This window comes from Populus nigra, chromosome 15 (assembly GCF_951802175.1).
Source record: "Populus nigra chromosome 15, ddPopNigr1.1, whole genome shotgun sequence".
In the NCBI taxonomy this organism is placed as follows: domain Eukaryota; kingdom Viridiplantae; phylum Streptophyta; class Magnoliopsida; order Malpighiales; family Salicaceae; genus Populus; species Populus nigra.
In genome coordinates this window covers 2,965,604-3,035,429 of record NC_084866.1, presented here as the reverse complement: position 1 = coordinate 3,035,429, position 69,826 = coordinate 2,965,604, and the positions used below count along the sequence as shown (strand labels likewise).

At 32.6% G+C, this 69,826-nt stretch overlaps 10 protein-coding genes across 13 annotated transcripts; 7 read left to right on the top strand and 3 right to left on the bottom strand.

The window, feature by feature from the left end:
* Positions 1-4,974: 4,974 nt before the first annotated feature.
* LOC133674493 (TOM1-like protein 9) lies at positions 4,975-10,792 on the bottom strand. 2 transcript variants are annotated; one of them, XM_062095619.1, is made up of 10 exons: positions 10,463-10,792; positions 9,998-10,076; positions 9,339-9,437; positions 9,131-9,244; positions 8,771-8,931; positions 8,519-8,600; positions 8,006-8,091; positions 7,108-7,308; positions 6,003-6,490; positions 4,975-5,838 (listed from the first exon to the last, which is right to left on the bottom strand). In XM_062095619.1, the coding sequence occupies exons 1-10, from the start codon at positions 10,561-10,563 to the stop codon at positions 5,228-5,230; spliced, it is 2,022 nt and encodes a 673-aa protein (XP_061951603.1). In that variant the 5' UTR covers positions 10,564-10,792; the 3' UTR covers positions 4,975-5,227. The 2 variants fall into 2 exon arrangements, with proteins under 2 accessions (XP_061951603.1, XP_061951604.1); XM_062095620.1 differs by lacking the exon at positions 10,463-10,792 and having other exon boundaries at positions 9,339-9,477.
* Positions 10,793-15,106: 4,314 nt separating this feature from the next.
* On the bottom strand, positions 15,107-18,462 carry LOC133673657 (D-amino-acid transaminase, chloroplastic). Its single transcript, XM_062094498.1, has 5 exons — positions 18,146-18,462; positions 17,951-17,997; positions 17,449-17,627; positions 16,068-16,741; positions 15,107-15,488 (listed from the first exon to the last, which is right to left on the bottom strand). The coding sequence occupies exons 1-5, from the start codon at positions 18,342-18,344 to the stop codon at positions 15,397-15,399; spliced, it is 1,191 nt and encodes a 396-aa protein (XP_061950482.1). The 5' UTR covers positions 18,345-18,462; the 3' UTR covers positions 15,107-15,396.
* Positions 18,463-24,481: 6,019 nt separating this feature from the next.
* On the top strand, positions 24,482-25,453 carry LOC133674162 (translation initiation factor IF-1, chloroplastic-like). Its single transcript, XM_062095168.1, has one exon. The coding sequence runs from the start codon at positions 24,670-24,672 to the stop codon at positions 25,099-25,101; it is 432 nt and encodes a 143-aa protein (XP_061951152.1). The 5' UTR covers positions 24,482-24,669; the 3' UTR covers positions 25,102-25,453.
* Positions 25,454-28,110: 2,657 nt separating this feature from the next.
* Positions 28,111-29,019, top strand: LOC133674668 (putative CCR4-associated factor 1 homolog 8). The gene has a single exon (XM_062095880.1). The coding sequence runs from the start codon at positions 28,111-28,113 to the stop codon at positions 29,017-29,019; it is 909 nt and encodes a 302-aa protein (XP_061951864.1).
* Positions 29,020-31,738: 2,719 nt separating this feature from the next.
* LOC133674081 (uncharacterized) lies at positions 31,739-35,591 on the top strand. The gene is made up of 3 exons (XM_062095053.1): positions 31,739-32,394; positions 33,128-33,208; positions 34,835-35,591. Exons 1-3 carry the CDS (start codon positions 32,022-32,024, stop codon positions 35,251-35,253), a joined length of 873 nt encoding a protein of 290 aa, XP_061951037.1. The 5' UTR covers positions 31,739-32,021; the 3' UTR covers positions 35,254-35,591.
* Positions 35,592-40,184: 4,593 nt separating this feature from the next.
* LOC133674641 (uncharacterized) lies at positions 40,185-45,192 on the top strand. The gene is made up of 8 exons (XM_062095856.1): positions 40,185-40,652; positions 40,765-40,923; positions 41,404-41,735; positions 42,185-42,524; positions 43,418-43,566; positions 43,655-43,748; positions 44,282-44,353; positions 44,448-45,192. Exons 1-8 carry the CDS (start codon positions 40,284-40,286, stop codon positions 44,490-44,492), a joined length of 1,560 nt encoding a protein of 519 aa, XP_061951840.1. The 5' UTR covers positions 40,185-40,283; the 3' UTR covers positions 44,493-45,192.
* A 248-nt stretch (positions 45,193-45,440) lies between these two features.
* LOC133674642 (tetraspanin-19-like) lies at positions 45,441-47,645 on the top strand. The gene is made up of 5 exons (XM_062095858.1): positions 45,441-45,957; positions 46,117-46,216; positions 46,430-46,510; positions 46,977-47,081; positions 47,225-47,645. Exons 1-5 carry the CDS (start codon positions 45,794-45,796, stop codon positions 47,486-47,488), a joined length of 714 nt encoding a protein of 237 aa, XP_061951842.1. The 5' UTR covers positions 45,441-45,793; the 3' UTR covers positions 47,489-47,645.
* A 6,188-nt stretch (positions 47,646-53,833) lies between these two features.
* On the top strand, positions 53,834-56,084 carry LOC133673709 (putative pentatricopeptide repeat-containing protein At1g12700, mitochondrial). Of its 2 annotated transcripts, none has more exons than XM_062094579.1 (2): positions 53,834-55,854; positions 56,031-56,084. In XM_062094579.1, exon 1 carries the CDS (start codon positions 54,046-54,048, stop codon positions 55,819-55,821), a length of 1,776 nt encoding a protein of 591 aa, XP_061950563.1. In that variant the 5' UTR covers positions 53,834-54,045; the 3' UTR covers positions 55,822-55,854; positions 56,031-56,084. The 2 variants fall into 2 exon arrangements, with proteins under 2 accessions (XP_061950563.1, XP_061950562.1); XM_062094578.1 differs by having other exon boundaries at positions 53,834-55,862.
* LOC133673710 (alpha-L-arabinofuranosidase 1-like) lies at positions 56,029-59,205 on the top strand. 2 transcript variants are annotated; one of them, XM_062094581.1, is made up of 5 exons: positions 56,029-56,092; positions 57,021-57,146; positions 57,227-57,283; positions 57,391-57,583; positions 58,987-59,205. In XM_062094581.1, exons 1-5 carry the CDS (start codon positions 56,064-56,066, stop codon positions 59,101-59,103), a joined length of 522 nt encoding a protein of 173 aa, XP_061950565.1. In that variant the 5' UTR covers positions 56,029-56,063; the 3' UTR covers positions 59,104-59,205. The 2 variants fall into 2 exon arrangements, with proteins under 2 accessions (XP_061950565.1, XP_061950564.1); XM_062094580.1 differs by lacking the exon at positions 56,029-56,092 and adding an exon at positions 56,414-56,787.
* Positions 59,206-66,579: 7,374 nt separating this feature from the next.
* Positions 66,580-67,475, bottom strand: LOC133674350 (ethylene-responsive transcription factor ERF016-like). The gene has a single exon (XM_062095404.1). It carries the CDS (start codon positions 67,246-67,248, stop codon positions 66,781-66,783), a length of 468 nt encoding a protein of 155 aa, XP_061951388.1. The 5' UTR covers positions 67,249-67,475; the 3' UTR covers positions 66,580-66,780.
* Between the last annotated feature and the right edge of the window lie 2,351 nt (positions 67,476-69,826).

The following is a 69,826-nucleotide window of genomic DNA, read 5'->3' as shown; positions in this document are numbered from 1 at the left end:
TTTGATGTTGTTTGAGCTTATCCGGTATTTTTTTGGTTTGATTTTGGTGTTGGAATAATCTGATGTTTTTCAACAAAGTTTATTTTGTTTTTGTTCTTGTTTTAAGCATGTTTTAGATTGCTTAAACTTTTGTTATAATAGTTTGTTTAAGTTTTGGTCGATAATATGTTGATGGGGCTTGCACTGAAGGCATGATTTTTGGTTTTGATGCTTGTTTGATTTTGTGTTTTTAGCTCAATAACATATTGATGATGTATTTGAGATATTTTAATTGGTGTTTGAATATGTTTTGTAATAAAATAGTAAGTTGCTTTTATTTGTAGGTGAAAAATTTTGGAAGCATGTTGATCAATTTGATGTTTTTTAATGCAAATTTATGGTTCATTCAAGTATGTTTTGGCATATAGATGTTAAAAATATCAAATTTTGAATCCAAATAGCATGAATATGTTTATTGTTTAGCTTTGGTAGTTTTGAACTTTGAAACTTCATACATGTTATTGATGATTTGATGTTATTTGTTAGTTCTTTAGATTCAACAATACTTAGTATTGGTAATGTGGTTTGTGAGGACCAAAAGCAGTGTGTTTAGAGGCCTAGAAGGTTATTTCCGGGGTTTGACAATGTTGGGTATATCTAAGCATTTTTCTAGGTTCTAAGGCAGTGTTCTTGGGAAGAATATTGCCTTAACTCCATGATTTGAATCAGTCTTAGTTTAATGTTTTGCACTAAATCATTTGAGTAACTTGTCTAGTACATAATCTAGAGTTTATTTGCATCAATAACAAGTTTATGAGAGGTTTTGACCTTACGATTTCTATTTTGAACCGAAACTTATTTTGACAAAATTGTGTTGATTATTTGATAGTTGAAGTGAATGAATCTTAGATTAGGGATCTTTGCATGATTTCTAGCATGTCTATGTCTTTTTTTATTGTATCTGATCTGATTTAGTATCCACGTTGTTGGGTTTATCTTGGGTGTTCTTCGCGTTTATGAGTTGTTCTTGCATTTTATTTATAAAAAGGATGAAAAATGTTTTTTAGCATTGTGTTTAGAAAACTTTTGTGCTTTTTTTTTAGAATTTACAATAAGTTTGTAATAAATATATACTAAATTAGCAAACCCTAATAATTCAGTATAAACTCTTTAATGATGACATTTGTAAAAATAGAATTTATATCTTGTTGTCTTTTTTCATGGTTAAAAACCTTTTCCCGAAAATAATTCTAGAAAATTATTTATTTCATATATTAGTCCTTATTACACAATTTGATGAAACTGACATCACCACCACAATAGAGGGTAACCATATATATTTTTCCCTTTTCATCTAGCTTGTTCATCATTCTATCCACACCCTTCTAAAACACAAAGAAACTCTATCAATAGTTTTGTGCATCTTTAAATTTGAAACATAGTGAGATTCATCTTTGGACTTTGAAACCAAGCCCAACAAAATTATTCCACAATTCAAAAAGAAACTCTATTAATAGTTTTATATATCCCTATATTTGAAAGTGATCTTATTAACAAAAAATTCTTTTTGAGAATTTATTTGAATTCTTCTAGAAAAATCCTAATAAAGGATGTAAAAAATATTGCCTCTAAATAAATATTTCTTAGATAGTTAGGAATTCTCTCTATATTTTATTTTAATATAGAAATATCAATGGAGAAAATAATTGTCTTCTTGATTTTCTAACTAAAGAATTCACACAAAGATCACAAACTAAAGGCGAATCAGAGGTCTCTAGAATTTAAAAGATCTCTCAATCCTTGGCATATTAAAGAAACACTTACAGTCTCTTCTAATAAAGAAGAAGACTCTAAATTGTCCAAAAAAGCTCATAAGCTAGCCCTTCCTTCTGTTAATGACAAGGAAAATCTAACCCTTTCATTCCACAAAATATTTTTAGCATTTATAGGATTTAAAAAATTTTGGTTTCTTCTTCAACTCTAAAAAAGTGGTTGCATTGCTCTTATCAGAGCACTTTCTCGCATCACATGAAAAAAAATAGAGCTATTTATTACCAATAGCTACTATTAGACACAAGACCAATCTTTTTCCAACAATTCCTAGAAGAAAAAAAGGAGAAAAAAGGCTGGGCTTATTCTAAGTTCATAATTAAAGAAATTATTACTTTTGATTAATGGGGCCCTAATCTCCACACATTTAAATTTCTTGTTAACTTCCAATTTTCCCTAAAAACTTACAATTACTTTGACTATTTCAATGTGTAAAAAGAATCCCCAACATATGATAACAATGTTGGTTCATCAAGTCTCAGTTATCTCAAAAATCTCAAGTCTGTTCTAGAATGGTTTTAAAGTTAGTAAGTTGGTGCTAGAAATATGGAGCCTTCCCAATCCAAATGCTAGTTTCCATAAAACTCTTTTTGAAAAAATATATTAAGACTAATAAGTTTATTTTAAAGCTTGTCAGTTTTATAAGCCATTTCCAATCCCCTAGATAGCCAAGTGGGATTATCAAGTTTTATATCGACAGGAAAACAAATTTGCCTTCACACATACTACCTCAATCCTTATGAAGAGAAAACTTATCAAATGATGGGATAAATTTAATTTTTTAATGATCTAAGAGCTTTTCATAGAGAGCATCAATCCTCTCTATAAAGCTCAAGATCCCCATACTTTAAAGAACTTTTTCAAAGACCTTTTCCTCATCTTCAAAGTAAGAGCTCACGAAATAGCTTTTTAAAGACCTTTTTTCTCATTCAGAATAGGTTTCAGTCGAGTTTTTACACTTATTTTTTTAGATAACCAATCCCTTTAGTTTTTTGAAATTCAATTTTAGTATCAAACTTCATTCCCTAATTTTTCAGTCCTTTTTATTATGAGAGGAGAGAGAGAGAGAGAAGCTTGTTAGATTCCGGTGTAAAGAGAGAAATTTATCCTTGACGATGTTCCAAATCACTAAAATAATTGATTTTGGTTTCAATGGGTTCCATTTCATGAGGGGAGTTTGACCTAGGTATTTTTGTTCCTTTTCCTTACCCAATGAGGTAAATTTCACCACAAGAATCATTTTGGCTTCGGGTTGCTTTTGGTTTTTTGAGTTATTTTTTGCATTTTTTTGTGGCCATGTATAGATTTATCAAGATGTTTGAGGTGTTTTCTGAGTGTTTTGGGTAAAATATTTGTTGAAAAATATTTTTTAAATTAAAAAAACCTAAACCCTTAATTTTTCAATGACCTTTATTGTTGGAATTTGTAAAAAGCAGACAACACGTCGTTTGCTGTTTTTTTTTAAGAGCGAACAACAAGTCATACACCTCTTAAAAAAAAAACAGGCCCAAGTGTGTGGGCTAGGTTGTAAGACCCATGTATCTGGGCTCTTTTTTTTTTCCCTATTGGTTCAAAAGGACTAGATAAAACAAACCATTGAACCCAATTGAGTCAATTATCAAGATAGCAGGTTTAATGGGTTAATTCATGACATCTGGGGTGTTATTTGCTTTTCTTTTTTGTTTAATGCTTTTTATATCCCTAAATTTTTTTTAAAAATACAATTTCATCATTTGTTATCGATAATTTATTTTTTATTTATATAACTTGAACCTAAAAGAATACAATTTCATCATTTGTTGTCAATGATCTACCTTTGCTATCTCAACCCCACGTGCCTATCACGGTTTTTTTTACTTTGATAAACATATTATTTCGTACAAAAAAATATCATGCGCTTTATTATTTTATAATTAAATGAAAAATAATTTTTGAGATAAAAAATATATTGAATTTGATGACGTGTATAATTTTCTTTGCGAGTTTGCTTGATTGACTCAAGTTCACTATGTTTTTCTTCAACATTTAGTTCATTCAGAATTGAGCTTTTCAATTTGTCTTTTCAAAATTATCCTCATAAGGTTCGTAAGTCAGCCTAAGTGGATCAAATATTTTTCCATCTCAGTATTTGATCGAAATATTATTCAATTCATGGTCAAAATTTATTTCTATTTTAAAAGACATGTTACTAATTTCTATACATTTTTTTGTGCTAAAAAATATTCTTCCTATGACCTGCGGCATAGTGCGGGCCAATGAGCTAGTCCTCTACTAAAATTGGTAGACATTACATAGTTTTTTTTTATTTTTTAATTTTTTTAATTTTATTTATTAGGTGGTTCAATAGAGATAGTGCTTTAACTCTTAAATCTCAAATATAAATCCCTGTTTTATTTTATTAGACGGTCCAAGTTATACAATAAGAGATAGTCCTTCCTTTTTGAAATCTTTCAATTCTAAATTAAAAAATCCCTATTGCACTCTATCCAGAATGGAGCTAAAATCTAAGGCGAAATCCTAAATCTTACAATCATATCTTTAAAATGTTGCTATATAGAATACCAAAGCCCAACAAATAAAATGGGGAACCTCCTTAAAATTAGCTACAAAATGCGTTGAACTCTAGAACTGTTTTTCATTCTCCGTTGCTTATTGCAAGGTTTCAGCTAGAGGGTGTTTTTGAAACATTTCAACTGAAGTTTTTAATAAATTTTTTAAAATAAAAAAAAAATTATTTTAATATTACTTTAAAAATCAATCATTACAACTATCTCAACCATCAATTATATCATTGTGATAATTGCCAGGACAAGTTACAAGATGCAAATAATGTGACAGTCTCATAGTCTCTTAACCAGTCCGTACTCACTGTTTGCAATTGTCAAGAAAGCAGGCAAATATGTTCCTGCGTTGAGAGGAAAGAAGTCAGAAAAACACCATCCCTTGTTCCACCCTCGGGATAATCAAGAGAACAAACAGTACACAGCAGTCCGTGAGGTGACTGAAGAATCAACCTTGTCAGTCTGGATGCCGAAGGGTAATAAATATTCACACGAGCCCTAAACTCTTGAATTCAATAAACCACCTCCTCGGTTTGCATTTTCAATCACTCATTAACTATAAAGATAAAAGGGTAGGGGGGGGGGGGGGGGATTGAGAGATGTCTTCCAAGAAGATGTCCAATTTAAAACTGTTGAAAAAAATCCAAACTCATAGATTCAACCTGATTGAGAGCATCAGTTTTTTTTTTTTTTTGCCTCTACACAAAGAATGTACATGATTTCCAAACAAAACCCAAATAAGGGACCCGAAAGAGACCAATTGAACATATATATTGAAATTAAGGGGGGGAAATGGAAAAGAAGAAGCAACTTCATGAAGAAAAATATTTAAAATAAAAATGCAACCAATCATGTTATCACAAGCCACCAGCTCTCCCAGGAGTGGATTTTCCTGGCTTGAATTTTGAAATATCTACTAGGTCTCCAAATAGCTTATCCTCTGGCTTGGAAGGCTTACCAGACGGCACATAAGGAGTTGTTGAGACCTGGTAAGATGAGTTTCTCAGGCCATAGTCATCTCTAACAGATACTCCATTCATTCGCTGTTCAAGGTACTGCGTCCCTTGCTGCAAACCATACCCATATCCAGCCATTTGGTTGCCGTACATTTGTTGAGGATACATAGAGGCCATCGGCCCAGCTTGCATTGGTTGTGGATACATACCCATGTACTGCCCTCCCTGCATTGCATGAGGATTCATGCCTAAAAACTGATTGCTTGGTGCACTCTGATTATTAACTGCAGGCAAATGGCCGGTTGTGATTGGCTGCATGTACATACCCACCTGTTCATTACCCCCTGGTTGAGGCCCTTGAGGGTGCATACCACTAGGCAGTGGTTGTGAATGCGTGACAGCCATCTGAGTAACTTGCATTGATTGAGGGTATTGAGCGCCTGTCACTGGGCTTGCGTCTGCTGGCTGAGCTTCCCAAGGAGGTGGAGGCAGTGATCCACCATTTTGAGCACCTTTAAACATCCCAAGGTCAAAGCTTCATGAATTTTAATGCAATAGTAGTATAGAGTAAACCTTATTCACTAAAACGAAGCAAAACTAAGAGTCTTAAAAGCCAAGAATAAGGATTTTTATTTCACATGAACAAAAATTAATTTGAAAATAGAGGCGTGCGTACCATAAACAGGTGAGGCCGGCTGCTGTTGCTGCTGGGGAAGATGTCCATTCCATGCAGGACCAGAGGCTTGCATGTATACTGACTGCTCATATCGTGGTGATCCCATATTAGGGGCATTTCCATTCCTGTAAACACCAGCATCTGGTGTTTGAAAATTCTGTTGCTGTTGGAATTGTGGAGTCAAAGAATTGGTTGGTCCAGCAAGATTGGTAGCCTGCATATTGACTGCATTTGGAGCATTGTTACCATCAGAAAACATGTCAAAAAGAACAAGTGCATTCTGCTGTGACAGAGGTGTGGTTGCCTGTGCTTCTCCAACAGGAACAAGAGCCAGAGTCTCGGCCTTTGGTGAGTTATAATCATCACCACTCAACAGGTCCACTTTGGTATTGGCTGCTGCCGGAGTAGTTGGAGCATTAGTTGCAGGAGGTGCAGGGAGCAACAACTGGTTTAGTGTTTGAGCCCCTGCACTAGAATTTGAGGTTGATCTGCAGAAAAATTCACTCACGGCTCAAATAATATAAATCTCAAAATAGAATTTTACAAGTCTAAACTTTCAGCTTCAACTTTGAGTTATAAATTCAAAAAATATTAAACAATTTTCATACACCATTTTGACTTGACCAGTTCAGAATTTCATGCCAACACTGATTCTTTTTCTTGGGGGGTGTTGGTTGGAACCTTATGTTTCACAAACTAATCTTAAGGCTGTCAAATGATTATCAAATGTGTTACTCCATAAGTAATTCTTCGATTTATGAATTCCATATCCCCAAAATCATTGGTTAATTTTAGCAGGCAAGTAAAGCACAATACATCTAACCAGACTCATAACCTGTCCCAGGGAAGCTCAACCTCACAACCACAAACACATAATCCTAAAAGCCTAGCATAACAGACAATGCACTTCCAACACAAAGAAAATAAAAATAACAAAAACTTTGGCAATAAGATGACAACACACCATCAACAAACAACCAGCATGATTGGATGAGAGCTTAGGCCATCAAAACACTTTAATTAAGGCCATCAATTCATGTATAATTCATACTGCTGATCTGGTCAATTTCTATAGATATGGAACAGTTCGAATAAATTTGCTTACCCCCCATCAGGCTGCTTGCCCTTATTATCTCCAGTATCAACTAGAGGAGCACCAATATCTACAAGTGCTCCACTAGATTCAGCTTTCAGTTTTTCATCCTGGACTGGAACAGGAGTTCCTGAAGAAATGGATTCGTGCCTGGCAAGTACTCGCTGCAAGTCATCATTCAATGCTAATCCTTGACACAGTAGTGATTCATCCCTGAAAAAGACAGTTCAAATTACCATGCGAAATATGTCAACAGAATTCCACCTTGCATTTGATAGAGATAGCGGGTTCAAAAACCCAATATTCAGAACCACCTCATCTCATTCTATTTGTTATGCAAATGACTAATCTGGTGAACTAGATAGTCACTCCAATGTTGATTTGGCAATAACAGGCACAACCACTGACAGGCATCTTGCCCCACTCATGAAGATTTACCTAATGCAGTGAGACCTATGCAAACCCGCTCAGCATCAGTTCAGTCATTATCTCACAACAAAACATCACATCATGCCATTAAGTTTAGAAGTTATCATGTCCTCCTTAGATTCAAAAAATAGATTTGCAACTCCAGGACATCAGAATCCTGTCAAACACTAAAACAAACCTGACTCTAATGCCCTCCTCACCCTGATAAAGTAAACAAAGATTTGTTGGCTGTTGATTTATAATTCTATTAATTTAGAAATTTACACGGTTTTGGAAATATTATTTAGGATTTGTACTATTTTCGACTTCACTGTTACTGGGACTATTTATTATTTAATCTTAAGAAGGATTTCGCTGTTACCTTGTCCTAATTGACCCCAATTGCTATGGAAATCCATGACAAGAGCATTTTCAAAACTAGGACGAACTGCCAAACATTATAGAAGGAAACAAAATAAGAAAAAGGAGGAATGGAACTTACGTGGTTGAATTAACAAGATGTACCACTCTTTGCTTGTATGTACGACATTGATCCACTAGGTCAACAATAACCTCCTGCCTAATCCCCTGCAAATTGAGAAGAAAAAAGTACCAGTTTCAGAATTGAATTGAAGACGAGCTTAAGAATCTTGATTCAAATCGAACTAGTTTACATCTGAGTATAAGAAGTTTATGCGCTTGATAACATGCAATTTATACATTTAAGAACTAATATCTGCACCAAAATCAAAATGAAAATTTGTTGACTTTAAGCTAGCCCGCAATAAGTTTTTAACTACCCAGGGATTGGAAATGTACCAGTTTAAGAATTGAAGATGAGCTTAAGATCTTGATTCTCATAGAACTAGTTTACATGTGAGTGTGAGAAGTTAAAGCACTTGATTGCAATTTATACATTTAAGAACAAATATCTGCACCAAAATCAAATTGAAAATTTGTTGACTTTAAGCTAGCCCGCCACAAGTTTTTAACTACCCAGGGATTGGAAATGTACCTCTTTGTTCCTTGGATCTAATGCATTTAGCATCTCTGATAGAACATCCATTATACCCCGAGCATTTTGAATTTCTGTCAAGCTAGCGAAAAGAACTTCAAATTAAAACAAAACACGCATCTTAAATAATCCCTGAATACAACCACACCACAAGGGATAAAATAAATGTAATGCAACCACCATGACTAAGCAGAATGAACGACTAGTTCATTTTCTAAATATCCTAACAAAAGTTGGATATTTAGAACATACCTCAAGGTTGGGAACTCTGACTCTGCTGGAGATTCAGCTGCTCCTTGTGGATACTCAATATTGCGCAGATTTTGAGGATACGATGACAAAGGCTGTGTTTGTGGAGGTGTAAATAGAGGTGCAGAACTCTCAGACCTGGGAGGGAATACTGCCCCAGCACGCTGATATAGAGTAATTCACTTAGAGACGCAAACCAAACAGGCCACATTATGATAATTGGGAGTGCTTGTGCAACAGAATATTGGCAATGAAATGGAAAAGCCATGCTTGTTTAATGATTCATAATGAAATGAACAACAAATTGTTCAGCTATGCAAACTAGAATCAATATGGCTGAAAGGAACATCAAAGGAGACGCACCAACAACTCTTGGTATGCAGCATAATATTGCGGATATCTTGCCCTTGCACCACCAAAAGCTTCTTGCCAAGTATCGACCAGAACCAATATCTTCTCTTTGACATGAAGGTCAGGCTACAATTAAGCATATCAAAAACTATGAACAATTTTTACAAAGGGATAAAATTACAAGATGGGTTAGCAACCAAATTGTCCAAAACAGTCTCACCTTTTTCTTAGCTATTCTGACCATCTCATGAAGAAGATCTTTCTCTGCCACATGCATATGTACAATGTCCCCACAGTTCTTTATGATTGTTTCTAACAGCTAGAGGCGCCCAGACCAAAATTGAAACAAACTTAGTCCTCTGGAAACAGAGATGTTAAGAAATGACAAGAAAAGTGACAGAGTTACTCTATGATAAAACCGGGGCGTACAATTTATACTAAATTAATAGCAGCCAAGATAAATTTACTAGCTTCTATACTTGACCAAACCACCACTCTCAAAAAGAGAATTACAGTATACAAGCTAGTTTGACTTCATTTTCCAATATCATACCAAGTCAAAAAAACAAAATGAATCTCAGACCAAACCTGAATTCGCCCAATACAATCAGATCTCACCTTTCTACCTCAATCAAACACGCCATAATACCCTACTTAAGAAATTGACAAATTTGTACATTGGATTGCCACTGCACTTGCTCATATTCTAAAACACACAACCCTCTCCCGATAAAACCTAGCATTAATGCAGTTACCCTTTTAGAAAATAAAAAATGGTAAGCAGAACCCTGATGAAACCAGCATGCTAAAAACTATATTGCACTTGTATCACAAAAACCGAATAAAGTATAACTGATATCAAGGCGTCGCGAAGCTTACTGTTAGGGAAAGTAGCTGAACTTTTGAATTCCTACTACCAAGTTTCTTCTTTATTCCCTTGACAACATCCTTCGCTTGCCTGATAATCCAAACCAAACCAAAAACTTCCAAACTTAAGCAATCTTAACAAGTTCTTAGTGTTTAGCATAGCCAAAACCTAGCTAAATCCATAAAACCTACATTTAGATTGAGAAGAAGCAGGATTTTTTAATTTATTAAAAATGAATATAAAACAAGAGACATTAACAAACCTTAAAAAATTATCACACATTTCAAAATATATAAACTTTCTCGTCAATTAATCAGAATTGACTGTTCGATCAAATTCACTTGAGTCGTAGCAAATTATCGAACGGAGAAAATAAATTATCCAAAGCAGAAACAAACTAGGAAAAAAAGCAATTAATTACAAAAAAAAAAACTCAAAAGAGAAATAAAGAGAGAAGAATCAAGTGCGGCGCATACGAAGGGTCGCGATTGCATATATCACAGATCTCGATATTCATAGCCCAATCAGGCCCGATCAGCATATCGCTCGTGGCTCTTTCCACCATAGCATTCACCATCTCTGCTTTTTCTGTTTTTTTTTTTATCAAAATTCCTTCCACCGGACACCACTTTCCTGACGAGATCGCTACTCAATTCCGGCGCCTAAATTCCGGTAAATAACCTAACGCACTCTCTCTCTGTTTGGTGTTTCCCCCCTTCCCTCTAACTCTCTAGATCATTTCTTAATCGAAAGGTTTCTCTCTTGAAAGTTTCTCTCTAACAGAAAAAACAAATAAAATAGTTTGTTTTATTTTATTTATTTTTGTATAATTGTTTTCTTTTTTAAATTTTCCTTATTTTTGTTTTGTATTTTTCCAGTTTTTCAATTGAATTATTTGGGGAGGTGGGTTTTAAAAATGGCTGGCCATTAAGATGATGACACGCGTGGGAAGCGGTGACATAATTTAGTGGAGGTAAACTACATTATGACCCTGCAAGATCTTATAATATTCCGATTCGGGTCCTTTTTTTAAACTTCCTATTATTAATCCAATTATTATGGTACTCAAGAGAAATTTAATGCAATTTATGTCCATTCCATATAATGTTAAACAAAATATTTTCCATTTTTTCTTATTTTTCTTGCATTTTTTCTTTCCATTTTTCATATCTGTCATAATTTTTTTCAAAATCTTTGAATTTGAAAACAAACAACAACAACAACAACAATAATAATAATATATAATATATGTGATAATTTTTTTCAAAATCTTTGAATTTGAAAATAATAATAATAATAATAAGTAGGTTTAATCACATTAGTATGTGTAATTTAGTGATAAAATAATTTTTTTATTTGGAATTTTGTGTTGTGTGTTTGATACACATACACGGGGTGTATTATGTTAGATTTTAGACTATTGTGCATCATTTAGATTTTTTTAATTTCACTATTTTACAATTATATTGAATTTCTACTACTCATTAACTAAAATTATTTATAACAAAATCATGTGATATAATATAATGATTAAATGATTTAGTATAATATATAAATAAAAAAATATTATTATTCAAAGCATGTCCATAAAACTCTCTCATCTAGTAAGGTATAATTTATAAAACATCTAATTATTATTCTAAAATATAAGAGAAACAAATAAAAAAAAAAGACAGAATCGAAGATATAAACAAAACTTTGTTTAGTAATGGTGCATCAGATATAATAGAAAATAGAGACGGTGATTTTGTTTTAACTATAAAGACAAGAATCCATTTGAGTCTACTTGATAATTTTTATTTTTTTATTTTTAGATTTTTGAGGCGTTTTAAGTTATTTAGTTTCTTGTATATTTTTTTTAATATCTCAATGTGTATTACATTTCTATGTGGGTTTTTCAGTAAATTGAATGATAACTATATAGCAGTCAAAGGTTAAATTAAAACATATTGTAAATTAGATGGTTAAATAAATAATTATCATATAATAGAGACTGAAATGGAATATTCTTAAAATATACAAGGGCTATAATACGCTTATTCTTTAGATGCCGCGTTGATCGGCCGACCATTCACAATCTAACGGTTTTTTTTTTATCGTTTATGCGGTGATTTCTACGGGGTTTTGGGCCATTGTGAAAGGAGCATTGAATTAACCCACCTGTTGCACGTTGATGAGAGTTACATGCTGTTGAATGACAACATATTATGAGTATTTTCTAATGATTAATATTGTAGTAAAGTATTTTTATTTATAAATATATTAAAATAATAATAATAATAATTTTTTAAATTTTATTTTTAACATTACCACATTAAAATAATTTAAAAATTTTAAACATATATTTTTAAAAAAACATGATCACGAGATGTTTTAGTGTATTAATATTCCATTGAACACCATTGAAGACAATAATAATAATAATAAATAATAAATAAAGAACACAATCGAAATCACGAGGAAATGTAAAATTGGGAAACGGTAAAGGAAATTAGTGAAAAAAATGAGTATATAGAGAAAAGGGATAAGATTTAAAAGGTTAAAAAAGAATGAATGATTTGATTTGATGTGCAGACCAAAGCGTGGTTACCAATGTGTTCGATTTTGGCTGGATTATATTAATCAAATCTTTTTTCAATAATAGTGATTAATTTTCTCATTGATTTTTTACGAGCTTCAACCTTTTTTTTAATTTTAATCATTTTTCAAGTATGCATGAGTTTTTGGAAACGGTTATACTTATATTTTAAAAAATTTTAGAAATTATATTTTATTAAAAATTAATTTTTTATATATAATTTAGATCATTTTAATACAATAATCTCAAAAATAATTTTTAAAAAATAAATCAATATTATTTTTACATAAAAACACTTTAAAAAACAACCGCAACTATACTACAAATAGTTTCGGGTTTTTTATTAAAATACTACAATTTAGTAAAAGATTTCAGTATATAAACATAAAACAAATTGGAAAATAACTATTATTTTAAATAAATTACTTTATAGTTCAAGGTGTTGAATAATTGATAAATAAGATTAACTTAATTATTTTACCTAGGCTGCACGAATAAGGTGATAATCCCTTGTTCCTCACTAGCCCCATCTCCTCTCCTTGTCTTAACAAACGAAATAGCCATAAAAATCCGTTTTGATTTTGAGGTTGGTTCTCATGAAATCATGGACTTCTCCTCTAACTCGACTCCATTAAGTTTTTATTTGATACTACGGTTTAAATAGAGCTTAAAAATAATCTTTTTAATATTTTCAAGTTATTTTTATATATTGGTGTCAAAAATAAGTTTTTAAAAATAAAAAAATATCATTTTAATATATTTTTAAATGAAAAAATACTTTAAAAAACAATCTTTATCGTATTTCGAAGTATTTCTTAAGTATATCAATCATTAGTGAGTCTCTTTAAAATTTTAATGAAATATTCTTCTTTATGAGGTTATGATTTGTGGGTTTTGCTTGGAGGGTGATTCGTTTCTATGATCAAAGATGGAAAAATGCTAGTTGCTAGAGATATGACAAGGTTTTTGGAGTTTATTGATGAATTTGCAATGAAGATAGAGAAATCGAAGAAAGTTGTTCCGAAAAGAACTAGGAAGAACACAGATATACTTCAAAACAAGAAAGGTGCAAATTTTTCAGAAGAAAAGTGCAGAATTGGCAGGGATGATTATGGAAGACAAGGGACCAAATCGTAACCATTCTTGTCATTTTGCAACACGAGGCACTGAATGTATCATCGACAATAAATTTTTAATTAAATTATCAAACCCTAATTCTGAATTATGTTTTTTATTTTAACCAATCACGGTTGCAATAAAAACATGATTTATAATAATATTCTTTTTTCAAACTATATTATTTTTTTTAAAAAAATTTTAATTGTCATTTTTATAAAATTTTCTTGTAACTATGTTATTTTTTAAAAAAAAAAATTCTTGTTTTTAATATTTGTAATTATAATAATTTTTTTGTACTTGTTTTGGAATTTTAATTTTGAATGTTAACATACGAAAGAAAATGCACTTGTCAAGTTATCAACTAAACTAAAGGCATGTTTTGGAGTGTAGTTACGATTGTTTTTCAAAGTGTTTTTAATTTAGAAATATATTAAAATATTATATTTTTATTTTTAAAAGATTATTTTTGATATTAGAATATCAAAATGATCTAAAAATATTAAAAAAATTAATTTAAAACAAAAAATAAAAAAATTTAATTTTTTTTCAAAAATATTTTTGAAACATAAAAAAAAAAATAGGACATAAAAGTAAATTGGGTAATGTTTGTATAGTGTTTTTATAATAATGATTAAAGTAATCAACTAAACGAAAATTATCATTTGTCAAAGAACAACGATTAAACAATATGAAATAAAGTCTTTCGTATTATGATTAAAGAAATATAAAGGTCCCCTGCTCGCAGTCAGACTGCTTTGCAATCTCAACGGACAAGAAAGTCTCCTGCCATCAGACCTCATTAAATAATAGCCTCACATGATAATGACATCGTTTCTGTTCAAAAAAAGAAGAAAACAATGGCATCTTCCGACGCATGAAAGAAGCATATCTCCTCTTGCAAGGCAATGGCATGGAACTATACTGGAAATTTGAGGCCTGTGACTAGATGCTCCACTCATTAGCTTTCAGGCACAAGCGTCCACCATGTGTTGATGCAACCTTTGTCTGTTTCTCTGATTCATCAGTACCAATTCCATAGCCATACATTATTTTATTAGATGCCTTATTATGGAGCTTTTTTATGGAAGAGTTCCAGCAATTTAGCTGGACATGCACATACAGCAGAGCCCCCAACGAGGTGGTTATGATCAAGGACATTCTTTCGGCAAGAGCAGGTAGGATTGGAGCCAGATTTACCCTGTTTTCTATATTTTCATGAAAATGACTCGCCCCACTTGTAATTTCTTTAAGAAAATCCATTTAATTAGGTTTTTCAAGTGATCTAGATCCTCTGATTATCTTACAGTAAGCAAGTATATCCACTGCAGGTCATTTTGCAGGATGAAAGAAAACCTTAGCACTGCACCATAATGTACCCTTTACCTTCTTTGATAACAAGGAAAGGGGGGGAGATATGGATGTATTTCTTTGAAATGTAATTTGAAGCTCACTGTAAATTGCAGTTTTGAAATTTTGATGCTGGATCCACCAAACTATACAGCTACATCAGATGCCTTCACTCTCCACTGGAGATAGTGAGCACTGAATAAGCAATTCGAATCAATTTATTTTGTTACAGAAGATTGGTTTAGCTTGTACACAGAAAAATACGTAGCTCCTACATCAAGCTCCACAGCCTGTGAAAGGAAAGCAGCAGTATTTTGTCGTTGAAGTCCCACTTTGCAGCGCCAAAGAAAGGAAGAAATAGTGGAGTCAAGGGACCGGCACTCGGACTGCAGGGGGGCCTGATTTCATGTCCTCTAGTATAAGAGCCAAGAGAGCCCGAGTTATGGGTCCTTCTTTGCCTACAAATGAATGCACGCCAAAATATAAATTTTAGGAAAATGATAAGTTTCCAACTGCATTGGTTTTCAAATATGATAAGGTTCCACCCGAAATATAAATTTTTGGAAAATGGCTTGCATAAGGGACAGAATGAAATGCAGCGCACTTGGAGTGAAAAATAAGTGGCAAGGCAGTGCAAAGAGGGAGACAATATAGTACAATCATTTACCAAAGTTTTCCAGCCATGTGCTTCTGTGAATTTAGCATTTGTGAGCTTCGAAAGGGACCTCCAATGGAAGATTTATGGTACAGTGGATGTACCAAAGTTTCGGCCATACAAAAAGCAAACTCAGCAACAAGAAAACAGGCGTGCACGTGCTTTCATCATGGCTAAAGAGCCACCCACAATGGATGGCATCCTATTGATTTAATGGAAAGCACCCTTGCTTTGTACTATGAATTGAAGAGAAGCAAGTAAAAATTTCGATCAATTTTATAAGGTTCTGAAAGCCATGTTGGCTCAATATCAACCTAGCATCATGCTTGCATGTAAAATTCAGCTTGAAGGATGCATAGTTTATTGCAGAGAAGTTTCTTACCATCACCAATGACCTGATTGTCCCACTGCACCACAGGGCGAACAAGTACTCCACTGCCAATAAGCATCATCTCATCTGCTTTCTTTCCTTCCTCTACAGTCACATCATCAATCTTTATTCCATGGAGTTTACCCTCCTTTACCAGTCCCTCTGCTAGTGTCAAAACTCTCTTAGCCGTGCACCCACTCAAAATTTTGTCAAACGCAGGCATCAGAAGGTCTTTTTCCTTGGTAACAAATGCCACATTCATGCTGGGCCCTTCAGCAACAAATCCATCATTATCCAGCCAAATAGATGCATATGCATCATTCTCTTCTGCTTCCATCTTTGATAGTGCATTGGGAAGGTAATTTACACTTTTCACGGTGGCAAATTGCGGGGGTTTTATTGGGACTGATGAAGTTACTACCTTGATGCCTCTTGAATCATGTGGAGACTGATCTTGGATTACAATGGCATAAAGAGCTGCCTGATGGCAATCAGACGGAGATAGTTGGAAATCACCAGGTCCTGCCGAGAGCCAGTATCTTAGTGATCCTGTCTTGCACTTTGAAGCACTCACTGTTTGTATGAGTATTCTCCTTATATTTTCCCTATCAAAAGGGAGATTAATTTTGGCCAAGGATGCTGACCTTAATATACGATCAAGGTGTTGGTCGAATTCATATAAGTGCCTGAGATGTGGTAACAGATGAGGATCTTAATTAGCAATTAATACTGGATTGATAGCTAAGAGAGGAATACATGTTCACATGGAAATATCAATGATTCATCAACATATCAGCGCATGTTTTCCTTTTTTCAGTTGCTAAAGCAGTTTAATTTTCTTGTCCTTTCCATCATATGCATTGCAGAAAATGTTCGAAGAATCATATGAAACAGGGAGGTAAAATAATATGCTTGAAATACGATGAGGTTAAAAATCCACCCAGCTATATCAGAAGGGCTGTAGGGTTGCACAAAATCCATTTTAAAGGAATATTAAAGAACTCGGAAATTGTACTGTTTCCTGCAAAACTTCAAGAGCTTGCAACCATTTAAAATGTGAATCAAGCTTGACAGATACAATAGAATGAAGAGTTGAATTAGTGGAACCAAGAACTGTTTATACTGTAACTGCAAGGCATTGTCACATTGAATCCTTAGAAACTTAAACACAATATTATGCCTGTGCTTTGCTATTTGAGCTTTTGGAGCATTGGTAGTATAACAATAGACTTAGAAACATGAAATTCGTTTACAGGTCTTGGTAGTTCAATGGATGCAAACAGCATAATACTATCCCTATTTATGAATAACAAAAAAACTTCGAATTGTCTATAATAGTATTAGACTATTCAAGAAGAAAGGATAATCCATCTGAAAAGTAAATTATACCAACCCATCTACTATTGCAGCAGTATCAAAGACACCATGTCCCCTGTGGACCATGTGGTCATCCAAAGGTATCACCATAGCTGATGTATCTGTTGTTATTCCTCCAAAAATGCTAGAGTACATGGCCAAGAATTGCTGCTTTCCTTTCTGATTTTCTCGGTTTTTCTTTAGCCTTTCAAAAGCCTTCAAAAACATATATATAAATGGCATTTAACCAAGCCTTCCCCTTCTCCCATTGCACCAAAATGGAATCAGACCAAAAAAGTTTCTAAGCAATTAAGGAATACATCTTGACCTTTAATCTTTAATATAAAACAGAAATGTCCTCCACTAACACCAAATTAAGCCCAGATCAACAAAACTGTGCAACTTTTATTCACTATTATACTAATCAGTTTTGACCAATCTCTCTCCATAGCACAACTTAAAATCTACTCTTATTTAGCAGTAAAGTACAGTGAACCGTTTATTTTAAAAAAAAAAAAACAGAGAGAGAGAAGACGAACCTCTGAGCATGTTAGGATTGGAACATCAGAGATTTGAGTATTAGAATCTGTCACCGCAATGTAAAGACATCAGTATTAAATTTCTCACTAGTCTTTACATTCTATGATTTGTAGAGTAGAAATTGAAATCTAAGGAAGCCAGTAAAGGATCGCATGGCATGGTGACTGGTTGACTTTTCAAAGAGCACAACTTACCAACCAAAGCTTCAGCTTGATGGGAGCATCTAGCGATCTTCACTTTCCCAAACAACCCATGTTGTGAAATCAACCCAAGTCTTTGAAATGAAAGATTTCTCGGTACAAGACACGAATTATGCAAGTGATCAGGCAGATTTATGCTGGCATTTGGGTGTTGAAAACTGGGTTTTGGCAGAGAAGTTGAAAGAGAAGCCATGGGACCACAAACTAGTGAGAGAGTTTCTTCGAACTGCGGCTTGATCGCAGGTTGATGGTGGTGATGATTGGTGTTTTAAAGTGCAGTTTTGTTGACTTCAAGTGAATGGATTCCAAAGGAAAAGTCAATGCTACTGTATTAATTTTGCCGGCGGAGATTTATATAGAAAGGATAAACTACAGTTATACCCTCTTACTATTTTATAAATTTCGGTTTGGTCCTTCTCCCACTGATTTACCAGCTCAACCTATCAAAATCGCAAGTAGTCTCTCCCCTCCCATGGTTCCTTCTCCCACCGATTTACCGACTCAACCTAACCAGATTGCAAATAATCTTCCCAACCGTGGTTCCTACATAATTATAATAAAAAATTATAGTTAGAGAGTCAGATTATGGTGAAAAACAAAGCAGAATGTAGACAAACAACTATTTTTCAAGGACAAAACTCATTGTTATTGATCTCAATAAACTTTATTTTATGATAAAAGTTCTATTCAAATCTTTTTTTTTATTTTCCTGAAACTTGAAAAATTACATCGAATCTCATAAATATTTATGAATCGGGTTGATCATTTAATTTTTAGCCGATAAGATAGCTAAAAATGAGTTTTTGAGGTCTTATGATGTTTTTTTTTGTGTTTTCAAATGAAAAAAAATTGAATTTTTTACTTTTTTAGAGTCGGTTGCCCAACTTTATAGTCATCATTTGGAATAGTTAGTGAAACGTCACTTACTGTCTTTTAAAAAAAAACAATAAGGGGCAAACCTTTAAAAAAAATAATTAAAAGAAGTCACAAATAAATGTGTTGCCCTAAGCCTACTTCCTTAAAGGTCCAAGCATGAAAGCATCTCCAATGAAAAATATTATATTAAAGAGCTAAATGGATAGATAACTTTTTAAATAGTGTAAATATAGTTTTTTTTATTATGTGCATTCCAATGGTAAAAAACTATTTAAAAAATTTAATTATATTTTAATATATTTCATGTTAAATCATGATGTTATTAATATAATTATATAACTAATTTAGATATTTTATATATAATATAATTATGATTAATTATATAATTAATATGAGTAATTTATAAAAGTAATATAAAATTAATGAAGTAATATGAAAGTTAAAATATATAATTTAAAATTAAATTTAAAATTTATTTATATGAATATTTTTTTTCAGTTTTACATGTTACTGTTAAAATTTTAATTTTTTAAAAGTAAATTCAAATTCAAACTTTAAAAAATTCAAGCTTTGAAAAAATAACCGCCAACATTTTAAATTTTAAAATTTCAAATGGGCAAAAATTAACCGCCATCATTTTAAGATATCAAAATTTGAAAAAATAATTCATCTATAAATATTCTCATATACCTTAACATTTTTTCTCATCATTTTCTTCTCTCCAATCTTTATTATATTTCATTAAAATTTATCATGAATCATTCTAATTTTAATTTTTATGATGCTTTTGATTTTGATGATGACACTCCCGTGTTCGATTTTCAAGTTGCTACAGTTGTGGTTGCTAAAGAAGAATTGAATAATCAAGGGCGAAGAACAGGGTATCGTCGCTCTATTCTTGGTCACAATATTGTCAATCGTAATAGAAAGGAAGGTAAGTTAAGGTTATATAATGATTATTTTGCTGAAAATCCTAAATTCATTTAAAATCAATTTCAAAGAAGATTTAGGATGAGTCATCATTTTTTTCTTCGAATCAAAAATGCAGTGGAAGCCCATAATTCATATTTCAAATAAAGAACAGATGCTCTTGGTGTTCTTGGTTTATCTTGCCTTCAAAAGATAACCGCAACTCACATAATACTTGCATATGGTATTCTTGCAAATCTTACTGATGAATATATTCGAATTGGAGAAACCACTGCAATTGAAAGTCTTAGAGCTTTCGTCAAAGCAATCGTAAAAGTTTTTGATGATTGGTATCTAAAGGCACCAAACAAGGTCGATATTTGTTGATTATTATCAGTTGGAGAGCAACGTGGATTTCCAAGGATGTTAGGAAGCATTAACTATATGAATTGAAAATGGAAAAAATGCCCAATTGCATGGCATGGGATATATGCTGGTCATTGTCGTGAACCAACTATAATTCTAGAGGCGGTGGCTTTATAAGATCTTTGGATATGGCATGCCTTTTTTGGAATGCCTGGATCATTAAATGATATTAATGTTCTTGATCAGTCACCTATCTTCGCTGCACTTGCTGAAGGTTGAACTGCTCCTGTCAATTATACAATTAATGGACATGAATATACAATGGGATACTATTTAGCAGATGAGATTTATTCTAATTGGTCAACCTTTGTTAAGACAATCCCAAGGCCATTAGGAGCAAAGAGAAAATATTTTGCAAGTAAGCAAGAGTCTGCAAGAAATGATATGGAACGAGTATTTGGGGTGCTCCAATCTTGTTTTACAATTATACATGGACTTGTTCGATATTGCGATGAAAAAATGCTTGCAAATATTATGAAAACTTGCATAATAATGCATAATATGATTATTGAGGATGAAGGAGCAATGAACCTTGGATTTGACCATGAACGTGAAGTCAATTCTTTTATATCAGTGTCACATGGTGAAATACCAGAACTACATGATTTTCTTTAAACTCATAATCGAATCAGGGATAGAACAACTAGCTCTCAACTACATGAAGATTTGGTTGAACATTTGTGGGAATAATATGGCAACAAGTAGAATCACTAGATTTGAACTTCTTATGTCATCATAAGTTTTAAGTTTTTTATATTTTTTTTCATTATGGTTGTTATTTTTAAGTTTATTAATCCAACTTATTGTTGTTAAGTGTTAGAAGAACTTCAAAAAAGTATTATGAATTGATACCACTTTTATAACAATATATTTAAAATAACCAAGAAATTTCTACATATTTAATTAAAAATACATTATATTAAACAATAAATAAATCTAGTTAATTAAAAATTAAAACCTCTCTTTTGCATAATTTCTAACTTTCTATTTTGAAAATACGCTGCAGAAATTGTATCCAAATTAGAAATATTTATTTTCATAATTTGTTCTTCTTTCTCAATCCTGTTCAATTCTTGTTTCTCTTGACTTTGTTGAATCATCATAGCTTGTTACTCTAACATAATTTTTCTGTCTTGTTTTTTCTGATCTTCAATTTCAACAAGAGTATCCTTGAATTGTTGTAAGAGATTTGTTACAATTACCTCCCCAACTTTATCTTTTCTTTGTTTACGTTTAAGTCGTTCTTTTGCAACCTTCTGACCAATTGATCTATCTTGATAAATCAATGGTTCACTATCTTCTTCTAAACTAACAGAATCAGGGGTAGATGGAGTTGATGAAGCCGGACTTGCATTAACATGACCTTTTTGTTTCTTGTTTAACCTTTGATGTTGACTTGCACGCTTAAATTGTCATTTGAGTTCTTTTCTTAAGATAACCCAACAATGTTCTAGTTGAAATCGTTTACCAACCCAAGAAGCATACATTTGTCGAGCATCATTAATCTGGTAAAAAATTAAAGAAATTAAATAATGTTAAAATATGTGTTAAACAATTTAATATGAAAATGAATATTAAAATTACCCTTGATTCTTTGGTCATTCCATTTTACTAACGATTTTTAATTTGAGTAACAAATCCAACAAATTTACCGACTTCTTTATTTATTTCTTGTCATTTACTTGAGATACTTATTTGGGAACGATTATTCAAGTTTCCTCCATTCTCTATAAAGTAAGCATGTACTCGAGCCCAGAATTGTTTTGTTTGTTGTTCAACTCATGTAATTGGATCCTTGCTTGTATTTAGCCATGCAGAGACAAGTAAACAATCATTCTTTGGTGAGAAATTTTTACTTCTTTGTGATTTTTTTGCCGAATGGACATTTAAATTCGAGCGAGTATATTAAGTCATCAATTAATTGATTAGAATCACTTGGATGAGAGAGAATATCTTCTGACTCACTCATAAGAAAGTCGGTAAAAGAGCTTGGAAAATTTGAATCCATCTACATTAAAAAAAAAACTCAAGTTAAAACCTTATAAGAGAGTGTAAAAGAAGCTCACATTCAATGTCTAGCAATTTTGTAGTTTCCATACATGTGAATTAATAATAAGCATTGCCTTCTACTTGTTCTAACATAACAATGTGACCATTTTTTGGAACTAAAAGAGGATTGATATACTGGTTTAATTGCATTTTTAACAAGATAAAATATAATTGACCTCAAATTAAAACAGACAATCAAAAATAAATTTTAAATATGTCACTCTATATTTTTATCAATATTAACTACCATTATTATTTCCTCTCAATTTTATCAAAGATAACAACATAAATAAAAATTGTCTTTCTTAACCCGTATCAAAAACATAAAATAATAAAGAAATAAAAATCATCACAAATATCAAATTAAAAACAAAAGATCTAAAAAATCAAGAGATATAAAAGAGAAAATAGAAAAAGCTTTTAAACAAGCATACCTTTTAATTTCAGCTAATTAACACAACCGATGTTATTAATTAATCGGAGAATAATTGATTCTTATTTTTCTAAATTTGAGAGAAGGGTGAGGTATAATACAAAATTTTAAAATTTACAAGTTCTTTCCTCCTGCTTTTAAAGGAAAAAAAATAAACTGTTGGCCAACGGCTATAAAAATAGCCTATAGCCGTTGGCCAACAGTCATTTGTTTTTGCCATTTCTATAGAGAAATGTAGAAATGGCTCTTCACAGGACAAATAGCTAAAATAACTATCTGTTTACCTGAGGTGTTGGAATGAAGAAATGCAGAAGCAAAAGCTAAAAGTACAATTTTTTACATTTAGCTCTTCATTAAGCTCTCCCGTTGAAGATGCTCTGATAGGCCAACCACGCCTATGAAACTAACATTTTTTAAAAAAATTTTATCTTTTAAAACTAAATCTTGATTGATTTTTCTTCCTGATTTTTATTATTATTTTATCCTTTAATATTTTGTTGATTTTGAATTGGGCTACATTATTTGTTTCGGTTTGATATTTATAGGTTTTTCATGATGTCGAAGAAACACCCCTATATTTAATTAATATTTAATTTTACGAGTATCTATTTTTTTCATACAAATAAACAAAAAGTAGTTTTAAAATGAGCAAAATTATTAAACCTAGTGGAGTCCATCCCTCGGATCATATATTTGGCATATTACCTCAAGTTGATTAAGAATTGAGCTTTGTAATTTATTTAAGTTTGCTTCTATAAGATTATTGCATTCTTAAACAAATGACTCAACATTTGCTCAGTGCTTGATTTTGCAAATGTCAATATTTGTTAGCTTATAATTAAATAAAAAAAATTTAATTTTTTTTTGAACTCGGTAGAACCCATGACAAAGATCATGGTTCGCTAGTCAACTTCAATTGATTAGAAATCAAGTTTTAAAATTTATTTTGATTTACTTTTTATGGGGTTATCACAGTCTTAAATAAACATCTCGACATTACTTTCATATAATTAAATAAAAATCATCTATTTTTTTTTAAAATCTAGTGGAGCCCATAATTCAGGTCGCGAGTTTGACTAGTTAGTCGTGAAACTCGAATTGATCCAATAAGTTATTGTCTCGATATTTTTTAAAAAAACATTATGTTATGTTGAAAACCAAATTGCTGTTTTATTGATCGCTTAACTTTTTTTTGAACCAACTAAGTCTATTATATCATGTCGGAGCAACTACCATACAATTTAATTTAAAACCTAAATTAGATAAGGAATCAGGTTAAGAAGTTTTGAGATTAACTAGTTATTAAAGAGTTTCATGTGAACTAAATATTTTTTTATATATATTTACAAAATTTAGTATAGCTCAATGTATAGCTTGAAATACCTCTACCATCTCTCTCTCTCTCTCTCTCTCTCTCTCTCTCTCTCTCTCTCTCTCTCTCTCTCTCTCTCTCTCTCTCTCTCTCTCTCTCTCTCTCTCTCTCTCTCTCTCTCTCTCTCTCTCTATATATATATATATATATATATATATATAAAAATCAGCATGATTAACATGAATTGTTGGATAATTAAATTACATAACTTTTATTGAGAGTATGACATGATAACCTCTGGAACCTAAGTTCAGGAAAATAAACTGATAAAAGGAGCAAGACCAAGTGATAGGTGGTCTTTCCTCTTTCCTCTTCCTCGTTATCCTCTCCAAATCATAGCATAACCATTCTTTTTATCACAAACAAGCACTGCCTTTCTCTTCTAGGGTCAGGCTTTTCAAGTTCCCTACTTTTTCCTTGAAACTCTGTCTAATCTGACCCCCCCTAAAAACAATGACCTCAACAACAACAGCAACTCAAATTCATGTTCTTACTGCAACTGGGTTCTCAACAAAACCTACCAATCTTTCTCCATCAACAGTCTTCTTCAGCCAATCACTCACCAAAACGACACACTCCTTTGGCCTTATTGCTACAACACCAACAATTTCAAGGTTTCCTGTTTCTACCAATGCAAAGGCCAATCCAACTGGAGAACAGAAATGGACCCATGAAGGCTCTGTCACTGAATCACTACCTAATGGTATGTTTCGGGTTCGCCTAGACAACGAAGATTTAATTATTGGTTATATCTCTGGTAAGATACGCAAGAATTTTGTTCGGATTTTGCCAGGAGATAGAGTCAAGGTTGAAGTGAGTCGTTATGATTCGAGTAGAGGACGTATTGTTTATAGACTCCGCAATAGAGATCCGACTAGTGAATGATGGGGCTGTGTCTTTTTCTTTTATGCAAGTTGTGAAAACATTTGAATTCGTCTCATTACTTTTGTCATTCATGCTTGCAAATGAACTTATTATATGGTTGTTTTTTTATGTCTTCGGGGGGGCATCATAGAATGGTTGGAATTGTGGGGTGAACTGGGGATTATCTAATTGTTTCTGTCTTGGATTTGTTCAACTTATCGAAGTACATGAAGAGAGAGTTTTAGCGATGACCAGCATTTTGCTTGTGTGCTGCTGTGATAAACATCACTTTTATCTCCTTGAACAGCTCTTTCTAGGGCAAATGATGATTGTAATATCACCAGAGTTTAGTAATGAATGCTCTGTTTTCTTACGTTGTTAAGATTCCCTGCATGGTTCTGCATTGTAATGCTCATCTTTGAGGAGCCTTGTTAAACTGTTGAATATGGTCAGTATTAGTGCTCTGAGGAACTGATTTGCCTCCGAACCTGGTATTGTACTGTGCCACCGATTCCTTTGTTTGGACCTTGGAATAGCATCATTTAGTGGAAGTAAAGTGAAAGATGGTGTGTGACCTGATCTTCAAAGCCGTTTCTATATATTTTTATGGTGATTTTTCTGCTGTTCTTGCTATGATGGGCTGTGCATAGAGTAGAAAGAATGACAGAACTATACTGTAAATCGAGGTGAGAACTTGGAGTAAAATTGAAAGTGATGATGGTTTCAGATAAACTCATTCTACAATTTTTGGTTTGTACCATATCGATTGAGCATTTCTTTGTTCCCTTCCTGCCTAGGATCGTGTTGCCACTTGAAAACAAAATCATATGAGATGCTGTGATTCTGGCATTCTGCTGTTGCAAGTTTTTTTTTTTTTTGTGAAAGAGAATTAAATGGGATCAAGTGCTCTCTGTAAAGTTCGGATGCATGCCCTTCTTTAGGTAATTGGTAACGTATTGCGAGCTTCCTTCTCTTTCTATGAAATAGCTTATTCATCGGGGTCTCCAATTGAGTTGATGACATTCTCAAGCATGTGCAAGTACGTTTAGGAAGAGGTAGAGAAATGGGTTGAAATATAGGGACAACACAACCGACTTGCAGACTCCATGATTCTTTCTTTCATGGGTAGCTTGTGAATTGTGTGAAAGAAGTGGTCGAAATTGAGGGAGACAACTCTGTCATATCCCTCCCAAAACCTTCGAGTATTAGTCCATAACACTAAGTTTTGTTCTTATGGAGATTTGAATCTTCAATTTTATTAGTGTTGTGTTCTGAAATGATCTTGAGTTCATAGCCAAATGTTTGAGATTTGATACTGTTGAGTTGGAAATTTTTTAGTATTAAACCTAAAAATAGAGTCATTTTAAAATTTATTTTTATCAATATAAATTTTCATTGTAAAATAAAGCTTGAGAATTATATATGTTAATAAATGATAATAAATTTGTTGATGTATACCAAATATTGAGTAAAAAAATATATATTAAAATACTTAATCTCTTCCAGATGTAGCTTTTTAATTTTTTCTTATTTAATTATGGAATAATAATTTTTTTAAAAAAAAATAAAGTCATTTTACAGAAAAAATATATTTCCCAAGTCTAAATTTTTTTTTATTAAAGTGTCTCTACGTTTATTTTAATTAAAATAAAGGTAAAGTTTTAAATTAGAATCATAGTTTTTTTTAAAAAAAAATTACTAAATTTCTTATAGTTTGATTATTTTTTTATTTTGACTCCTCAAATATAAGGATCTGGAAATTCAGGAACGGTTTAAACTTTAAATAACCTCCATAAACCCCAATTTGACATCCAATTCTTGAAATCTCATGATTTTAAGGATACCCACATCGCTAGGTTTCATCGTTTTTCTGTATCTCAAAGTTCGAAGCCTCTGGCACTATTCTTTTTAGCTTCCATATGATTTCCATCATTTTGTTTTGGGCTTGTTTGACTTAATAGAATGCAGTGCCTGGTGATGTGCTTGATGGCATGATTTACGAAGACAACAATCTGCTTATCAATACAAGGAAGCCACAGGTTACATTCCTTACTTTTATGTTTGTAAATGCTCTTGCTGTGCTGATTCAAGCGTCTGGGTCAAAATGGAGGGAGAAAGTTGAGGCGAAGAAAAAGAGTATGAGTTGGAGTGAAGATGAGGTTTTTTTTTTTTTTTTTTTTTTTTAGAGGAGATAATCTGCGGCGCTGTGGATTTTTCCTCTGATACTAATTGGAACGTCGATTTTTAATTGCATATCCCTTTTTGCGCATTTGAAAAGAAGAAGAAGAAGAAAAGGAAGAAAATAATGGTTCTAAGGAGGAAGAAGAAGAAGAAGAAATAAGCCGTTGGCTCGGGAGGGATTTTTTTAGTTCAATGGAAAAAAGTGTAATATTAATATTGGAAAGTTTTTTTAATTATTAAATAAAATATAATACTAATTTTATAAATAATCTAATTTTTTTTATTAATTTTTTTTTGATGGGATACAAAGTATTATAAAATATAGGTATAATTTTTTAAAATATAAAAATAAAAAAAACAATTAAATTATTGGAGACTCACATATAAGTTTTCAAAAATATATATAGTTGTTAAAATAAATTAAAAAAATAGTAAAAACTTTTTAAATGATATAGAAAACAATAACAGTACAATATGGATTTTTTTTTAGTTATATACATTAATAATTTGTCAAGTGACAAAAAAAAAATTCATATATGGAAAAAACAGAAGGAAAAAAAAATAAACAAAGATTTTAAATTTTGAATTAATTATAAATTAGTAAATATAGTTTATGAAAATGAATTAATTAATCCAAAATCGATAAGGACGCGGCTAACTGTAAAACTAAAACGGTTGTTATAAGTCGGTGGAAACTAGTTAATCCCCAATCCATGCGGACTCCGGTGAAGTGTAGTATATGTAGAAGCAACAAACCTTAATATTCAACAAAACGATCAGTTATTTCCTCTGTTAATTTTGTTGTTGTTTCTGTTGCTTTTTGCCTGAGATCTTGAAACGTGAGTGAGAATGGCCGCAGCCGCCGCCAAAATCACTGCGGTGTGGAGACAGAATTTTCAGCGAGAGATTTTCAGACTAGACGCTGCCCTGTTCAGATTTCCAGTTGTCTCTTTTGATACAGAGTTTCCTGGTTTCTTTCGAAACACTCCGATAGACGCCACTGACTTGACTCGTTACGAGGATTTGAAGCATAATGTTGATCCATTAAGGTTAATCCAATTTGGCATCACCGTTGCAGATGCAAGTGGCAAAATCGGGGGCACGTGGGAGTTCAATTTGCGGTTCGATCTGTCAAAGGATTTGTTTGTCTCTCAGTCTATACAGTTCTTGCAAGACAATGGCATCGATTTTGACAAGCTGAGAAGAGATGGGATTGATTTCGACATGTTCGCACAGTTGTTGTCACGTGTTGTTGCCAAGCATCGAAACCTTTGTTGGGTTACCTTCCATGGCTTGTATGACCTGTCACACACATTGAGGACAGTGACAAACAGGCCATTGCCCCATTCTTTGGCTGGTTTTACGTCTCTACTTGGTATTGTGTTCGGTGACGTGGTGGATATCAAATACATGGCACGCTTTTGCCAGGGATTACGTGGTGGTGAGTTAGGGTTGGCAGCCATTGCTAAAATCTTGAACGTGGAAAGAGTTGGCGGGGCACATCAAGCAGGATCTGATTCTTTGTTGACGGCTCGTGTGTACACAAAGATGAGGATGGTATACAAAATCGATGGGACTCCTTGTGTGGGCTGCTTGTATGGTGTCTCAGCTAGAATTTGCAAGCCGATTGCTGTGCCTAATACCAATGGGCGCTGTTTTATTCCATACTTCAGCACTCCAGCACCGATCCAGCGTTGCATTCCTCCCCATTGTTGTGGTTTCATGCAAGCTGCTCCACCTTTTAGTCATGTCCTGTAGGATATCTTTTTTGTATGAATTTGTTGTTTGTAATTGGACAGATGCTTAATTTCCAAATATATATAAACCTTTATAATTTTGATTATTCAACCAAGTATTTTTGTTCATTTCCTTTATTATATCTTTATCAATACCTTTTTTAAAGAAATTATTAGATTATAAAATAAACCTAAATATTCAACTTCTAAACGCAAGTTCACGAGAGAATAGAGAATCAGATATTTCATCACATTTTGATGACTGTATCTTTCCCATTTATCACATACAAGTATTCACACAAAAGGAAACTAAAAGTAAGAACAATAAAGGCTCCTCAGCTATTTGTTACGGACTCCCATCACCAAGCCATCAACGCCCTTGCTCTCGTTGGCATTGCAATCCTGTTTGTTGTCTGTTCATCTCCAAACCTAGCTCATCCTGCGCATTTTGATGTATAAACATCCAAGTTGATCCTACTGTAAATTGAACTGTATCAGCCCCACAACTTTGTTGATCACTTCCAACCATCTGCATCAAATAACGCATCAACTCACTGTAAATGTAAGAACAATAAAGGCTCCTCAGCTATTTGTTATGGACTCCCATCACCAAGCCATCAACACCCTTGCTCTCGTTTGCATTGCAATCCTGTTTGTTGTCTGTTCATCTCCAAACCTAGTTCATCCTGCGCATTTTGATGTATAAACGTCCAAGTTGATCCTACTGTAAATTGAACTGTATCAGCCCCACAACTTTGTTGATCACTTCCAACCATCTGCATCAAATAACGCATCAACTCACTATAAAAGTTGTTTCTGTTGCTACAACTTCCATCTCCAAAACTACTTTTAATGGAAGGTTTAAACAAGTCTGGTTTGTTTGCGGTGTCAATTAAAACTTCAGTGAAATTAATAGAGTTCCTGTCGTCAAAGGTTAGGAAGAAAAACATAAGAGATTGCATGATGATGTGGTACGTAGCACCCCATTTAGGGAGTTTGAGAAAGAGACAGTATGTGAAATGGCAGCCTAATATTGTCGTAGTAAAATTTGAAGGACTGAAAAAAGAGAGAGCACGCGGCTCCGAGCCTTTTTCTATAAGGAGTTGATGACTTGTTGTTTGTTTTTTTTTAATACAACGGATGACATGTCATCTAAAAACAACTTGTCATTTTTTTATCTAGATTTTGTTCACCGTGAGATGGCTAGAAAATTAAGGTGGGTATTTGTTTGCCGTGAGAATCTATTTTTGAACTCTTTTTTAATCTAAAAACACACAAATAATACCTTCATAATATTTAAATACCAATTCATCAAGCTTAAAATCTAAAAAAAAATTGTATAAAAACATAAAATCAAATTGGATAATTTTTTTTTCTAGCTTCAATTCATTTTTTAAACACAATATTGAGGTTCAAAACAACTATCGATAAACTACTCTCGTTCAATCATTCTTATTCACACCAAAATTAATATTTTAGCGTTAAAAAATCATTTTCAATTAACAAGTTTTTTCTTTACTAGAATTATGTGACTTTCTCTTTTCTTTCTCTAATTTAGAGATTGAAATGTAATAAAAATAAATTTTTAGATCAAAATTAAAATTATAAAAAATATAAAAATTGTAGAGAAAGAAAAATGAAATTATGAGGACTAGAAAAACTTTTTCCAAGAATTTTAGATTGTTCATTTTGTTCCTTTTGTTTTACACTTTGCTCCTTTATTTCTTAATATTTTCAATTCTTAACAAAATTTGACAAATTGTTCATTAAGTTGACCATTAAAAATTGCAATTGAAAAAAAAAATCGAGAACAAAAAAATAAAAAAAAAGACTAGTGTAGCTATAGTAAAACATAGGCATTTTAGTATATTTAGTAATATTAAACAAATACGATGACAATCTTCCTTTGAATTCATGTAGTTTGACATTATATTAACTTCTATATTTTAAAGTGCCTAATTTGTTTTTTCGTCTAAATTTTTTTTGAAATTATTGCTTTTATGTGTTTTTTTGATATACTAATATCAAAAAATAAAAAATATTATTTTAATATATTTTTAATTAAAAAATACTTTTAAAAAACACATTGCACCATATTAGCGCTAATACCAAACTTTAATTAATAAATGATAAAAAAACATTTTAGTATTCTATAAATTATTAGAATTTCAAATCATTCCAAAAACTTTAATTTTCACCACCCATAAGTCAAGCACCCTTGTTACATTAGGGAAATAAATAAAGGGGTATTCATGCTTTAATCAAAGATCTTATATCTTTAGGTTTAAGTTTAAGTTTATTGGACCTTGAGCTAAAATAAAATTATTCAAATTTAGCATATTAACTTTGAGAAAAAGCTTTTAGACACCATTTGGGAACGTGGTTGAAACTGCATTCTCTTGGATTTCAAAAAATTATTTTTGTTAATTTTATTTTTTATATTTTTAGATTGTTTTGATGTGTTAATCTTAAAAATAATTTTTTAAAAAATAAAAAAAATATCATTTTAATGCATTTCTAAGCAAAAAACACTTTGAACCGCAATCGCTACCACAGTCTCAAACAGGCTTACTAATGGAGAATTGACGGAGGGACTAAAAAAATTTAATAGATACAAGCTATTACTAACTTATTTATTTAAATAAACTACAGGGACTAATTTATAATTAACTTTCAAAATTTTGATCGTTCAATTTTATAAAGAGGCATCTATCCACCTAAGCATAAGAAGTCACAAATCGTCCACTTTAGAATCGCACGCGCCACCGCACGAGAAGCCCCGCCAAATCCCGCAACACCTGAAAAAAACAACTAAAGCAACAGCACGCCACCACCATAACGCCACTCTCTTGCCCTAGTATCTCCGTCAAATCTCGTTAAATTAGACTCGTAATTAACATCATTTTCACACAATTGACCTTAATTAGCGCTTAATTAAATAATAAACCTTACTAAATCCAAAACCACGTGCTTCCTTTTTGTTTCCATTCACTCCCAAACCCTAAAAATCACCGATCGCAAAAAATGGCTTTAATCAGCGATGCATTACGGCAAGCCTTCATGCCGAAACACGAATACGAATGTCTTCGTGAAGAAGACAAAGCATGGACGAAATTACAGCGACCGTTATTGATTTCTACAGTGGGAATTATATGCCTAGTGATATTTGTTTCGACGACAGTGAGTTTTAAAATTGTGTTTCCTGGCGATAGTGGGAAGAGACCTTTTTGTAGCGGTAACAGATTACAGCCATTGCCGATAAAACATGGTGGGAATTCAGATTTGTTTCCTGGAGCGTTTTATTTGACGGATCAGGAGACTGTTGATTACTATTGGATGGTTGTTTTTGTTCCCTCCGGCATTGTTTTCTTGGCTTCGCTTGCCTATCTTGTTGCAGGTATGCATTTTTTTTTTAATTCGTTTTGTAGATTTGGTTTCCGTTTTTAGGTGAGTGAGGGTGTTATTAATTGCGGGTTTCAATGGGATTTGGTTAATTTATGGTGATTTGTTTCTAGTTATAGAATATAATGCAACTGTACTTCAATAAATGGTTTAGATATCAGTTTAAAATTTGGTTTAGCTTTCAGTGTATCAACTAATGATAATGGCTTATTGTAATCGTGCATTTTGATGCTTAAAGTTACTGTTTAACAAAATGTATCAAGTGTCAAAAAGGAAATAATGAGAGTATGGCCAATTGGGTAATGTGATAATACAGAATGCTTTTCAGACTAATTGAAAGATTGATACCAGAGTAAACAAGATCTCCATTTCTTGTCTGTTGTAGTTATTAATCTCTGGCGTTGTGTTATGTGTTTAGACTTGAGAGGTACAGTGGATTAAGTGTAATCTTGGTGTAATCTTGGTCAGTCCTGGACAAAGTGACTAACTAACATGAAGTGTGGAATATCAATTTTTTTTTATGGACTGATATTGATATAGAGATGGCCCTGGGATAACTTCTTGATCATAAAAAATACTCCTATAGTGACTTGGGTGTCCCTGGATTGAGAATTAATTTATTGTGTTCCTTTTGTTTTTGGTGTTAAGGGTGGAATATTTGAGGTTGGGTTAGTTGGTTTCTTGTGTTCTTTGATATCCGGAATCTCATGGTTTTATGCATGGTGCAGGGATGAATGTTGCTTATTCTGCTCCAGCAAGACATGGATGCTTGAAGGTGGTTGAAAATAATTACTGTGCTTCAAAAAGGGGTATGCTTTAATTGTGTTGACCCATTGATGTAGAATCTAAATGTTTGCATTGCGTTATTATCAGTAAGGGTTTTTCATTGTCTATACATGCCATTTTAATTCTTTATAGGACTAAGTTTGGTGATTTGGTTTTTAGGATTATACTTAAAAAGAAGGAAACAGATAACTCTACACGCTTGTTTTTGTAGTTTTTTTTTATTGGTGTTTGAGGTGTTGGCTGCTGCTCTTGTTCTGAATAGTGTAACTCATGCATTGTTGGTAATTGCTATCTCAAACATACCAACAATGCTGATGATGAAAGGTAAAAATTGATCCATGAGAGCCACAGTAAGAAAGGGGAGGAATTAGTAAGTTTTGCCAGAATATCACTTGTACTCTTGTCTTCCTTAGCAACCGAGGTAGTTGTCTTTTTTACCTGAAATCATATGATATACTGGTTTGCTTTCTTTAGTGGCTTCACAATGCCTTTTAAGTTCTGATTCATGCAGCACTGGGTTGCTAAGGAGATGAGCAATCAAATGGGCAATTGGGTTTTTGAAGTTATTTAGTAAGGCTTTGGTGATGGATGATTCATGCATCAGTGCATTTTGGGATCAGTTAACTCCTATGGTTTTGCTTTGTTTTAAGAATTTTTACACGGTTTCCTTTGCAATGGGGGCCCCATAAGGCTCTGTGATTGCCTTTGTAGTCAGCAGCTCTACCATTGCTTCATTTTCTTTACCGTGATATCTGATCATTAATATTTGTACCAAAGGGAGTAGGGGGGCTAAAATGGAGAATTATTTCCCCTCTGTGATCTAGGCACCAGAAGATCTGCCAACTCCTTTCCCCTTAGTACATTTGGGTGATGGCAGCAGTTCTGGTGATTGGAAAACTTAGGACAAGGCCTTAATTAGTCGGATCTAGACACTTTCAGATTGGTGGTATCTGGGCTTCTTTTTCTTCTTTTTTCCATGCAAGTCCATTTCTTAATGAGTGTAGTAGTGACTTGAGGAAACCTGCATGATCAGATACAGAGTTTGATGCAATCAACATGTTTTATTTTAAAAATTGTAATGCATCATAAATCACCTTATTTTTTAGCTGTTGCTCATATATTTATGAGATGTAAATGATTTCACTTCCTCCATACCTTTTTTTTATAAGAGATCAAGAAATAAAGTTGAGGCAGCTGACTGACATTACCACTGATTAGTGCAATCAGAAATCTTGATGAAGTTAGAAATGGAAGAAACAATAGGTTGACAGGCTGCAGCTGAAATCGATAAGATAAGGATGTCTAGTCAGACCATTGCGTACTGGAATTAATTAAAAGTATTAATCAGAATGGGACCGCCATCTTTTGACGTCTGGTCTTCTTGAAGAGTCTTTATCATGAACGACTGGCTCTGTACATTGCGTGCTGGAAGCCAATCCTGGTCTTAACACCCTTTTTTCCTTCCTTTTATTTTTCCAATTTGTTGAACTGATTCCCATAGTATTGCAGGAAAGTGAAACAAAGATTAACTTGATTAAGTCTTGCCCTTTCAGCATATTCATGATATTGCTTTTCTGTATGTTACATAGATGCGCTGCCTAGTTGTTTAATTGATTTGATTATCTTCTAACTGTCTTTTTGATATATAGGTGGGGTGCGTTGTCTATCCATTTTGAATGGTGTCTTTGCCATTATCTTTGGTCTCCTTGCGCTGTTTCTTGGTTCAAGCCTCCTGACACTAGGGAGTAGTTGTTCATTGCCTTTGTTTTGGTGCTATGAGTTTGCGACATGGGGGCTAGTCATTTTGTATGCGGGAACCGCCATCTTTTTAAGAAGGAAAGCTGCTCTAATTCTTGATGAGAGTGATTTTGGTAGTCGAAACTTGGGCCTGGAAATGTTGGAAACCAACACCTTGGTGGTCACTCCAGACGTGGAAAGGCGTGTTAATGAAGGTTTTAAGGCTTGGATGGGTTCGTCCCTCTTATCTTCTGACGAAGAAGATGAACCTGCCAGTTATTCAGAATCACCTCACATCACTCGCACTTCATCTAACAGACAAAGAGTATGATCTTGAAGCCAAGTGGCATTGGTGAGTTTTTTGCAGGGTTTTCTCAAGTACAGCATCAAGAATGTCTGGATCTTCTCATGTTGACTGATTTTCTATCAGAAGTTTAGTTGCGGATACTGTGACGAGATGAATGGTGAGCGTGACAGTTTCGAAGATGACGTCCATGTGACTACTCGTTGCCCTTGGCCTTTTAGGTAGTCATCGTAGATTGTAGGCTGTAAATAATTTAACGGCGATTTCTCTTCTTATTTTGTGCGCCAAAGTCATGGAAAAGCAAGCATTTACATTCCCCTAATTTTAATGATTTGATTAAGGCCATGTTTGGTGGTATTGCAGCATGCCCGTGTCTTTTTTAAAAAAACACTTGAATTTTTAATTTTTTTTTCTATTCTTCTATTTTTAAATTATTTTGATATATTAATATTGAAAATATTTTTTTTAGATATTATTTTAATATATTAAAAAAACATTTTAAAAAGCTATACATTTCTTTTCACACCATCACATCCTAAACGTCAGCTGGTTTTTCAAAAGATTTCATGATTGTTTGGATTGGAAATGTGGTCTAATTTATATTTTTTAAAAATAATATTTTTAGTTAAAATTAATTTTTTTATAATATTTTTAAATTGTTTTGATTTGTTATATTAAAAATAATTTTTTAAAAATAAAAAAATATTATTTTAATATATTTATAAATAAAAAGAAAACTGCAGCTATTATGACATTGACTAAATTTGTTACCACCAATGATAATTCAAATGTGTTTGTACTTTGCAGTTTGCACAATAGGAGCCATTTGTGTCATTTAAAGGGAATACCTCTGGGCTTGGATTAGTTTCTCTCGCATTTTCATGGGTTATTAGGAATTAATTTTATGCTATAATATTTAATTGAAAAATAAATTGAATTTATATATTTAGAAAAAATAAAATTTAATTTATATTATTTTTTATATTATTCTTATTACTTTATTTTATTTCTTTAAATGTTTTTTTTTTAAACGGGTAAATAAGTATTTTGAAAAAAAAAGTTTTAACATTAAATTTTTTTTATTTTAGAATGGTAAATCAGAGAGGTTAGTTTCTGATTGATTTTCATAGTATTTTTAGATATTAAATTTCATTTGAAATTCAATTTTTAACATTCAAAAATATTTCAAATCAAAGATTTTATTACAATTTTTGAATTAAATTCAATGAAGATTGTTCTATACATGTTGATGTGGTTAATGAATTATGACTGCTTTTAAGACAATATCATTTAAGAGCTTTAGTTTTATGCCTAGGTGGACCGGGCAGCTTTAGTTTTATGATTGGTAAGTACATGCAGCGCTGATTGGGTGGTTCAATTTATTTTTTATTAAAATTTTATTTTGTTTGAAATCACTTTTTTATATTTTTGTGTTATTTAGATATGTTGATATAAAAAATAATTTTTTTAAAATAAAAAAATATTATCTAAATATATTTTTAAATAAAAAAATATTTTAAAAAACTATACACACACACAAAATAGCCCCCCACTCGCCATATCTAAGCTTAAGTTTTATTTTCATTCAAAATTCAAGCCCTCATAATATCTTTTTAAGTTTTTAGTACTATGATTATAGCATTTTCAGGTTGATTTTTACGTGTTAATTTTAATTTTTTTAATTAAATTTTTTAATTCAACTTCATGAATTAATTCATTAAATTCATAACTTGAAATCTAGCTTGAGCTAAGTTTCAATTTAAATTGATTTTACCAGACCAAAATAGGTGATTTAGTAGATTGACTTACAATTCGGTTGATCCAATCAAATTTAATTGGGTCAAAACCAATAATTTATTTTTTAAATGAAGTTGTTTTAGACAAAAATAATAGATCCAGTTAACCTGATATTTCACAAATGAAACCAATAATCCAAGCTATTTTCGGGAATCATACTTCAAGCTGGTCTAAACAACTAAGTTGAAAATATTTTTTATTGTTTTTTTATTTTAAATTGAAGTTGAGATGATAATATTGTTAGCATTAGAGATGGTTCAATGTTGTTTTTTAAAGAGGAAAGCTGATAGAACCTGTCAGTTTTTCAATGAGGTTTTTTTATGGGCAAATTAGGTTGATTTTTATATATTAAAAGGGCCAAACCATAACGGATAGCATGGTAATGGCACAATATGATTTATGTCCATATACAAATCCGGATGCTTTTTAAAACTAAGATTATCAATTCTGTTTGGATAAGTATTTTAATTTTTTAATTAAAATAAAATGTTTTAGTTTCAAAATATTTTAACGTGTCATTTCAGAATTGCACTGTTTATATATATATATATATATAATTCAACAAACATAATTTAAATTTAAGATAAATTAATTATAAATTATATAATGCAAACACAGTGTCAAATAAATATAGTTTTAAAATTTAAAATATTTCTAAATAGTCAAGATTAAATAGATCTTTAACTTAAAATAATTCAACTTAAACAAAATATCAAAATATTATGAAAGTAAAATGTTTTAACACAAATATTTTAAATATAAAGTTAAGTCAATGTTATCAAGGCTAATGGGATCTAAAACATCCTTTATTTTGCTAAATTTCTACAAAGTATAAACATGAAAAAAAAAACAACATGAATATAAACTATATATATTAGTGATAAATTTAATTTTAAAAAATTAATATCATTGTTAATGAAAATAGTAATAATAATTTTCAATATTATTATTATTGAAAATAGTAATGAAAAAAACTTTTTATGCTTGGGTGATTTAATTGATCAATTTGATTCAATTACTTTTCAAGATCGGAACGGAACGTGTGAAACGAAACCGGAACATTCCAGTTGAAATTTAATCAAAAAATCCAGAACAGACTGAGATTTGAAATGAGATTAAAATTGTTCTGTTTTTTGATTTGGTATGAAATATTTCAGTTATTTTAAACTAAGGCCCCGTTTGTTTCCAGGAATTCACTTTCCTGGAAACCATTTTCCTCACTTTCTCATGTTTGGCAACTACATGGAAAGTTAGTCAAAGAAAATTAAATTCTGGTCAAAAGAAAATGTTAACTTTAACAGCAGGAAAGTGCTTTCCCTTTTTTATTCTTGGAAAACACTTTCCTTTCCTTTTTCACTTACGAATAAAACAAATCTCTCCGAAGCTTTACAACTAATCTCTTCAAAAAATTACTGTGTGGCTGTAAATCTCCCTTTCTCATATCTCATTATTGGAACAAAAAATCAACTTTCTCAAACGGGGCCTTTATTTCTTCAGGTAATTATTTTCCTCAAATATTTTTATATTATCTGTCTTTTTGTTTCCTGTTCTTTATTTGGATTTTTTGTGATTGTGGTATAAATCTTGTGAGCTTGTTAATTCTTGAGAAAAAATCAGAATAATTTCATGCTCTGTTTTGTATAGGATCTCAGATCTTGCTTGTTTAATGTGCATGTTGATAATCTTTAGCTTTTCATCTCATCGCCACATTTCTGCTCTACCACACTTTTTCAATCTTTAGCTTTCTGTCAATAAAATTCAAAACTCAATAACTTAGGACATCATTGTTGTTGGAAAAGACATGACAACCGGAAATTATGCCAAATCATATGCTGATATAAACTTGGAAGAGAACATTAAAGTGCAGTCTATTTCGAATGAAAATGAAGGAGAATATGAAAAAACTTCAAAAGGTAAAGAGACATCTTCCTCTAATACCCAAAAGAGGCAACATAAAAAAAGATATCGAACATATGAAGATGATAGTGTTGAAAAGTTGTCTAAAAAGATTGGAGATGTAGCGTTTGCAATTCAAAGCCTAAGCAAAAATCAACTTGATGTTAATGAGCTATATACAGAAGTGATGAAAGTTGAAGGCTTTCAGAAGATCGCTCTTGGTGATGCTTTTGATCACTTGGTCCAAAATAAAATGTTGGCAAAAGCATTTATGACAAAAAATGCTAATTTGAGGAAAATTTGGGTTTATAATTTTGTGAACTAACACTGCTACAGGCCTGATTGCTAGATGATTTCACTATGATAATCCAGTTTATGTTTGTTATTTGACAAGTATGTTTACTTGTTTAATTCGGTCTAGCATGTTTATGTTTGTTAATTTGAACTAATATGTATGAGTATTACATTAAAACTTAATATTTATGCATGACTATGTTTGATGTAAGATATTTATATTTATTTCTTAATGCTTCTTTGATATATATTAAAGGGATATTACAGGGACAATCGTCTATACCTGTAAAAAAAAAACCCAATCTTTATCCAACAAATTTATCAAAATATTTTTGTATTTATTTATCTTTTAAAAAAATCTTCATACCAAAAAACCCAAATATCAAACTTTTACTTGATTAAAAAAATCTTAATACCATAAAATAATTTGGCTTTTTTCATGTGAAAAAAACATATTTTAAGCTTTTAAAATTGAAAAAAATTAATAAGTTTTATTTATAAAAAATTTCACAAGGTTATATCTCTATAATATTATATGATATATATAGTTGTATTTTATAAAATAAGCTATATATGAATATAAAATATAATAAAAAAATTCATCATTATACTTTTTAGATTTTATTATTTTATTGCAAGTGATTAAATATTTATATTTAATATTTTTCATATATTAGATAAATTTAAAAAAAATATTTAATTCATTAATAAATTATTTTTCAGTTTATTTTTCATAACATAACCAAACATTGAAAAGCATTTTCCAGTTTATTTTCTATTACACTACCAAATATTAGAAAATACTTTTTTAAAATTTATTTTACTGAATTTCACTTTTCTTAAAATTTATTTTTTAAAAAATATTACTAAATAATTACTTTCCTGTAAATAAAATAGGCCTAAATGAACTACTGAAAACAGGAAATATCAATGGGTCTTTTTATCAAAACGGGCTAAAAGCCCAATGATAATAACTAAACCCTCTCCCTCGCTGCCTCTCACACTCCCCTCCTTCTCTCCCTCTCTACCCTTTCCCCATTCTGCTTACTCCGATCCCTCATTCCACAACCATGGCAACAACCTACGACTACGACGACGCTCCGACCAGACACGATGAACAAACCGGTCCAGACGGTTACGACCCAAACTTCGTCCCGGACTCCGTCAAGTCCTTCGTAACACACTTGTACAGGCACATAAGAGAAAAAAACGTGTACGATATTTACGAGATGTACGAAACCTCTTTCCAAACACTTTCCGACCGTTTCTTCAAAGACAGCCCTTGGCCTTCAGTAGATGCGGTTGCTAATTATGTCGACAATGATCATGTTTTTTGCTTGCTTTATCGTGAGATGTGGTTTAGGCATTTGTATGCAAGACTTTCTCCTACGCTTAAGCAGCGGATTGATAGTTGGGATAATTATTGCAATATTTTTCAGGTTTGTTTTATTTATTTATGTTTGTATTTCCTTTTTTCCCCTGTAATGTGATAACTGTGATTATTATTATTTTTAAAATCTTTTGTGATGTGTGTTTGGTTTGATTTGATAGGTGGTGTTGCATGGAGTGGTGAATATGCAATTGCCGAATCAGTGGTTATGGGATATGGTGGATGAGTTTGTGTATCAGTTTCAGAGTTTTTGTCAGTATAGGGCTAAAATGAAGAACAAGACTGAGCAAGAGATTGCCCTTTTGAGGCAATTTGATCAGGTAAAGCATTTGTTTCTTGTAATTTGGGATTGTTTTTTTTTTTTAATGGTAGTTTGATTGCTGCATTGTTAATTATTGCAAGCATTGGAATGAAAGAAACAATGGTTAAGTGGAGTATTATCTGTGGCTGTTACTTGTTGGAAGCTGGAGGTTTTTTTTTTTTTTTTGACTGAGATGTGAAATTGGAATCTACCCTAAATACAAATTGAGGAGACAGCAACAGAGAAAGAGGAAAAAATATAATTAGATAGGTTGTTTTTAGGGAATACTGTACCTTGTCTCTTTACTAATGCAAACAGGGGTTGAGCAATGGAGTTTGAATGAAGGTGGAATCAGAATACACCCTTCTGTGGCTTATGTTGATGGATACTATAGTTTGATAATTACCACACTCATGCAATCATACTTGGGATATGGTTACTTTTTTTTTTTTTTTTTTTTTTAGTTTTGAATTGGAATTAAAGGATTTTTTACTTACAGGCTTGGAATGTGTATGGAGTGCTGAACTTCTTGCAAGCACTGGTGGAGAAGTCGATGATCATTCAGATTCTAGAGCGGGAGAAGGAAGGTCTTGAACAATTCACTGCTACTGATGGGTATGATTACAGTGGTGGAAGTAATGTCTTGAAGGTTTTGGGATATTTCAGCACAGTTGGTTTGCTACGAGTTCATTGCCTCTTGGGTGACTATCATACTGGCCTGAAGTGCTTACTTCCTATTGACATTAATCAACATGGTGTCTATGCCACTGTTATTGGAAGCCATATCAGTACAATATACCATTATGGTTTTGCCAATCTTATGTTGAGGAGGTACGTTCTAACTATGTTTTGTTCATCAGCCTAAATTTAATAAATTTATTTTTTTCCTTTCATTTTCCTGTTTTGGAACTCCATCTCTGTTATTCTATTGTCTTTGATTTCGTCTATGTTGCTTGAGCCCTTCGTTTTAGCAACTCTCAGTCTAAGGTATGGTGCTGCAATGCCAGGAAGGTTTTTATGAAGTACATTTAAAAAATAAAAATAAAATTGATGTGAAATTGAGGGAATAGAGTATTCTTGACAAAAAGTAAGCCTGTTTAGCCACATCTAAACACGCAATCATTCACTGCTATCCCCTGTCCGACTCAATGATAAAAAGACCAAATCTTTTAGGTTAGATCCTTTGTTTCTCCTCAACTATCATTTTGCATATATAATAGTGTTCTGGGCTTTACCTGAATGAAACATTTTTTTGCTGTCCTTTTTGTTTCTTTTAATAGGTATGTGGATGCTATTCGTGAATTCAATAAAATTCTCCTGTACATATACAAGACTAAGCAGTATCATCAGAAATCTTCACAATATGAGCAGATACTAAAGAAGAATGAACAGATGTATGCTTTGCTGGCAATTTGTCTCTCTCTTTGCCCACAAGTGAAGCTTATTGACGAGACAGTCAACGCACAATTAAGGGAGAAGTATGGTGAAAAGATGGCTAGAATGCAAAGATGTGACGGCGAGGCATTTGCTATCTATGATGAGCTCTTCTCGTATGCATGCCCGAAGTTCATTACTCCCTCAGCTCCAAGTTTTGAAGAGCCTCTTGTAAACTACAACCAGGTATGCATTACACATTTTATATGTTGAGCAGAGCTACTTAGAAATATTTAAACAGAAAACGTATTTTTTGATACTCTTTCCTTCATTGACCAGCTAACCTATATGGAAATCACTCGTGAATTAAATTTTATGTATATGAACTGATCTGCTTAGAAATATTTGAATAGGACTACATATTCATTTTTTTTTTTCAGTTGACCAGCTAACCTTTGTAGAAAAAAACTTTTCATGAAATTTATATGGCAAGAAACCACCAATTGAGCTTCAGTTCATTACAGAAGTCGAGATATGCTGCAGTCTATCGAAAGAATTCTTATAATAAATGCATATGCTGACACAATATTAAATTAGATGCTTAGAATCTACTTTCTTTGAGAAATAGGACTGGAGGGGAAGAAAATAGCAGCAGCGGCAGGGATCACACCAAGCTAAAGCAGCACATTTTTTCCGAAAAGCATTTTTAATAATATCATCCGATTCATTTCATGATATGCTTTATATGGATAATGATAGCACTTATAAATTCCAAATGGTTTAGCTCCTGCTGCACCTAAAACACTGTAGCTATTGTATTCATCAGCTTTCAGTACACAAACATTTACCACATGCATTACAAGACTGAAGGAGTCCCACTTGGTTTTGCCATTTGTTTATCTAAGCATTCTGAGTTATCTGGATTGGGCAATACAGATTTCCTCTTAATTTATTCTCTTAAAAGTGATGGCTGCATATCAAGGAAGTGTCATTCCCTTTGTTTCCTTTTCATATATTCTCATGTTTTGACAAGGGCTAAATCAAGCTTTTGTGGCAGTTGACCCACTTGAGTAGTTTTCATGGTCCTTCTGTGCCTGTGCATCTGTGTGATATTTACAAATTGATATTTATCTCTGCAGGATGCTTACAGACTGCAACTGAAGTTGTTTCTTTACGAAGTAAAACAGCAACAATTGTTGTCAGGTGTTAGAACCTTCCTGAAAGTGTATTCTTCTATATCCGTTGGGAAGCTTGCTAATTACATGGAAGTTGATGAACCAACTCTAAGGTGAGTATTTTGTTTTGTGGGCTTATTTCATTTAAACTTTGGATGACTGGAAATGATGTTTTCAACTTGCTGCTATTACATCTTACAGGACTATCCTGATGACATACAAGCACAAGACTCATGCTGTTGATTCTGAGGCAAAGATTATATTGAATGCTGATGTGGATTTCTACATTGATGATGTATGTCTTTTTGTATGTGATTATGCTGTCTAGTTTGTAGATTTTTTTTTTATAAAATTGTGCTTGAAAGTTTCACTTGATTTTAAATTGACGCAATTGCATGTTCTTGGAGTTTCCATAGTCTGCAACTACCTGGACTTGTTGATTTTGTTGACAACATTGATAATCAATTCACTGAGCCTTTCATATTTTCATTAGAAAGTCACATCTGTGGTTGGTAAAATCCATATCAACTTGCATAACTGATCCATGCTAGCCTAACAAAATGCACAGAATCATGGCTATGTGCTCATTTTCTGGTCATAATAATTGACTCTGTGGTAACCAATTCTTCTTGTAATCATAGCTTCCTTTGAGTTGTCCACGCTATAGGCCATACATTTATGTGATTTGTTTGATGTGTGCCTGTTGTGATTGTGTTCAACTAAGCAATGCAAGTTAATTTACTTTGTACATATATTATAATAGGCAAAGTGCAGTTGGTGGTATTTATTTTAAACTTTGTTTGTTCTGAAATCACTTTGTCACTGCAGGACATGATTCACGTTGTTGACACCAAACCGGTGAGGCGATATGGCGATTACTTTTTGCGGCAAATTGTCAAGGTATACTCATTTTCTTGTTTGCTGGTGTTCCAATTTTATACTAATGCTGATCTTCCCTGTCATGATTTTTTTCATTTTCCTTTTTATGATACAGCTTGAAGGGGTGATAAATGATATGGATAGGATAAAGCTGGAATGAGGCACATAACTCCTTGGAATTTGACCTACCAGAAATTGCATCCAGTGACTTCATTTTTGACTGGGATTTTGTTACTAATGTTGGCATTTTTTCTGCCTTGTCTATTTTTAATTTCTGAATTAGTGCAACTGTGTTAGCTCTGAAGTGTAATCTTCAGCCCCTGCATTTTGGGCCCAAAAAAGAAGAGAGAAATCAGGTTGAAGGATCCTTGTCGGCTTCATGTTGTTGCTATGCGATTCCCATAGTTCATGAGATATACAAGTGGCACAATTTTTTGTACCTGGAATGATTTTATGCTTCTGTCATTGTGATAATGATGCACACTGGGATGCCCACCAGAGAAATGAACAAGCTGTGATGGAAACAAAAAAATGGTGGAACGGGAGATATGTTTGTAGAATTGCAGCTGAAAGTGGAATCTAGCTTCCACACCTGCCATTGTCCTGTCTAGTACTTGGTCGTGAAATGGTCGGGTTGGATGTCTTTGTCTGTTGCCCTACGGTACTGTGTTGCTTTCCTTGTGCCATTACGAGGGCGAGATGGATTTCCTTCTATCATGTATTGCCTTAATTGGTTCGGACGAACAACTACATAAAGCTGTCTTTGGATTGATATTGCCTCTAATTGTTTTTTGGTATTTTTAAATTGTTTTGATGTATTAATGTAAAAAATAAATTTTAAATTGGTTATTATTTCTGTCTCTGATTTTGTTGGTTGCTATTTCTGATTGTAAATTTGGGATTTTGTCCTTGATATGAAACCTCACCGTTTAATTTCCACTGGTCTTGTGTTTTGAGTAAAGGTATTGGTTGGGAGACCAAATGGTGGTTTTGACCGATTCTGAAGCTAATTTTCTCGACGTCCGGTCTTTGTTAAATGACGAGCATATTGTTCTACCAAAAAAGAAAAAAAAAGAGAGAAAAAAGAAGAGCATATAGGAATGGGCACACCACCCCCTATTGCTCGATGTCCCCATGACTGTTAGGTTGCCTTCAACTTGGTGTCTTCTGTGTATTTTCTTGTCTCCATCTTTCATCTAACTTTCAACGAAGTGCAAATCCCACCCTCTTGCATGCACAAAAGCACACCTGAGCATTCTTCGATACGGTCTCTCTTAACCACGAAAACGACATCAATAGCACCGCACCCACCAGCCCCCTTTCCTTACCTGCAGCAGCTTAGTAAAGCATGTCGGCGCTGGAATTTCAGATGGGAAATAAGCTTGGAGGGAGCTTAATACTCTACTGCCTACCACTATCGGTTGTGATAGCTGCTCAATACAGGTAGATTCAAAACCAGCAATGACAAGGTGTGCTAGGTGTTGCTTGCACAGCTCAATCAGGATAGTTAACCTGGTAATGCTCTTGTGCGGGATTGGAACGATCATATACTCCCTTTGGCTTCAAAAGAAATGGGATGAAAGTATTGCCAAGTTCCCTCTAAGGCCATCTCCTCTAATACCGTGGTAGGTTTCCAATCTCCACTTTTTCTTCACAACCAGAGTACATATTCATGAAAATTAACAGCTTTTTCCTGCGGAAATTAACATCACTAGATAGATGATTCAAGAGATCCAAGCAAAGGGTTACTCAGCATCTGACAAGCCACTCTTTTCTGTTTTCAGGTTTATATACACATTTTTAGGAGCGGGGATTATTGTCTGCTTAAGCACCATCGGTGGTTATATTATAGCTAATTGCATCAGCAATTCTACCCTTTGCTTCGCATCCTTTCTACTCAGCTTCAGCATAGCTAGAAGAACAAAAGAACCTTTAAGATTTTCCAAGCTTCATCATTTCCAAGGACTGTTTAATTATTCATGATATTCTTAATAAGCACGCTTTCTGTCCTTCTAGAGGGAGTTCTCCTTTGGTTGGATTTTGCTAATAACATTTGTGTCTGCTACATATAATTTCTTTCCTTGACTTAGATTTTAGTATATTGTTGCCATCTGCTGCCTTCTTTTCCTTGAAGTTGCCGTCATCGTTGCAATTTTCTTCAAGATAGACTGGGGAAAGGTATGCTTGCTCTATTTTTGAATTAATGGATACACGAGATGCTTTTAGTAACATGTTCATAAAACTTCCTAATCAACCTTCAGCAATGATATCAACTGGATAAAAGTAAATTAAACTAAATTACTCGTCTATAGTTATGACCATAGCTTTTTTCAAGCAGTTTGAGACTCAGCATCTATGGTTTAGTTACTGGTAAATTCTCATTATCTTGATGCTAGGAAGGACAGATGTGGTTCCCACCCCCCTAACATTGACATGATCTGCAAAATAGTTTGAAATCAAGTCTACTTTAACACACACTCTATACAAGCCATGAACCAACTTTCCGAGTCTTGATATGGTCCCATGCATGATGCTGGCCATGAGCTGCTTTTATATTCGAACGTGCGTGCACTCAATTCGTAAGGATCTTTTCTGATCGAGACTGTACTTCTCATGTCATATTTAACCTCGTCTTCTATCACAGCAAATCACTACATATACTGGCCAGAAAAACACAGACTTTGAGATTCTTATGTCGTTCCACGTAAAGATAAGCCGCGCAATCATGCTCTTGATTATGGTAGCTCAGGTAAATTCCAAGACAAAAGGCTTAATAGTTTATGGTAGCAGTATTCATTTTGAACATAATGTTATCAGAAACTTTGTGATCAGAGTGTTTAGTTTGTTATCCCGAGTAGAAAAAAACTTACAGTGGTGTTCATCGTTTTTCAGATCAGTGTTGTTATACTTGCTGCCGTTCTTTTGGCAGTAGGTACAGAGCCGAGAACTCACTTTCAAGAGGTGGATACCCCGGTTTTTAGTCAATCCTTTTTAGTGCCAGCAGAGTCTCCAGGATCTGCAGAGGACTCTAGACAAGCTTGCAGAAGATGTGGGACTGTTTTATCTCTACGAGGAGAAAATGCACCGAGAGGCTTTTTTTCACGTATTAAGAGACTACTAAGAAGGAGATTCCAGAGAACAAATACAGTTTATTAATTTCCTCTAGCCCTCTTTCAGTTGAGCACAACAAATGTTTTTGCAAGTAGTACTGTACATAAGTAAATTGTAATAATGTGTAAGATAAAATATATGTTGGGAGAAATTTTGAACGTTTAAGGAAAGCCTTGCAAGAAATATTGCATCAACTTCTAAATGCTCCTCCTAAGATTGCTTCCTTGACTCACCATATAGCTCGATTGTCTCTTTTATGCAATATATTTAACCCATTTTTAATAGTTATTAAACTTAACTAAAAAATGGACTCGACAAAAAGCTCAAGCTCAGGTAAAAAATGGTAATTCAAAGAATTATTTTTAAAGAAATATTAATAGGTTTTGAACCAATGTTGTGAATTCTAATTGGGTTTACTTTCTATTTTTCTTATTGGAACAATAAATTTTGATTTCAGATCATTTCGGTATTTTGTTTTGTATGTGTATATATATAATTTAAAATATTAATTTAACATGAATAATTCTAATTCAAATCTAAAAATAAATGAACTTGAATTATATAATACAAACACAATATTAAACATTTAAATATAGTTTTAGATGGAATGATCCAAGAACAAACCGACCTACACTGTCATTCTGAACCTAGCAGTTGTTCATGTTTTACCATAAATTTACAAGAACCAAATTGGTATTTGATAAGCTAGATTGTTGGCGAAATACAATACTTAGAAGTCTTTTCTATTGCTCTACTGGATGCGAAGAGGAAACACTCAACCAGCAAAGCTTCCAGTCGCCACCCATTCAGTTTAAACTAGCCGAGAAATTCATACCCCAGCTGGGATTTCACATTGCTGAACAGGGTTTACATCCACAAGCAGCAGGCATGAACACTTTCACATACATAAATTATATATAAAAAAATAACAGAAAATTTCGAGATACGGATGTTAAACAAAATAACATTCAACAGAGAAGCCAAGCATTATTTTCAGAAAAGAAATGCCTGTATAACATTAAGGTAACGTTTGAAAACGCGGCCTAAATGACATTTGATAAAAAAATAAATTTATTTTTGTTTAAAATTATTATTTTTATATTTTTTTATTGTTTTGATATAATGATATCAAAAATAAATTTTAAAAAATAAAAAATATATTATTTTAATGTATATTTAAATAAAAAACATTTTAAAAAGTAATTATTACTATAATACCAAATGCTACCTAAACAGAGAAGCCAAGCATTATCTAAACTTTTCTTTTAAACCAACTGGTTCAAAAGCATTATCTACATAAAAGACTTGTCTTATTAAGGTCTTAAAAAATCCAATTAGTTTGGAAGCAAGACTTGTATATTGAATAATCGGTTAATCTTTTAATTTTAACAATTTAATTTATTTTTTCTAGCCAAAGTGGCCGGTAACCGGTACCTGGTGTCTGGCAGGCCAAAGTGGCTGGTATCTGCAAAAGGTCTTATTTGGTATGTCATAACCCAATTCTGGGTTATTCTTTAAAATTCATTTTTTTTCAAAATAAAAATAATAATAATAAAATAAAAGTTGATAACGTGAAGAAAGCAAGTTGGGGAGAATTTAAAAAAATACATAAAAAATAGGCTACAATTTTGGAGGAAATTTAAAGCCTAATTGTATCCTATTATGCCTAAAAAAGGAGAAAAATGCAAATTCAATGCCAGATTAAATAATTATTGAACGATTCTACATAAAAAAATAAGTCCAAGGACATAATTAAATTTTTAATAGGCCAATTTGATTTAATCATGGGCCAAATTAAATTTAAATTATGTTTAAGAATTAATTTGGGTCCAACTAAAGGATTTAATTAAATGAAAAGACTTAATTATACTTTAAATGGGTCAAATTAATTTTATTAGGGGCTTACTTAGCAAAAAATTAAGTTTGGGAGCCGGATTTGAGCTTAATTGAGAAGATTGAAATTTTAAGAGATCAAATTTAATTTTTACCAAGTTAATTGATTGAAATAAAGGGCAAAATCAAAAGAAAATCAAAGTTTTTGGGTCACTTAGGGGTTAAATTGAAGAAATTCACAGCCAAGAACCAAACTTCAAAAGACACAGAACTACAAGGGCTCAATTGATTGAAATTGGGGTGATATTGAAGAAATTGATAGTTTAATGCTAATTTAGGGGCTAAATTGTATAAATCCAAGACCAAGGACCAAAATAGAAAAGATGTCGAAATATAGGGCTAAAATTGAAGTTTTGCCAGGGACCAAATTGCATAAACATCAAAGTTTAAAGTCAATTGGGGTGTAGATGAGATAAATCAGAAATCAAAGGACCAAAAAAACCTTTACCAAAACGATGCCGTTTTGATTACTGTTTATCTTCTTCTCCAATTTTCTCTGAAATGACAACTCAAGGGGGCTACTTTGCAGTTGCATTTAATGCCTCTAACATCCATCAAATTTGACAAAACATGCACGCAAATGATCACTTGACATCCCTTTACACCCTGGTATGGTCTGTTCAAGTTAATTGACACCATAACGGTTGAGACGTTGACCTAAAGTGTCCAATCCGACCAACCATTTTCCTACATATTTAATAGCTCGCGATGCACACTTTGAACCAACGGTTGAGATCCTTCTCAGTCGAACCAAAAGCCATGATTTGACACCATTAAAGATAAAATGTCCCTCTTCCACCCCCTATAAATAGATCTAGATTCCATGATTTGAGGATGAAGAAATTGGAGGCCAAAGTCTAAAAAAAACCAGCCATTCCCATGTTTTCATTTTTCTTCTCTTCCCGTCAGCCTTCTACGGCTCTCTCTACCTCTTTCACAATTGTCTTCTCTAGCGAGAATACCAATAACCCCAACCTACTCACCCCCACGAACACTAGCTCCTCCCTCAGCGATCGTTATCGCCCACCACAATGAACAATAACACCGTTGCAGACTTCTCCTTCCTGCACCATAGCAACCCAACCACCAACACCTCCGGGCACTGTTGCAATCACCATGAACGAACCTCCCACCCCAGCTAGCCACAACAAGGTTGACCCCACTTTCCTTCCTTCCCCCTTCTCCTTTACCATTTCTTTCCATGTCACGCCTGCATATAAGAAAGAGGGATGGGGGAATAATTAACCCCATGTCCTGGGCCGGGCTAGTCTTAACCTAACCTAAATTTCTGGGTCAGGTCTGGCTTGGATCAGAAAAAGAAAAAAAAGATTTTTTGGGTTGAGATTGGCCCCACCCAACTTTCTTGGGATTGGCCTAGTTACTTGGGTCGACCCATCTCACATATTTAATTATATATATATATATATATATATATTTAAAAAAATGAAAAAAATTCCAAAAAAATAAAAAAATCCCTTTAAAAAAGTATGATTTTATCGCATGTTTTTCTACCAATTTTATTTAATATTTGGTTGTATTTTTACACTGTAAGATATAAATTAGGTATTAAAATACTCGGCTTTCTTTAAAATATTTCTAAAAAAATTTCAAAATTTTTAAATTAGTTTCCCTTTTCAAAAGACAAAAAGAAACAAAAAAATATTTTATTTTTATGCATATGGCCAAATCCTAAAATTTTCCAAGTATATTTTCTTAAAAAGATAAAAATTGCATCTTTCTCATGTTTTAAAATGCAAAATGGATATCACAACTAGTTTATAATTATCTATTACGATTTGACTAAAATGTCAAAAAAAACCCTTTACCAATATTTTTTTTAGGGTCTAGATATAGACTTTAATATCTATGGGGTGTAATACTACATGATAGAGTACACCTTCAAGTATTAAAGATATAAGGTGTAAAATAAATACAATGCTAAACTTTGAACTTTAGAATGGTTAGTATTTCATCCGATGAGGTAGAGACTCTCTCATGAAGGGAGATTTGCCTTAGACCTTAGAAATGACAAATGAATAGAAATTCGACTTAGAAAAATAATCAAACAACAATGCAGCTTGCCTTAGGTAGGGTGCACTGGGGGTGATGCATCTTCCTCTTGCACAACTAGTCCCTTACTCAGACTCTTACATGCCATAAGTTCCTAGTAACTATAATACTAGATGGCGACTCCTGAACATTAATAATAATTTTATGATTAAACCCAAACTCAAAACCCTTCCCAACAACACGTACCTCCTCATGAGGCACAAAAAACCTCGTCATCGCCCTTCAACATTGTGGTGCACCCTACGACAAGTTGGCGACTTCACTGGGAAACACCTTGTCTAGCCGGACTAAGTTTTGCTTATTTGGTTGTTTGCCTATTTGTTTTGATCTATTTAATTTTAGCTCGCATTTTCACTGCTTTAACATTTTTATTTCCTGTTCATGCATAAGTACATCGGGTATAGGTTAATGCCCTCGCATTTTGATTTCGTGAGTAGACCCAATTCTAGGTTAGACGGGGAGTAGCGTTCTGCCTCATGACTTTCAATCGGGGTTTATATTTGTGAAATATCCAACTATAAACAAGTGTTTACTCGGTAATGATAGTCATACTATGCCCCAACCATTCCTTGTAAACCCCTATACTGCCTTCATGCAAGGTGATCACTAGGCAGTTCATAGACCTTTTTAAACTAGGCAGAAAGCCTATCTATCATGTAATAGTCTAGAACCTTCATTTAGAGCATGAACTCCCTAAATATTGAGTTTGTGAATGACTGCATCAGTGAAAATAAATATTGTGTTTATGAATGACCTCAATGACGATATTGAATATTATGATTGTGATCGACTACAACGATAGTAATGCTCATGTGTTTTTTCTTACCACAATGGTGGACCCAATAATGTGTGATAAAGTCTACCATTTCAGACAGAGACTAATGAAAATAATAAAGTATGTCATTTCAAACGAAGACTAATGAAAATAATAAAACCTGTTGTTTCAGACAAGGACTAGTGAGATTGGTAAAGTCTGTCATTTTGAATGACTACGAATAAGATTGATAAAGTCTACCGTTTTGGATGAAGACTAATAAGAATGGTGAAGTTTGTTATTTTGGACAGAGATAAATGAAAATGTTAAGGTCTGTCATTAGGCGAAGACCAATATAATGATATGGTATCATAGTTATATTTGTATCTCTAGTCTACATCTAGGTACTATGATCTCCTAGATGTAGACTATAGATACAAATATAGTCTATTATTTGGACGAAAACTAATATGATTGATGAATATCATAGTCAGGATAGAAGCTTAAATAATTTTACAAAAATAATGTCTATGAGGTAAAGAATTAATATAAATAAATTATGCTCACGAGACATAAAATAATATTATGCCAACCATGCCTATAGGGAAGAGAAAAAAAAATGTGGGAATTTAAATGGAATGCAATGGTGCAAATTATAATACGAAAAATTAAATGGACTGTAATGACAAAATTCGAATGTGATACTTGAATGGGTTGTAATGATAAAATATAACTTGTGATATCTTAATTATTTGTAATAGAAGAATTTATTATATGATATTTAAATATGTCATAATAAGCATAAGAAAATTACGAAGATGAAAAGATATTGTAACATGACATAATATTATTATAAATGAGTGTAAAAAATATTCAAGATATAATTGAAAGAGACAAATTGAGTGTAAGGTACATGAGAATAAAAGAAAAGTATATGTAAATTAGAAACGAACCGAAAGTATACTAGTTTTTTTTCTTCAAATTATATGGATAAGTCATAATGGACATTATAGACATTTAAATTAAAATTGATACTGATAAATCAATAATAATATAATAGATAATATGATTAACTAACAAAATCAGTTGGTTAAAATAAAATAAAAGCTTGGGAAAGCCGAGAAGGCATATAATTATAATGAATAAAAATCTGTTGCTACCTTGGTCGTCTGTTGCTCTCCTCTAGTCATACCAGCAATAGCCTATCTTGTTGCAGACGACGCTGCGCCTAATGATAAGAATCCATTTTGCTTGGGGGGAGGTCGACGAAGCAGGATTTTGATAATATTTTTTAAAATAATTTATTTTTTATTTTTTAAAATTTTTAAAAACTTTTAAAACTTATTAAAGTTTTAAAAAACTTTTAAAACAAATAATGTATATAATAATACTGCAGGAAGGATAAAAAAATCTTATGGTACCGTGACCTCCTGAGAGGACTTCAATATTTGGAAACGCGGTTGAGATTATATTTTTAAAAAATTTGAAATTTTTTTATTTTTTGTTAAAATTTAATATGATTTGTATGTTTTGAATTATTTTGAAGTATTAATATCAAAATTAATTTTTAAAAAATAAAAAAAATCATTGATATACATTTTAACACGAAAAATTATTTAAAAAGCACCCATAATCACAACCACACTGCCACACACACTTAACCTTAAACTTAGTTACCTTAAACTTAGTTTCTTTCTCGAACTAAACACATTTGTTCTATTTTAGGACACAAACAAAGGCAAACAAAATACAGTTTTTGATAAAAGAGAAGGAAAAGATTTGAGGCGAAACGTTACCGTTTCAGCCTAGGTTAAGCCCTTTCTCCCCTTCCTTCTTCTCTTCTCTGTTTTAGCCGTTCACCTCAGTCTCCCTACTTCAAGTGGTGATGATGATGGCGATGGCAATGAAACGGCAAAGGGTTTTAATGGCTATTTCTTCTTCTTCTTCAGCTTCAATCCCTTTTGGACTTGCTTCTCAGAGAAGCCAAACTGAAATGGGTATGACTGTCTTTCTTCATACTTCCAGTGGTAGTGGTAGGCAAAAGTGCCAAAAGGGGTGTTCTTTTACTAATATTGAAGATGCCTTGTGTCGCTTCAATGACATGGTTCATATGCATCCCCTGCCTCGTATTGTCGATTTTAATGATTTTTTATCAGCTCTTGTCAGAATCAAACAATATGGGGCTGTGCTTTCTTTTTCCAAACAAATTGAATTGCTGCTGATCGAACGGAACGTATGTCATTTTAGCATTTTGATTAATTGCTACTGTCGCTTGCAACGTGTCGATTTTGGGTTCTCTGTCTTTGGGAAGATCATTAAGCTTGGTTTTGAACCTAATGTTGTGGTTTTTTCTACTTTAATTAATGGCCTTTGTATTGAGGGTAAATTTGCTCGTGCTGTGGAATTTTTTGATGAGATGGTGGAAAGAGGATATCGACCTAATCTACATACTTATACCACGGTTATAAAAGGTTTGTGTAAGATTGGAAAGACCCCTGTCGCTGTTGAATTGCTAAAGAAAATGGACAATGAAGGTTGCCAACCAGATGTTGTGACATACATAACGATTATTGATAGCCTTTGCAAGGATAGACTAGTGAAAGAGGCTTTCGATATCTTCTCTGCGATGAAGGGTAAAGGGATTCAACCAAATGTTGTCATTTACAATTCCTTAATGCATGGCCTATGCAACTCAGACCATCAGGAAGAGGCTCCAGCTTTTGTCAACGAAATGATGAGTTTGAACATCATGCCAGATGTCATTACCTTCAACATTTTGGTCGATACACTTTGTAAAAAAGGTAAGATTTCAGAGGCTCAGGGAATAGTCAAGACAATGATTGAAAAGGGTGTGGAGCCTAATACCGTGACTTATAGTTCGTTGATGAATGGATATCTTCTGCAAAACAGAGTTTCTGAAGCTAGAAAGGTATTTGATGCGATGATAACCAAGGGCTGCATACCTGATGCTTTTAGTTACAACGTCTTAATCAATGGATGTTGTAAGGCCCAGAGGATTGATGAGGCAAAACAACTTTTTGATGAAATAAGTTTTCGAGGCTTAATTCCAAACACTGCTAGTTACAACACTCTTATAAGTGGCTTGTGTCAAGTAGGGAGAATTTTGGAAGCAAAATATCTTTTCAAGGATATGCATGCCCAGGGCTGCTCCCCAGATCTAATAACTTACTCAATTTTGCTTGACGGCTTAAGCAAACAAGGTTACATTGATGAGGCATTGGAACTATTTCGAGAAATGCAAAATAGTTACTTGAAGCCTAATTTGGTGATCTATAATATCTTAATTGATGCCATGTGCAAATCTGGGAAGCTTGAAGAAGCAAGGGAGCTGTTTTCGGAACTCTACGTGAAAGGATTGCTGCCTAATGTTCAGGTTTGGACTACAATAATCAGTGGACTTTGCAGAGAAGGATTGCTAGATGAAGCATGCACAGCTCTCAGACAAATGGAAAGGGATGGCTGCCCACCAGATGGTTGGTGCTACAATGTTATTGTCCGAGGATTTCTCCGGAACAACGACGCATCAGGGGCAAAACAACTTTTGCAGGAAATGTTTGATAGAGGATTCTCTGCAGATGCCCACACCAGAACCTTGATGGGAGATCTGTTGTCTAATGATGGCATGGCAATCTTGGTTTGAAAAAGTTGCTTGGCGAATCTGAATGTTGTCAAGGTGAAAAGGTGATGTAAATTTTCCGTACCCAGTGCTGCTAGTTGATGGTGCAAATATTACCCGACTTTTCTCAGTTTGTTCCTGTCGCAATTTTAACAATATTCATTTGCTTTTGTTTCGTGTAGTTGTTACTATTTTGGGACTGGTATGTTGACAACATTTTACTTTTACTGCAGGCAGGATAAGACCCATCTGGTGGAAAAGGAGAAATGAGAGAAGAATATGCAAAATTAGTCATGTATGGAACACAAACTCTGACTTGCCTATGCAAATCTGTTTATTGCATTAGATGAAAGAATCAGTTTTGAGTCCTTGGAAAGCAGCATGTACTTCTAATTTGAAGTATTCACCCTCTATTTAGATGTTATGTTATTGAGGTGATATGACAAACTCCGACTTGCCTATGCAAATCTGTTTATTGCATTAGATGAAAGAATCAGTTTTGAGTCCTTGGAAAGTAGCATGTACTTCTAATTTGAAGTATTCACCCTCTATTTAGATGCTATGTTATTGAGGTGATATGACATTTTTTCATGTAGCATTACTCATATTTGCATTTATCTTCCAAGAGTCCTTGTGGTAGTTAGGTTTTACAAGTTTGGAACTTGGATGTGTTGTCAAATTATCCATTATTGAGATTTCAAAGATTAGTTGCTATGATATGGTCTCCTGATCTCAATTCTATATTAAGTTATATTTGACAAAGATTTTATTCAAAAAAAGTGTCTAAGGTCTGCAAATGTCACTCTTCACTCCAGATTCTGGAAGATAGACCAGTTTCAGAACTCAAATTCATGTGCTTTTTTTCTACCAGGAAATTATTTCAAGTTCTACAATGCCATAAAAAGTGCCTATCCTGACATCAAAATAATCACAAACTGTAATGAGTCTTCTCATTCTTTGGATCACCCAGCTGATTCCTATGATTTTCATGTAAACATCCTGTCACAATAGCTTTGTTTTCTTTCTGTTTAGCAGTATTGTACTTGTGCATATTTTTATTGGGCAGAAAACACAATTGTAATCCTCTTTTGTTCTTTAAACTAGATTTATACATCATCCAGCAACCTGTTTTCTATGACTCATCAGTTTGATTGCACATCTTGCACTGGTCCTGAGGTGTGTGATATGCTTTTTGACAACTACTGACTAAAATATGTGATTAGTCATGGGATTTTCTATTTTTCAGGCTTTTGTGAGCGAGGATGTGTGAGTGGAAAAGATGCGTGCACAGGAAGTCTTTCAGCTGCACTCACTGAAGCTGGCTTCCTCACTGAGCTGGAAAAGAACAGGTTTGTCATGGCTGAAGTACCTTTCTGTGTTTTCATACTCATCATGAAAATTCCAGGAGGGCTTTATTTCTCCATTGCAGCAATATTGTGGAGATGGCAAACTGTGCACCACTTTTGGTGAATCACAATGATAGGAGGTACCAATCTCATTCTATTCTGCAAAAATTAATTCAGGCATGCACGTCAAGGAATAACATTTTCTTTTACTGGGTACTCTGACATTGAATGGAACTAGTCTATGAAGGTGGACTCTAGATGCAATTGCCTTCAACTCGTCAAAGCACTATGGAAATCCGAACTACTGGGTGCCAAAGTTCTTCATAGAGTTGAGGGGAGCAACTCTTTTTGATGCTAAGCTACAGACAAATTTCTCTACACTTATTGCATCTGCAATTACTTTGCAAAATTCTAATGGTGAAACTTACCTGAAATTAAAGGTACGCTAATACCAGCATAGCTTGCAGTGATCATGTCCTAAACACCAATTAAATTCTACTGGGTGCATGTTGTCCTCTCTCCATTTCCTACAACTTCATTTCATTTGTTAACAGAATCAAACAATAACAGGATGCCACAAACCGATTCTTTCTCAAGATCATCAATTTAGAAAAATAAATTAATACATGATGTGTAATTATATGAAACAATCGAAATAATTTTATTTGTGGCTGGTGTCTTTGCCTGCTATTTATGTTAATTTAATTGGCTAATTTCACCTTGTAAAATATATCTATATTGTTGCTTTTTAATGTCAAAGCTGCTTTGTAAATGTCTAGTCATGGCTGAAGTAATTTTCATCCGAAAAACAGCGAAGTACAACACTATTTGAGGTCTGTGTTATCCTCCTAATGGTGAAGGTAGGGTCTGGGTCTGGGTCTGGCATCAAGGATAACATCGATATCTGCAATTGTAGTTGTTAAACCTAGTTTGGTATATTGATTATAGAAACCCGGATCAGGAGCCTAATTCGGGCAAGCTTTGTAGTTAAATTGGACAAGAAAATGACTTGGTTAAATTTATTTGACTTCGTTGGATTTGGATTTTTAGTGATTTGATTGATTAAAAATATATTTTTGAATCATTCTTAAAATTGAGTTCCAAATCATGTTCTCGTATAACTTAGGGTCATTTTGTATTTTTGTTTATAATATTTTTTTATATTTAATTTAGGTCTTTTTTTGGTAGGTTTTTTTTTTAATCTTGATTTTATGTCGTGTATAATGGGTTAGTCGAGTTAACTCAAATTGACTTGATTTTTTTTAAAAAAAATTTTTATGACTATTTTTTTTTAATTTTATTATTTTACAATAAATTATTATCCCTTGACTTTGTTATTTTTTAACTTTTTTTTTTCTATTTAGTTATTCTAAAAGTAGGTTAGTAAAGTTATCTTGGATTGACTCATGATTTTTTTTTTTGTAACTTTTTTATTGAACTTTGATTTTTTATTAGGTCATCCTTTTAATATATATTTTTTTATCTCAATTTTATATTGCAAGTTGTTAGTTCATCAAGTTATTTTTTTTTTAGTGTTATATTTTATATATTTTTTTTATCTTTAATATTAAGTTATTAGACCTTGAATTTTATAATTTTTTTTATTTATTTTACGGATTCTTTCAATTTTATATCTCAGATTGTATTTTTGTTTAATTTAATCCGAATTCTCTCATATTATAATCTAAATATTTTTTTTTTTAGCATTGGAAAATGTTTGCCCAGCCTGCGGCGCAGTGCTTGCACATATCTAGTAACAATATTAAAATATGTACCTTCTACTACGTGACTTCCATTATTCGTCTTCAAAGAGTTGGACTAACGATTATGCTTGGATTTCCAGACGAGGATTATGAAGCACTGGCTTGCGCTGATAAAGTGCACAAGATTTTACCTCACAAGTCCCTGGGAAATTCAAGCTCCGTCTGTAATAAAAACTCAGTTGCTCATGAGAAAATAACGGATAATTGGTGTGTTCTTCAGCCAGGAATCCAGAAGATTTGTTACACAATAATAGGTTTAACAGTTTTATTAATGAAAGTTTATGTCGGTATTTACCCTAGCAGTTTGACTGTACGTATGTTGTTAGACTCATGGCCAGAAACAGTTCATCAAAAAAACTCTCATCAGTAATTTGTGCACTATCATTAAGTTTGTTGGTAATAAATATATTGATGGATTTACAGACAGACAAAGCACGCTAGAAAAAAATATCCCCACTTTATTCCATTGATAAATATAACATATTACCAACAAAATACCATTTGTAATTCTATCGGTACGTTAACAGTAGCAGTGATATTTGCAGTAATTCATTTTCAATTCTCTGTAATATACTAATGGAGTTGTGCCGTCGGTAATATTTTAAAAAATATATTGAACAAAAGTAGAAAAGTAATTAAAATAAATTTATTTGATAAATTTAAAATAAGTTAGTGTAAAAATCAAATATTTATTACATATTTAAACATTCATATTTTCAAATATAATAAATTTAAAATAAAGGTGATGCTGGAAGAGGAGGATGAGGAGGTTGGTCGTTGCCGAGATCGTGGGGTCAATTAGGAGGTGCACATGAACCTTCCATTTGTGATCTCATCTTCATTACCAACCGGCGGAGTTCTTCATAATTAGCAATGAGTCATTCATATTTATCATTAAGATGAGTTGTCTGATCCTATACCTGTTGGTCTAACATCCCCGTGAACTCTAGAGTTTGAACACTCAGAATCAATTGCGGGCATCCAACTGTCGAAGCACTATGAGTCGTCCGCAAGTTCTTGGTTGTAGTGTTAGAAAGTCCGTACACCTGATTTGTATCGAACCCACAAGACAATCATGCCTTCAACCACAAATCTAGATCGATATCCAGAAGGGTTGAAGGATTGTCCATGTATTTCTCATTCAATCGGTTGTTATATGTATCTTGAAAATAAAAAATAAATTCATCAAATTCAAGGAAATAGTAACATAAGAAAAAAAATGATTGAAAATCAACATACCATAAAGTACCGAGCTCGGCTATCAATGAACTATTGCACCTATTTTTGGCGGTTATCGCTCCACACATGCGTTTCAACAAAAAGCTACATTGGGCTTGACTTGCATCCAAGAACCGCAACCTATAATAAAAAAAATGTTGTCATTTAAATATATTTATATAAAAAAACTAATAAAAAATGGATGTAATTAAAAAAATACTACCATCTACTTCGTATGCGAAATGAACAGAACGGAGCCGTCGATGTGCGTGGTAACGAAACCATGAACACGCCAATTTTGGTTATTCGTATCGGACTGTGACCATCAAGTGAAACATGTGGATGTCATGTGCTAAATGTATTCCACCCATACAACCTCTGAGACGTACGACAGTCTTAAATCCTTCCAAACCGCCACGTCATTCTAGCTTGGAAGCTCTCTTTCTTTTGCATATTTTTTTGCTTTCTTTTGTACCTCGTACAAAAAATCACGCAACCTATATGATATAAATTATTTATTTGTTAGCAAATGAAAAATAAAATTTTAATAGTTGGAATAAAAAAAACTATCCTAAGTTCGATCTTAACTAATTGCAGCATGATTCTCCAAAACCCTCCTCGCAGCATTATCATCAGCTCTCTCCCATTCAATTTTTCCCTTTAAGTAAAAAATTATGAAAGGAAAATTTCAGTAATTTAAATAAACAGTCCAAATTAACATAATAAAATATTTCAGTTAATACTAACACTGAACAATGAAATCCATGCATCGACCTGCAGTTTCTATTTAGGATATTTGGAAACCTGGCTTCGTTGAAATGATAAGATTTTCATTGACGATGTTATTGTTCTAGCAGCCTCAATGTTTGTAAATCTTAAATTGCATTCGTTAAATGATATTATGTTTTCAAAAATTATTAAACATGTCATTGTGAAAGCAAAACAAATTACATTGAAAGGTTGAAGAGCTTGCGTCATTGCACTCGTACTTGCGAGTAAATGGATCCTACTGTAAACGAACCCCCTCAACGTTGCATCATCGCCCTCGACAAGCCCGCGTCATAAGTCAATATCTATGCCTCAAATGTCTATTCTTGGTTAACACCTAACGACTTATGGTTGTCAACATTACTGCTAAAAGAACTAGCAGCAATCATATCCTTGCAACGGGCAATAAATTTTTCACTAGGCATCTACACAAATTAATGGATAAAACAAATTAAATGATTCCTATTTTCTAAAAAAATTTGGCAGCATCTCCCTTATACAGGAGACTACCCAAGATTTTTAAGTCTATAAATACACAACACATATGCCACAAACTAGATGATTTTATTCAATTTCTTCTAACAATTTTGCATTATTTAATTTCGTTGAAATTCATTTTCTACATGGTAATATTTTTAATCATAAATTTACAAAAAAAAATTCAAAAGATAATGGAAAAATTATTATAATAACAACTAAAATTCAACACAATTATTTCTAAGTGATAATATTTTTAATCCTAAATTTAAAAAAATTATTCTAAATGGAAGAAATACAAAATAATAATTAAAATTATTCCTAAACATTAAATTAAAATTGAACAACAAATTTGAAAAAAAAACTAAAATTCAACAAAATAATGCAAAATTATTTCAAGAAAAACTAAAATTCATGTCATTTATTAATTCATAAAATTATTAAGAACACAAAATTGAGAAAAAATAATGACAAAAAAACATAAATAATGCAAAAAAAAAACACAAAAAAAGAAGAAAAATGAATGAAAATTATTACCTTAATGGCGTGCTTTATTTCAACTTTGAATTAAAAAAACAAAAATATTAAAAATAAGAACAAAAATTAAAAAAGACAACATACCTTAGGATGAGAAGAGAAGATAATGTTTGATCTTAGGTGAGAAGGAGAGAGAAAATAGAAGAGAAAGAGAGAGAAACTGGTATGTGAGAGAAGAAGATGAAGCCCCAATCTGTCATGATTTACGTTCTTGATTTTTGTTTTTATCGACGAGATATTAAATATTAATATTTTTAATATTTCCATTAATGATTCCATTTCTAAAGTCAAATTGAGATTTAATGGTCTTGGTATCTAGGTTTTGTTTACCAATAGAATTACAGATGAAAAATTAAATATGAATATTTTTAATATTTTTATCTGTGATTTTGTCTATAAAGTCAAATGGAAATTTTCAACTTACACAAAAATTTTCAGAAAGCCCCTCCAAATATTACCAACGGCTTTTCATTTTATCAGTAAAAAAAGTGAACAATCCAAAAATCATTAATTATCACCGTATTGAGAAGTGAATAGTTCTCATAGTTTCTAGAATATACCAACAGACACATTTCATCGGTATACTCGCATGTAATGAATACCGTAAACAATGTCAAGATGAAGGGGCACAATTCTCGTGGTCTCTAGAATATACCAATGGACACATTCCATCTGTATATCAGCATGTAATGTATAGTTTGTCTATATTTTTGTCAGTGTAAAACAAGGTCTTGTGAAAAATTGTATATGTATTCCCTATCTATCCATCTTGCAAATACTTAAATTCACAGCTGCACACATTGCACAATAACACAATCATACCTAGTCCTAAATCCTAATAGTCCAGGTTAGAATATAGATGTTTGGTTTTCACTATGGATTACCAACCAGCTCTTAAGTGATCATTTCTAAATGAAGGATTGCCTATGTAATAAATTTGTTGGCATTGCTTGGTGAAAACAAAGATATCATCGACGTTGTGGAGTCTAGCCTTTGGATTAATTTTGATCAAACCATGATAGAGATCTACTGTGATTTCTCTGTTAGTGGTGTCATACCAATAGCATTTGATTAAAAATACTCTTGTTTGCTTGCTATGATATTACAATTCAATAACTTCTCATAGTATTAAATTTCCTCTCACGGCACAAACCTTACAGTTATATGTATTTCTATCATGCACGTATTCTTCAGTATGAAACATATATCCATTAAAGAAATATCGGTTGTAACACTTCACCTTCTTTCAAGACTCAGACATAGTAAAGACAAAGTAATACTAGCATTCTCATTCGATTAATAAATCTGGTTACATAAAGTACAATTGTGAACAGTTAATGAGAATGTGTAATGAAATTAAATTTCCCGAGAGATAAGAATAATTAAACGATACTTATACATGTTCTAAACCACATGGAAAATTATTCAATTTGTAATTGAAAGATTTGAAATTTAGTCAGCTGTGAGTTTTATGACAGTAAAATATTGATGTTGTTGCTTGCGAGGAATTCAATAATGTATCGATTTGTGATATTATAAGAGATAAATTTGTCAAAAATAACATGGTAAGTAGTATACTTACTAAATAAAAGGTCTTGGTTTATCGCAGTTAAATAACATATAATTATATGCTTGTTTGAATTCTATTTCTGATAAATATCTTCCTCTCACGATATTTTTTGGTACGGGTCACCTAGGATGAGAGAATATTGATAAGTTTCCACTCGAAGGCACTTCCCCATCATCATCATGCCTTGGAACACGTTGATTCTTATTCTAACCTGAGTCTCAAAATAGTACGAGATAAATGTTGAGATTTCTTCAACAATATAGGTCTCGCATATCGAAGCCTCAATGTATGCCTTGTTTTTTACTTTTCTCTTATGGTTGAACAAGTAAATGCATGAAATTAAATGGATGTTTTGAAATATACAAAGAAAGACAATAAAATTTTAATTAAGATGTATGTGTAAACCCTAACTTCTCGAGTGGATACATCCATCTTTATTGAATTGGGCCTCCAACTTTTGTCTCAAATGATAAATGTATGGGTAAATGCTCTATCGAGTCAAAAAATAATGAAGAGAGTATCATCTCAAGTTTGCATATTGTCCAGATAATATTCACTTTAAGCCTCTTTATGTGTTGTGTCCGTAACTTGTTGGAGCATGTATCTCTAAAAAAGTAATTGATTTTTGTGAGTATATCTCATATCATCTTTGGCAATAAATCCTGGTAAGCTAATAAAATGAGTGTTTGCATAAACATGAGTCAATCATGGCTCTTCATTACATACAATATGCAATTCTCTAAATTTATTAAATTTGATATGTTTGAGGCATGTCCATAAAAAAAACACAGACTTTTAAGGTATTGATAGACAAATAACTGTGCATTCTTGTTTAAGGCGAAGCTGGCTTTGGGCTTTACAACCCGTGATCCAACATAAATCAACTCTATATCTTTACGATGAGAAAACAAAGTTATATCTATTCTAGCCTTGATGTCGTCCTTTGTCTTCCCCTTCACATCCATAACCGTGTTGAAAATATTTTTAAACACGTTTTTTTTCTATGTGCATGATATTAAGGTTATGGCCAATGAGATTGGTCTTTCAATAAGAAAACTCTTAGAAAATACTTTACTTACCTAATTGTGAGTCAAACCAAAATCATGAAACTTCTGCTTACTAGATTGAAAATCAAACACAATGTCATCGAACTCTAACACCACGTTATACAATCCTTCACCTAAAAGAATTGGTGGTGCAACGTCCCTTTTAATCTATCAACAAATAAGTCCTCTATGTTCTTTCTGAACTTGTGATCCATTGGTAAGAACCATTGATGGTAGTAAAAAAAGATGATTTACCATCATTTATTAGCGTGAATGCCTTTTTTTTATTTTCTATACAGTATAAACATGCTAATTTTTCATGCGTGCTCCAATAAAAAACCATTTTATAACTTGGAAAATCATTGATAGTCCTCATCAAAGTTGCCTTCAACAGAAAATTATGTTTCCTTAATACATCATAAATCAAAACCTTAGATGATCACAACTACATTAACTCATCAATCAATGGTCGAAAACAAACATCTAAGATAAAATGCTTTAATTATGTTTCCTCAATTTCTCTTTCAGCATGTTCCCTTTAGGTAAAATGCTTCTTACCCATTTGACAATTCTGTCATAACCAGTCTCACTCAACTTGTGATCTAATTTAATGTTGAACACCTGTGCAATGACCGATAATCTACTGTGATTTTTGCAACCATCCTATAATGATTCGTCAAAATCTTTCAAAAGATAAAAAAAAAATGGTCGCGTCTACATTAGATTTTTCATCTACGATTGGACATTAACCAACATGACCCTAATTCATTCACATCATATCCATAACCATATTACTGTAAGAATTGTTAGTTTTATCTACAACTTCATGAACGTCGCTAGAACTAGAAGTTGACCCAACCATCTTTTCTTCCATGGTAATGTGAGGAACATATGGTTCTCCGTGTCCATACCAACACAGATATTTCTTGTTGAACTCTTTTTATAGAAGATGCATCGTTGCAACATCTGGATCGAGAAATTTTACACCTCTTGTATGGACATCTAATACCCCCTCCACTAATATTTCTCGGATTAGATAGTGCATAATTAATAAAACCCTAAACTCCTTTAAAATAATTCATCATCGGTAACCTTTGAGGTGTATCTCTATACATCAATGATCAATCATTCATTACTTATATCTAACCTATATAAAATAATGATGACAACATATATTAATTAACTACGTTAACTAAATGATTTGCAAAAATATTAATTTAGCTCAAACTTATTCAATTTATTTTAATAGTTCTTATAATTCATTATCAATTATCAACATAAATTCAAATTTCTACACATTTACCAAAAATCTAAACTTTGTAATAAAATTGACTAAATATATAAAACAAACTCGTTAAATAGTTCATTATTTATTTCATTACAAAATACCTAAGTCATAAATTCCCCATAAGATTCATTAATTTTACAAAATCTAAAATGAACTCCAACATGTACAAATCATAAATCCATACAATAAATTTGTATGAGAAAAAACTATACAACATGTAAACAACCAAACAAAGCACATATACTATAAAAAAAATATGCATAAAAAAAAATCAACATTTTAAAATTGAGTTCAAATTAAAAAAAAGGATAGATTTACTTACTTAAAGTGGAGAATGCTTAATAAAATTTAAATCAGAACCTGGATGCTGACAAACTAAGTGTTATGGTGGCTGAATTTGTTATGAAATGTTGAATTATGTTAAGATTGGAGGAGGGGATGGGTGTTTGTTGCAAAAAATAAGAAAAAAGAAGAAATGGAGGGGGAGGAAGGTTGATAATTATGTCATAAATTAAAAATCACTGACGACCTTACTACAATTATTGTCAATAAAAATACAACGTTACAATACAATTTATCTTTTTAAATTCCAATGTAATATTTTATTATTTTTTTGATGTATATAAAGAAAAAAAATTTATCGATATTTATTGATGAATATAGACATAAAAAAATTTATTAATAAAAGTTATTGCAATACACCAATATTTTATTTATATTTTTTAAATTTTCTAGTAATGAAAGACAACAATATTGAAGCAAGGGGGGATTAAATACATACAGGAAATTTTATTTTTCTTTCCTTTCTTTTATATCTGTTTACGAATCAAAGATTACAAAATCTTAGAAAAATGCACAAGCAGAATCCTATCAACTATGATTAACGAATATTATGCAAGTAGAAAGAACCAACCCCGATTCCCAGGACAAACAAATAGTGGAGAGAAGAGAGAACGCTCCACTAACAAACTTAAACTGTCCACACACCAGGTGTTTGATAGTATGCCCCACTAAAAATCCCCTCCAAGCATTCCTCCATATTCTCTCCACCACCCAAGTACACCTCTCCACTCCTCCCAGACGGCACTTCACACAACCCAGGTCCCACAATCCTCTCTGCGGGCTCCACAGTACTCCCCCTTCTTGCATGCCTAGAAGCAACCTCCCTGATCTGCATGGGAGACAATACCTGATCTGTCATGGCAGGGATTTCCGGTATATTCGTTGGAAAATTAAACGTCGCCGAAGGCCCTCGTAAACACAAAACAGCAGCATCATATGCTCTTGCTGCTTCCTCTGCAGTATTATATGAACCTAACCATATTCTATCCCTGCTGTTAGGTTGCCTTATTTCTGCTACCCATTTTCCCCACTTTCTCATCCTCACTCCCTTGTAACGCCCGCTATCATCTCCTCTCTCCCTTCTTTCTCTCACCATTTCAACGCTGGTTTTCCAAATACTGAGAACCCTGTGGGTAATCGCTTATATAAGGCTACTGTTCCGTGAGAGGATGCGGATGGAGGCGTGTGTGATTTCCACGTGGTCTGATGTTGATTGAGGTGGGAACATGGAAATTGGAAAGTGGCTAGGTGGTGAATTTCCAACCCTCAAGATTCTTCTGGGTGCTTACACGTTCTTGAGATTTTTGTGGCGGCGAGCAAAAGTTAACACGTAGATGATATGTTCGAACCTCGCCATGCACCTGCCTTTTCTTATCGTTATCGGCTTATTGACTGGGTTCTCGAAGGTCAACTATATTCTTCTTTAGTGATGGCTTGTTGTCCCTTTGCGACTACACGTGATGACTTGGTGATGATAAGCTCAGATTAACAAGATTAGAGAGAATAGAAAGAAAAGAGAACAGAAATTCAGAAAGAACAGAAACAAGAGAGAGCAGAGAAGAATGAGCAGAGAAATGAGATTAATCCTCTGTATTTTCTCACGTTTCCATACACCTGTTTATATATAATGATTTTTTTTCTAATTTCAATTGATTTAACCCCTTTATTCAATTACTAACTACTAACTAACTCAACAGCTTTTCTAACTAATTAACTACTAACAGTAACTTCCAGCTAACAAAATTCCACCAGACTAACCGTTATTCTTTCAGTGATGTTATTGCTTCTTGTTGCTCCTCTTCCAGCGTTCATCATGTCTCCTAGTTGCCTTGTAATAGGTGACCTTGCTTGTCTTTTAAAATATTTTTAATTTAAAAATTTATTAAAATTATTTTTTTATTTTAAAAAATTATTTTTAATTCTAACATAATAAAATAATTTTAAAATATAAAATAATTAAAGTAAAATAATTAAAAATTTTCAATTTTTTTAAGAGAGTTTTTAAAATATAAAAACGAATAGAGTCTAAGCCACTGAAAAGATGTTTTTGAAAAAAAATTTAGATTTTAAAAAAAAAAAGATTTAGATCATTTTAATTTATAAATGTTAAAATTAAATTTTAAAAAATTAAAAAATAATATTTTTATATATTTTTTTAAAAAAAGTAATCGCTGCTATAATATCAAGGAGGCTGTGATATTAAATTAAATTTTAAGTTAAATTAAATAAATTATTAATTTAGTGAAATCTTGTTAATTTAATTTGATTAATTTATACAAAAGACTAAAAAAAATTAAAAAACAAGATGATTTTTTTAATAAAAATATTAATTTAGGCTGCCTCCGTTAAAGATAATATAATTACTCAAAACTCTTTTCCATATTAATTTCTAAATTAAATCAGTTTCCGGACCGATCCGACAACTATGATTTCTACCACCTCTCTCTCTTTTCTCTTTCGTTAATTTTAATTAATTTCTTTTAGGTTCTTATAGATGGATTCAGGAGGGATAAACTGTTGCTCGTTGAATTCCAAATGATTTGACCATTGACTGATCTGGTTCGCTACCATAAAAAAGTGCACCGTCATCAGCCGATTGCAGCGAAGGACCTCCGATGACGATATGATTTTGAAGATGGGCTTCTCTCTGTTTCAGGTATCTGGATGTTTGATGATTGAGGAAGAGAGGAATCCATTCCACGCCCCCACCAAAATCGACCACATTAATTCGAGTCTTTTGAAACACTTTTCAGTGTAAAAAATCCCACCATTCGCTGCCGGCGAAAATAGAATTAATCCTGCAACATTTATCATCAGATATGAATGCCTGCCTCGTCTGATTGCGCAGCGATATTTCCAATGGAAGCAGGAGCAGTACTCGGAACAATGGAAGTTTGAGATGGAGCATTCACCAGCTAATGGCTTTCACTAGCAGTTAAGCAAAGAGGTGGCAAAGCTGATGATTCCTGCCTTCGTTCTAGGGCGGATATGTTAATTAGGTAGCTCCTGTAATTCAAATTCATTTATCAGAAGTTGGGAGAAAATTGCTGGAGAAAGTTGGAAGAGACACCCAATTCACGAGGCATTTCAGGGATGTAATATTGTTCTGAACAAGACGCCGGACTGGAGCTTTGCTCCTTCGGCTATTACTAACTCGCATTAGTAAATTTAGGATTGACTAGATTGGCTAGCGCATCGTCCCAGGCCGGACCAAGTATTTTTAACTTGAGAGAGAGGGGATCATGTTTTTAAAAAAGAGAATTTTTATAATAGAGTTAAATTTTGATTAATTTTATAACATAATAAAAAAAATGAGGTAGCAACAATGAAAAATAAATGAAAAAAGATATTGATCTTGGTAAAGTTGGGTTAATACGTGAAATTCATGATCTCGACATGAAATATGTCAAGATTATGTCTATCATGAGTCCTAAATAATGAGTCGGGATAATTTAAAAGGAAAAAAATTGATGAGAAATAGAAATGAAATTGCAAAAATTAAAGAAAAATATAAATTAAAATATTTAATAGCGTAATACGGATCATTTACCTGGTTGTGTTTAATGAATTTATTTATTAAAATCGATTTGTAATATAAATTGACAGACATATAAAATTTATTAAATAAAACAAAAGGAAAAAATACTATGTAAAGTTATACGCATTAAAAATAT

What these genes read in the sequence shown, in the direction of transcription:
- LOC133673709 (XM_062094579.1), top strand. Translation starts at nt 54,046, where the DNA reads ATGATGATGGCGATGGCAATGAAACGGCAAAGGGTTTTAATGGCTATT.
- LOC133674081 (XM_062095053.1), top strand. Translation starts at nt 32,022, where the DNA reads ATGGCTTTAATCAGCGATGCATTACGGCAAGCCTTCATGCCGAAACAC. An exon ending in GCTTGCCTATCTTGTTGCAG is followed by an intron (nt 32,395 to 33,127) that starts GTATGCATTTTT and finishes TGCATGGTGCAG; the next exon opens with GGATGAATGTTGCTTATTCT. An exon ending in TTACTGTGCTTCAAAAAGGG is followed by an intron (nt 33,209 to 34,834) that starts GTATGCTTTAAT and finishes TTTGATATATAG; the next exon opens with GTGGGGTGCGTTGTCTATCC.
- LOC133674350 (XM_062095404.1), bottom strand. Translation starts at nt 67,248, where the DNA reads ATGGTGAGAGAAAGAAGGGAGAGAGGAGATGATAGCGGGCGTTACAAG.
- LOC133673657 (XM_062094498.1), bottom strand. Translation starts at nt 18,344, where the DNA reads ATGGCTTCTCTTTCAACTTCTCTGCCAAAACCCAGTTTTCAACACCCA. An exon ending in CAATCCTAACATGCTCAGAG is followed by an intron (nt 17,628 to 17,950) that starts GTTCGTCTTCTC and finishes ATGTTTTTGAAG; the next exon opens with GCTTTTGAAAGGCTAAAGAA. An exon ending in CAATCAGGTCATTGGTGATG is followed by an intron (nt 15,489 to 16,067) that starts GTAAGAAACTTC and finishes ATTCATTTGTAG; the next exon opens with GCAAAGAAGGACCCATAACT.
- LOC133674668 (XM_062095880.1), top strand. Translation starts at nt 28,111, where the DNA reads ATGGCCGCAGCCGCCGCCAAAATCACTGCGGTGTGGAGACAGAATTTT.
- LOC133674641 (XM_062095856.1), top strand. Translation starts at nt 40,284, where the DNA reads ATGGCAACAACCTACGACTACGACGACGCTCCGACCAGACACGATGAA. An exon ending in TTTTGAGGCAATTTGATCAG is followed by an intron (nt 40,924 to 41,403) that starts GTAAAGCATTTG and finishes TTTTACTTACAG; the next exon opens with GCTTGGAATGTGTATGGAGT. An exon ending in CTCTTGTAAACTACAACCAG is followed by an intron (nt 42,525 to 43,417) that starts GTATGCATTACA and finishes TTATCTCTGCAG; the next exon opens with GATGCTTACAGACTGCAACT.
- LOC133673710 (XM_062094580.1), top strand. Translation starts at nt 56,738, where the DNA reads ATGAGTCTTCTCATTCTTTGGATCACCCAGCTGATTCCTATGATTTTC. An exon ending in CTGATTCCTATGATTTTCAT is followed by an intron (nt 56,788 to 57,020) that starts GTAAACATCCTG and finishes ATATGTGATTAG; the next exon opens with TCATGGGATTTTCTATTTTT. An exon ending in AAACTTACCTGAAATTAAAG is followed by an intron (nt 57,584 to 58,986) that starts GTACGCTAATAC and finishes TTGGATTTCCAG; the next exon opens with ACGAGGATTATGAAGCACTG.
- LOC133674493 (XM_062095619.1), bottom strand. Translation starts at nt 10,563, where the DNA reads ATGGTGAATGCTATGGTGGAAAGAGCCACGAGCGATATGCTGATCGGG. An exon ending in TCAGAATAGCTAAGAAAAAG is followed by an intron (nt 9,245 to 9,338) that starts GTGAGACTGTTT and finishes GCTTAATTGTAG; the next exon opens with CCTGACCTTCATGTCAAAGA. An exon ending in CTGCATACCAAGAGTTGTTG is followed by an intron (nt 8,932 to 9,130) that starts GTGCGTCTCCTT and finishes ACTCTATATCAG; the next exon opens with CGTGCTGGGGCAGTATTCCC.
- LOC133674642 (XM_062095858.1), top strand. Translation starts at nt 45,794, where the DNA reads ATGACAAGGTGTGCTAGGTGTTGCTTGCACAGCTCAATCAGGATAGTT. An exon ending in CCATCTCCTCTAATACCGTG is followed by an intron (nt 45,958 to 46,116) that starts GTAGGTTTCCAA and finishes TTCTGTTTTCAG; the next exon opens with GTTTATATACACATTTTTAG. An exon ending in TCAAGATAGACTGGGGAAAG is followed by an intron (nt 46,511 to 46,976) that starts GTATGCTTGCTC and finishes CTTCTATCACAG; the next exon opens with CAAATCACTACATATACTGG.
- LOC133674162 (XM_062095168.1), top strand. Translation starts at nt 24,670, where the DNA reads ATGACCTCAACAACAACAGCAACTCAAATTCATGTTCTTACTGCAACT.